General features: G+C 38.2%; 1 protein-coding gene across 1 annotated transcript; it reads right to left on the reverse strand.

Moving 5' to 3' along the window:
• Positions 1-1,463: 1,463 nt before the first annotated feature.
• Positions 1,464-29,169, reverse strand: LOC113110360 (peroxisomal multifunctional enzyme type 2-like). The gene is made up of 4 exons (XM_026274538.1): positions 29,089-29,169; positions 11,388-11,474; positions 1,790-1,873; positions 1,464-1,688 (listed from the first exon to the last, which is right to left on the reverse strand). The coding sequence occupies exons 2-4, from the start codon at positions 11,448-11,450 to the stop codon at positions 1,464-1,466; spliced, it is 372 nt and encodes a 123-aa protein (XP_026130323.1). The 5' UTR covers positions 11,451-11,474; positions 29,089-29,169.
• Positions 29,170-72,089: the final 42,920 nt, after the last annotated feature.

A 72,089-nucleotide genomic window follows, 5' to 3' on the forward strand; every position in this document is an offset into this window, starting at 1 on the left:
ACTTGCCTTTCCTAGTGTGTTAGTGGGCTTATATATATATATATAAACACACACACATACACACACTACCGGTCAGAGTTTGGGATCAGAATGATTTTTAATGTTTTTTTTTACAGGAATTTATTTTACTCATCAAGACATTTATTTGATCAAAAATACTGGAAAACATGTAATATTGTGAAATATTATTAACATTTTTCTATTTTAATATACATGAAAGTGTAATTTATTCATGTGATGTGCAGCTGTATTTTCAGCATCTTTCCTCCAGTCTTCAGTGTCACATGATCTTCAGAAATCAGAATAATATGATGATTTATTATTAGAATTATCAACAGTTTTGCCGATAAATATTATTTTGGAATCTGTGATACTTTTTTCAGGATTCTTTGATGAATAAAAAGTTAAAAAGAAGAGCATTTATTTAAAATATAAATATTTTCTAACAATATTCACTACAGGTCAATAGTTTGGGGTCAGTACATTTTTATCCTTTCTTTTTTTATGAGAAATTGTATTCTTGATTAGATTTTAGAATCTTTTATTCAGGATGTGTTAAATTGATAAGAAGTGATATCAAAGATTAATATTGTTAGAAGAGATTTATATTTTGAATAAATGCTGTTCTTTAAAAAAAAATGTATACATCGAAGAATCCTTAAAAAATTATCGCAGATTCCAAAATAATATTTGGTAGCACAACTATTAATAGTTCGAATAATAAATCATCATATTTTCATGATTTATAAAGATCATGTGACACTGAAGACTGGAGGAATGATGCTGAAAATACAGCTGCACATCACAGAAATAAATTATATTTTAAAGGATATTCAAATATAAACCATTATTTTATCAATTTTATTTTGATAATTTTGAATTATTACTGAAATACAACCTTTTTTGTTTCAAACAGTTCATTGAAACATGCAAAAATATTTACCAATGATGTAAGAAAAAGAATCTGAATTCAAAGGCTAAACAAGACTCTTTTTCTTCCCCCATTGGCAGATATTTCTGCTCGTTTTAAGCCAAAACTAACAACATTTTGATAATTGAAAAAAAAAAATCATTTTAAATTGTTACTTGTACAGTAAATGCATCTTGATTCAAGAATATTCAGATATTTATACTAGAACAAGACACAAACACGAGTAAGAGGATTGTTTGCAGTCTTACTGTTTCCATCCACCAATTTTTATGCACATTTTGGGATATCACATAAAAATAAATAAATAAATAAATAAAAACACCTGATGGAAACTAATACAAATTCTAAAAATGTGCATAAACGTATGCATTCAACAAAGTAGGATACATTTCTTATCTGGTAAGAAAACGTGCACATAAACGACGATAGAAACACTTAAATGTGCATCATAAAACACGTGACTGTGTGATAGGACAAGAAAACTATTTTGTTGCAAAAATATCTGCAAATGTGGTAAGAAAAATATATTCTCTTAATAGTTAATTATATTCCTCGCCCCTTGGCAGATATCTTTGCTTGTGTTAAGAGAATGAATGATATTCTGCAGTGTCTGGTTCACTCCAGTCTCGGATGGTTCTGTCGTCTTTGCTGATCTCCATCCGAACACAGCATTGACCTTCTTCACCAGCTCCTCTCCGCCGTCTCTGATCCTGCGTGCGATCTCAGAGAACACCAGGTCGCTCTGCAGGCCGAGGCTCTGTGAACGAACCACATCATCACGCTGTGCTCGGAGTCTGGTCTCAGATGTGTGTGTGTGTGTGTGTGTGTGTGTGTGTGTGTGTGTGTGTGTGTACAGACCTGCGGAGACCCGGCGCTGACACACACATCCGTCTGCAGATCTATATTTGCTCCAGACAGCACCACGTCTCCGCTCTCCTTCACCTAGACGTTCCAAGAACGTCCCTAATGTTCTGTAAAGGTTCGGAACTTTCGTTACCTTTAGATAACTTTTAGGGAACGTTGCACAAGGTCGCGAGAACGTCCCCTCCTACGTGGGAATAAATGTATTATTTTGTGTTAAATATAACACCTTAATAAAAAAAAACTCATTAATTTGGAAATTTACTATCACATTTATGCATTTATGAACATCAATTCAAAGTGAAATAACCTACAAACCATTATAAAATAATTTGAATTCTGCTTGTACAACAGATGTTTGTTCAACTGCTCGTATTTCCTACATTGTTGTGGATTTTATTGATAACTTTAAATGTCTGTTAATTTTGTGTGACTTAAGTCAGAAAGAGAGCAGTATAAAAGGATGATGGCAAAAGTATAAAAACACCACTTCACTAACCTGCTCGACTGTTAGCATAACTGCTACCATGTGCTACATTAAATGTATATAAAGTTACATCGAACAATACAAATAAAACATAATATATTTGATTAATGTCTATAGTTGCTGTTTAGCTTTTAATACAAGTTATTGTTTTAGTATTGTTTTACACATTACACTCACCTGGGACTGGACGGCTGTTGTAATCGTGCTCCTGTACCATCTCCACATTTACTGCTCTGCACCACAAACATTCAGTTTTGATGCGTGATTTAAAGTCTCCGCAACTTTTCCACGCAAACCTGGAAGGCCCAGCCCACGGTGCGAGATCGACCAGTCTACTCCGGTTGGACACGGACCTCATCCTCCGTGAAGTGCTTAACACACACTAAAGTAGCCTACCTTTCCTCACAGTAATTGTGCCTCCTCCTCTAGCCATATAGCCCAATTTCGACGCTTTTTTTTTTAAAAAAATTTTCGTCGGTGGGAAAACTATGAAATTATAACTAAGGTTGTTTAAAAACAAAACAAAAACACACACTACACATTGGTCTCCGCCATTTTTCAGCAAGCGAATGAACGCTATAGCGCTTTCACCGGAAAATAACTTATCTGGGATTCAGAGCGAGTTCACAAAACATTTGATTCAGATCGGGACTCCGAATCGCGTTTCGCGAATCATTTGAGATCAGGTCTTTCCAGCGGATTTGCAAAACATTTGATTCTATCATGTAGGCTACTAGATCAAGTTTTAATAAAGAGAAAAGAGGCATAGAGACACATTTCTGTTAATAGCCTGTTAGTAATCACACAGTCCACCAGTAACTGTATAATTTAGTAAGGGAAAATTAAAACAAAATAGGATGAGTTTCAATTTTAATTTTATTTATGTAGCAATGGTCATCTTAACCTCTGTGCAGTGTTTAGGGTATTTAAGGACCCCAAATTAAATTCTAATTCTAATACCGCATCATACAAGTGTTTTTTTTTTTTGTTGAATATTTCGATATTCATTTAAGGAAACAAAGCCATAATTTGATAAGTTTACATTTCCTTTTATTCATTTAGCAGACGCTTTTATTCAAAGCGACATACAAATGAGGATAAAAAAAACTACACAGCAAAAAGAGCAACAAAAAGTTTATAAGCCAGAATAAACAAGATGCATGCAAAATGAAGGCAGATATTGTCTGATATGTTAAGAAATAATATAAAATAAAAAATTGCCAAAATATTTGACTCAAAAAGTCCAGATGATTCAAGCTGTTCGTGACTGTGAGTGTAACAGCAGCAGCAGAGATTATTAACCGTAAATGAAAACATTTAAAACTCTGATTCCTCGATTTAAAAAAATAAATAAAAATGTAGCAAAACGTTACATTCAGATGATATGTAGAACTCTCTGTGATTATCAGTGTCAGACTGTGTGTGTTGTTTTGTCCGGGGCTCGTGGGACAGGCGTACTACTCTGACTGTGACATCATCATCCTGGGGAGGGACTTTAAGAGGATTCAGATCCTCCCAGGAGCCAAACACGGGAACATCCAGGTGGACTGTTCACTGCAGGACGGACAGGAGACACACACACACACACACACACACACACACACACACACACACACACACACGGTTCTGGCGTCCAAACAACATCAAGGTCTTTATAAACTGTTACAGCACTTACTCAGAGTGACACGTAGCATATCTTTTAGCCTCATGGTTGCAGTTTGAGGTTTAGGAATTAGTTTTTTTATTTTTATTATTCTTTATGTTTATGTCAGTTTTAATAATTTTACAATTTTCAACATTTTTTGTAAAAAGTTACTATAATTTTAGCACTGTTTTCATTTAATTTGTATTGCTTTTTACTTTACAAATCATTGGAAAACAACTTTACAGAAAATTAAGTTTCTACAATATTTAGTAGTAGCTTACACGATTTATCTATATCATATTACTTTAGCTTTACTTCAATTACAGAAAACTGTTTTTAGTAGTTTCAGTCTTAGTTAACAACAATGACACATAGTTGGTTGCTTTGGCAATTACTAGTTAGGAATAAATGTTTAACTGTGTGTGCTTATTTTACATATTTATTTTTTTAAATAAAATGTAAAAATTATATATTTTTTGTACGAGTTTCTGTCTTCTGCTGAATGCTAAAAAAAGTATGCTTTAAACACCAAACGGTTGTTGGTACCCATTCACTTCCATAGTATTTCTTCCTGTAGCATAGAAATCAATGGGTGCCGTCAACTGTTTGCTCTCAAAAAAACATCTTCTTTAGTGTTCAGCAGAAAAAAACACACTTGTTCAGGCTGAAGAAGAGTAAACGATCGCAGGATTTGATTGTTTGATTCGTTTTACACAGAAAATAGTTATATGAGTGTTAATCTAAACTGTGTTTGAATATAAAAGCACTTTGTGTGTGAAGATATTTGTGAATCAACCAATCAGCTGTCACTCGATTGCAGAGCCGCTAACTAGATTAAGATCACAGCTACTTTTATTTTCATGATTTTGACCAAAATATAAAAATAATGCATGATGATGATAAAATAACAAAAATATAAAATTTATGAAATGGCCTTTACCTTCTAAAATTAAAGAAATGCAATTTAAAACTATAAATGGATATTATCCAGCAGCAGCTATGCTTAAAAATAGATTTGGTTTTGAAGTGGAGCCATGTGTGTTCTTTTCCCAGGAAGATGAAACTATTGAACATTTGTTTTTCTCTTGTCCAGTGATAAAAATATTCTGGCAAAATGTCACGAATTGGCTGGAAACAAAAATGGAGAGAATTACACAAAGTTAGAGCAAATTCTTTTTGGTAATGAAAACCTTCCGAAGGAATTTTTTAGGATGTACAATATCATAACAATTATGGGTAAATACCATATTCATTAATGTAAATGGCAAAAAAAAAAATCCATCCCTAGTGGTGTTTAAAATGTAACTGAGGGACTTTTTTGCTTCTTTGAAACTTCTGAAAGGCTCCAGTGATAACATTTACTCGCTATGTGAAGATGTCTCAAAATACTTGTCATTATAACTTGTTAAGCTTCCATGTAACTTTAGTTGAAGAATATATGTTGACTGAGGACAATATATGCATATACACAATTTTGTCATGTCTTACTGACTGAAGTGCCTTTGCTTAATTTATTTTATTTTACATGTATTTTTTTTATCGAAATTTGTTTAATTTTATTGTGTTTATATATGTTCTGCCAATAAGTCTCCCATTGAGAGATTTTGTAAATTGTGTTTTGTAAATAAGTGTGTTCAATAAAAAATAAAAAAAGAGACTTAATTTTTCTCCGTTGAATCCAATGGGGTCGCTGTGTCCATTTCTTTTACTTTCTATGCGTAAAATTTGACAGCTTGGGGACACTGAATTTGATTTATTTATACTGTTAATTGTTGTTAAACTGTGTAAAATTAGCGGTTATGTTAAATCAATGCTGGATGGTTTCAAGCTAACATTAACAGATAAGCCCGCACTTTTTGACATTCAAACAGGCGGCCTATTGTCTGAACCAACTCAAACAGTGATTAACATGCTGAAGCTTAATTTTCATTATAAAGAGTCAGATACACACACACACACACACACACGAGACCAAAATTACAAAAATGCAAACTTAATAATGCACAGCTAGCTAGAAGTTAGCGCTAAACCATTATCCACGAGTGAACATGTTAAAGTTTTCCTAATATCAAACGTCTTACAATCATTAATATACACGATGATTTAAAAACCAATGCTGTGAATGTCGCAATATATCAATACTTACTCAAAAGAGGGTTCAGCGCAACCATGTCCCAGCAAAGAAATTCTCGACTGATGTCGGCTCTTGATGTGCTGTACTCAACCTTTGCAATAAGGTCGCGTGCGCGTTTCGCGTCCGAGCATCCGACACTGGTCCGCTCAGGATCCGCTGTTTGACGGCGCCGCTCGAAGGAGGAGCTAATCTTCTGGGCGGCACCCAAACGAATTTGACAGTCACGCAGGTTTGGCGACTTGAAAGCGGATCCACCTAGGAGTCTCCTGCTGATGCACATTTCGGAGCGGATTTGCAAAACATTTGATTCAGATCCGGACTCCTAATCGCGTTTCGGGAATCATTTGATCGGAGCATCGGAGTTCGCAAAACATTTGATTCAGATCCGGACTCCGAATCGCGTTTCGCGAATCATTTGATCGGAGCTTCGGAGTTCGCAAAACATTTGATTCAGATCGGGACTCCGAATCGCGTTTCGCGAATCATTTGATTCAGGCTTCGGAGTTCGCAAAACATTTGATTCAGATCGGGACTCCGAATCGCGTTTCGCGAATCATTTGATCGGAGCTTCGGAGTTCGCAAAACATTTGATTCAGATCGGGACTCCGAATCGCGTTTCGCGAATCATTTGATTCAGGCTTCGGAGTTCGCAAAACATTTGATTCAGATCGGGACTCCGAATCGCGTTTCGCGAATCATTTGATCGGGGCTTCGGAGTTCGCAAAACATTTGATTCAGATCGGGACTCCGAATAGCGTTTCGCGAATCATTTGAGATCAGTCTTTGGAGCAGAGTTGCAAAACATCTGATTCTATCATGTAGGCTACTAGATCAAGTTTTAATAAAGAGAAAAGAGGTATACAGACACATTTTTGTTAATAGCCTGTTAGTAATCCCACAGTCCATCAGTAACTGTATAATTTAGTAAGGGAAAATTCAAACAAAATAGGATGAGTTTCAATTTTAATTTTATTTATGTAGCAATGGTCAGCTTAACCTCTGTGCAGTGTTTAGGGTATTTCAGGACCCCAAATTAAATCCTAATTCTAATACTGCATCATACAAGTGTTTATTTGAGTTGAAATTTTCGATATTCATGTAAGGAAACGAAGCAATAATTTGATAAGTTTACATTTATTCATTTATCAGACGCTTTTATCCAAAGCCACTTACAAATGACGATAAAAAAAACTACACAGCAAAAAGAGCAACAAAAAGTTTATAAGCGAGAATAAACAAGATGCATGCAAAATGAAGGAAGATATTGTCTGATATATTAAGAAATAATATAAAATAAAAATGCTAAAAAAAAATTGCCAAAATATTTGACTCAAAAAGTCCAGATGATTCAAGCTGTTCGTGACTGTGAGTGTAACAGCAGCAGCAGAGATTATTAACCGTAAATGAAAACATTTAAAACTATGATTCCTCGATTTAAATAAATAAATAAAAATGTAGCAAAACGTTACATTCAGATGATATGTAGAACTCTCTGTGATTATCAGTGTCAGACTGTGTGTGTTGTTTTGTCCGGGGCTCGTTGGACAGGCGTACTACTCTGACTGTGACATCATCATCCTGGGGAGGGACTTTAAGAGGATTCAGATCATCCCAGGAGCCAAACACGGGAACATCCAGGTGGACTGTTCACTGCAGGACGGACAGGAGACACACACACACACACGGTTCTGGCGTCCAAACAACATCAAGGTCTTTATAAACTGTTACAGCACTTACTCAGAGTGACACATAGCATAGCTTTTAGCCTCATGGTTGCAGTTTGAGGTTTATGAACTAGTTTTATTAATTTTTTTTTGCCTTTATGTTTATGTCAGTTTTATTAATTTTAGCATTTCAACTTTATTGTAAAAAGTTACTACTTTAATTTTAGTACTGTTTATATTTAATTTATAGTGCTTTTTACTTTACAAATCATTGCAAAGCAACTTCACAGAGAGTTCAGTTTCTACAATATTTAGTAGTAGCTTATACGATTTATCTATATCATTTTACTTTAGCTTTATTTCAATTACAGAAAACTGTTTTTAGTAGTTTCAGTCTTAGTTAACAACAATGACACATAGTTGGTTGCTTTGGGAATTACTAGTTAGGAATAAAAGTTTAACTGTGTGTGCTTTTTTTACAAATAAATAAAAATATATATATTTTTATAAGTTTCTGTCTTCTGTTGAATGCTAAAAAGATGATGCTTTAAACACCAAATGGTTGATGGTACCCATTCACTTCCATAGTATTTCATAGCACAGAAGTCAATGGGTGCTGTCAACTGTTCGCTCTCAAAAAAAACATCTTCTTTAGTGTTCAGCAGAAAAAAAAAACATTTGTTCAGGCTGAGGAAGAGTAAACGTTCGCAGGATTTGATTCCTCTCACACAGACCATACAGTTATATGAGTGTTAATCTAAACTGTGTTTGAATATGAAGCACTGTGTGTGTGAAGATATTTGTGAATCAACCAATCAGCTGTCACTCGATTTCAGAGCCGCTAACTAGAATAAGATCACAGCTGCTTTTATTTTCAGTATAAATATGGAGTTGAACACAAGGCTTGATGAAATGATACTGTGATAAAGATACAGCATATTTATAAACATCGAGGCTCCTGCAGACGTATGTTTTGGGAAAACTGTCCAGTGTTTAATTTTTACTCTTTTCTTTTACTTGCCACCGTTCTACTTGGACACAAACACGAGAGCTTTTAATTTGATGAAGGTCATGGTGTTCTTCTTCAAGGCAAGGCAAGTTTATTTATAAAGCACACTTCGTACACAATGGTAATTGAAAGTGCTTTACATCAAAGAAAGTAAAATAATCATGAAGAAAAATAACAAAAATAAATAAAACAAACAATATTAAAACTTTTAAAATTATTAAAACGTTTACTTTAAATCAATTTAAAAACTGAATATTATTTTATATAAAAAAAACAGAAAATATATTGCAATCAGTTCGGACATTGCACAGTGCTCATTCAATAAATGCACAACTAAACAGATGGTTTTTGAGTCTAGATTTAAATGTGACTAGTGTTTTAGCACATCTGATCTCTTCTGGAAGCTGATTCCAACTGCGGGCAGCATAGTAACTAAAGGCGGACTCCCCTTGTTTTGTGTGAACCCTTGGTATTTCTAACTGACTCGATCCTAGTGATCTGAGTGCTCTGTTAGGTTTATATTCAGTGAACATATCTGTAATATATTTTGGTCCTAGGTCATTTAGTGACTTATATACACCTAAAAGTATTTTAAAATCAATCCTAAATGTAACTGGAAGCCAGTGTAAGGACCTGAGGACTGGTGTGATATGCTCAGATTTTCTGGTTCTAGTCAGAATCCTGGCAGCAGTGTTCTGGATGAGCTGCAGCTGTCTAATGGTCTTTTTGGGAAGGCCAGTGAGGAGCCCATTACAATAGTCCACCCTGCTGGTGATAAAGGCATGAACAAGTTTCTCCAAGTCTCGACTGGAAACAAAACATCTGATTCTTGCCATGTTTTTTAAATGATAGTATGCTGATTTAGATTACTGCTTTGACATGGCTACTGAAACTAAGGTCTGTCTCCAGAATCACACCAAGATTCCTGACTTGATTTTTAGTTGTTTGACCCCTAGAGTCAAGGTATGCATTCACTTTAAAAACTTCATCTTTGTTTCCAAAGGCAATGACTTCAGTTTTTTCCTAATTTAACTGAAGATAGTTCTGGCACATCCAATTATTAATTTCATCAATGCATTGGCAGAGGGAGTCAATGGGGCTGTAGTCATTTGGAGATAAGGCTAGGTAAATCTGGGTATCATAAGCATAGCTGTGATAGGCAATTTGTTTCTCTCTCATTATTTGACTCAGTGGAAGCATATACAGGCTAAACAAGAGTGGTGCAAGAATTGAGCCTTGTGGGACTCCACATGACATGGACATCCATTTAGACTTATGCTCTCCTAGCCTCTCCCTTCTAAGTATGACCTGAACCATTTCAGTACCATCCCAGAGAATGATGCTCTTCCTGTTGTTTTCCAGCTCAAATATCTTAACATCCTTAAATCGAGAAGCATTTACTGAAATATAAATTAGTTCATGTTTAAAACAAGAACAAATATCTGTCAGCGGTTCAGAAAAACAATAGTTTTCACCTTTGGCAGAATTTCTTTCCCCATTTTAAGCATTAACCAATAAAAATCAAAAAATAAATATATTGAGTAGATAATAAAAATTAATATCTGAGGTCATTATGCATCTCCTGCAAATGTCTTGGTTTCGTGATGTTCATATATTAGCACTGGAATACAGAGTGTTATCATTTTGTCTTCTCCAGATTATTGCTGATGTGAAGCAGTGAGGAATCCGCTGTATAGTGATCATGCTCTGCCCTTTAACCTTTCAAATCTGAATATACAGGAATCTAATAATGAATATAATGAATCTAATTTTATATCGAGTATGAAGAGATCTGTAATATACTTGACTGTATGTAATTGTTACTCGTACAGTAAATGCATCTTGATGAATGTTCAGATAGTTATACTAGAACAAGACACAAACACTGAGTAAGAGGATTGTTTGCAGTCTCACTGTTTCCATCCAAGAATTTTTATGCACATTTTGGGATATCACATAAAAATAAATAAAATAAAAAACACCTGATGGAAACTAATACAAATTCTAAAAATGTGCATAAAAAAAACGTATCCATTCAACAAAGTAGGATAAATTTCTTATCTGGTAAGAAAACGTGCACATAAACGACGATAGAAACACTTAAATGTGCATCATAAAACACATGACTGTGTGATAGGACAGAAAAAAACTATTTTGTTGCAAAAATATCTGCAAATGTGGTAAGAAAAATATATTCTCTAAATAGTTAGTTTTATTCCTCACCCCTTTAGCAGATATCTTTGCTTGTGTTAAGAGAATGAATGATATTCTGCAGTGTCTGGTTCACTCCAGTCTCGGACGGTTCTGTCGTCTTTGCTGATCTCCATCCGAACACAGCGTTGACCTTCTTCACCAGCTCCTGACCGCCGTCTCTGATCCTGCGTGCGATCTCAGAGAACACCAGGTCGCTCTGCAGGCCGAGGCTCTGTGAACGAACCACATCATCATGCTGTGCTCGGAGTCTGGCCTCAGATGTGTGTGTGTGTGTGTGTGTGTGTGCAGACCTGCGGAGACCCGGCGCTGACACACATCCGTCTGCAGATCTATATACGCTCTAGACAGCACCACGTCTCCGCTCTCCTTCACCTAGAGCCAGAACAGATCAGCGCTGAACACACACTAAAGGACTAAACACACACACCAAACGCTTTGTCACCTTGCACTGGATGTGAATCCTGTTCCCTTCCTTCCACATCTCCATCTGCAGAGACTGTCCCATATACAACGGCTTCACGAAACGCACCTGAAGCACAGATCAGGGTTATTAACAGAAATTCATTAATTAGATGATATGCAATCAATTTGGACTGAGAATGCACATCACTATTATTGTGATAAATGAGAAAAGCATTGAATAGACATTACAGAATGAATCTTTACAAATTCATTTTTTCACTTTGCATAAATAAAAATGATAAATAATATTGAAATTATAATTTAAATGTGAATCATTTGAGTCAGTTCGGGAGTTCAGAGGACGAATCATTTGAGTCCGTTCGGGAGTTCGGAGCATAGACAGTAAAAGAAATAGACACAGCGACCCCATTGGAACTCAATTGAGACAAGTGAAGCCCGTTTTTAGCTATTTTTAGCACTTCCCTTTCTGACGCGCAGACTCAAACGAAGCTTGATGACATCAGCAACCTGTCTGACAGATGTAAATATTCTAGTAAACTGCCATCGTTAATCCTGCAGAGACGGCGAGCTTGAGCGGGGAGTTCTTTGGCATGAGTGAACAGGAGTACACACCTGCTAGTGACATCAGCATCATCTACACACCTGCTAGTGACATCAGCATCGTCTACACACCTGCTAGTGACATCAGCATCGTCTACACACCTGCTAGTGACATCAGCATCGTCTACACACCTGCTAGTGACATCAGCATCGTCTACTCACCTGCTAGTGACATCAGCATCGTCTACTCACCTGCTAGTGACATCAGCATCATCTACTCACCTGCTAGTGACATCAGCATCATCTACTCACCTGCTAGTGACATCAGCATCGTCTACACACCTGCCAGTGACATGGGGATCATCTTAATTTTTTTTTCTTTTTTTTTTCGGTTTGGTCATTTACAGATCATTCAATCCAATCATTCAAAACATAAACACAATGACCTGGTGCAGGCAGAAGCTAAAGCTTATTGTGCCTGCCCTTAACTTTAAAATCATAAATGCAACACATTAATGACAACATCTGTTCATAACATTAACATTAACACATTAGTGGACCAGTGTCCACCACACCAAAAGCAAGCCGCTTTAATTAATTTTCATTCTGTTGAATATTTTTGTTATTCTCTTGTAAATATTTTTAAACTGAAAAATAGACGTGGCTTGTTTTAACTCATTACAGCAACCCTTCCATAATTTAACTCCTTTATTTGATAAACAGTGTTCTCTTAATGTAGAATGTACTTGTGGTTGATTAAATATACATAGTCCTCTGAGATTATAATTACTTTCTCGCTGGGTAAATAATATTTGCAAGCATTTAGGAATTTTATTATGTTTAACTTGGTAAATAAACTTTGCCGTGTACAAATCAACTAAGTCATAAAACTTCAAAATTTTTGATTGAAGAAACAGTGAATTACTTGGTGAATTGTAAGGTACATAATTAATTAATCTGATAACCTTCTTTTGTAATAGGAAAATTAAATTGGTTCTAGTTTTATATGTATTTCCCCATATTTCAATACCATACGTTAGGTATGGTATGACAAGTGAACTATAAAACATATTGAAAACGATCTGTTAAATAATTTTCTAACCAAGAATATACATTTCCCCTAAATCCATATTTTTCCAGTTTATATAATAATATTCTGTGATCGATGGTATCAAAAGCTTTCTGTAAATCTAAAAAAAACTCCATTTGTATGTAATTTTTTATCTACTGATTGTGATATATTTTCTACCATTTTAACAACTGCCATTGTTGTTGACCTATGAGCTCTGAAACCAAACTGATATTCATTCATTATATTGTTCACTTCAACATAGCTATCTAATCTTTTAACAAATAATTTCTCTAATATTTTTGAAAATTGTGACAACAGAGAAATAGGTCGATAATTACAAAACAAATGTTTGTCGCCACCTTTATACAATGGGAGAACTTTTGATACTTTCATTTGGTTTGGGAATATACCCATTTTAAAGGATTGATTACAAATATATGTAAATGGATAAATAACATTTTCAATAATATTTTTAACCATAAACATATCAAACCCATCATTATCAACTGACTTTTTATTCTTGCAGTCTTTCACTATTTTCAATATTTCATCTTTATTGGTTGGGTTTAAGTAAAATGAATTTGGACATTCATATGTAACCCCAATTTCCATTCCATTATTTGGAATGGGTACAATTTTCTTTGCTAAATTATTGCCTATGTTTACAAAATAATCATTCAACTCTTTAACTATTTCCTCTGTATGACATATTGTATCGTTGTCTTTATTAAAGTAATTAACACTATCCATATTGCTGTGTTTTTTATGTATTAAATCATTAAGTACCTTCCATGTTCCCTGAATGTTTTGTCTATGTTGTGTCAGCAATTTTGTGTAGTAATCTTTATTATTATTTCTAATTATAATCACTAGTTTATTCTTATACGTTTTATATTTGCTTTCAGCATCTTGAGTTCTGGAATGTATAAATTTCCTGTATAATAAATTTTTCTTCTTGCAGGACTTTATAATTCCTTTAGTAAACCACGGTTTCTGCATATTGCATTTGTATGTTATCGTTTTAATTGGACAGCATTTATTATAAATTTCTAGTAATCTCTCCAAAAAAATACCATAAGCGTCATTTGGATATTCATAACTATAAATCCTCATCCCAGTTACACTTATTTAATTCCATTTGCAGTGTTTCAATTGCTTCAGATGTTCTACGTCTCACTGTTCTTGAATATATAGTTGGACCTAATGGTGGTTTAAACACATTTTGGAAACATGCAAAGACAGGCAGGTGGTCACTAATATCAGTCATTAGAATACCTCCAATTTTACCAATATCATTTGAAAATATATTATCAATTAATGTTGCTGATACTGTTGTTATTCTTGTTGGCTTTGCTATTACTGGGAATAATGTACTATTATAAAAAGCATTAATAAATTCTGTGGTCTTCTTATGTCCACCTGGATTAAGCAGGTCAACATTAAAGTCACCACAGACAATATTTGTCTTATTTCCATTTGAATTGAACATGTTCCCTATAAACCCATTAAAAATATCCAATGATGAACCAGGTGTTCTATATATACAGCAAACAATTATATTCTTTTGTTTTTCCATACGAATCTCAACAGTAACACATTCTAATATATTTTCAATAGTGGTTGACATACTAGCCATTATATTACATTGCAGACTTGAGTCAACATAAAGAGCGACTCCACCTCCTCTCCTATCTTTTCTATTCATTACAAACATTTGATATCCCTCTATCTGCTAATTTGTCTTCGTCCAGCCATGTTTCAGAAACAGCTACAACACTAAATTTTGGCAACAGGTTCAAAAAGTCTTTGATTTTTGAAAAGTTACTCCACAAACTCCTACTATTTAAATGTATTACAGAAAAGGCATGTTTCATATTCACTCCTCTCTTAAACTGTTCTTCCGTATAATAGTGACAATTTGGCTGACTACACAAATATTTATCCGGATCAATATCTCTTTCAATGTCATACTTACTATAATTTGTATCATCTATCTTGTAATCATCCATATGTAATATATTGTCATCATCAATATTACATACTGCCATTTATAAAAAATAGACTAATGTAACAAAAACAAACATAAACTAAGCTAAATTCTCTACAAGTCCGTACGATAGTCCACATGTCCAACAACAAAAGAAGTAAATCTTCATAAAGTTCATCACCCATTTTTGCAAAGAGAATTGTAATCTTATCTTGAAAAGTAATCTTATCAACGGTATTGAATATGTATCTCATACAGTTTGCAATTAGAGTTACTTGAACTGTTCCAGGTCTTTTGTTTCCCTTACCATGATCACCTTTGATTCTTCTGGCAACCCATTTGTACGGACCAAAACACGACAATTTCTGGTCCATGTCGCCTGTATCTTCTTTTGTTTCCACAAACTCCTCGCTTGCCTCGCAATATCTGCGTTCTTTCTGGTAAGGTGTTCGTTGATGTAAACGCCACTTCCCCTTAACTTGCGTGCTTGTCGCAGTAAGTCATCCTTGCGCTTTCTGTTCGCAAAGCGAATTACTGATTAGCAGGCTTTTGCTTACTGGGAAGCAGGTGACAAGCCGATATATCCTTCATGTCAATGGTAATGTCCTTTTTTGCAAGAAAAGTTTCCACTTGTTGCTCCAGTGTTTGCAGCTCCTCTACCGGTGCGTTTTCCCCGTCCATAGCACGCCCAGTGCCAGCTGCAGCTACTCGGGCATAATTTCAATGCTTTGTTTCCAATCCATTAATGATTACTTCGTCTACTCGCATATACTGTTCTAGGTCATCAATTCTTCTCTCTAACCCATTTATTACCTCATCCTTCTCCGAAAGAAGTATTTTTAGATTCTTCACTTCATCCACCAGCGTCACTATCTTAGCTTGCTGCTGCGTCAGGGTGAAGATGTCTTTAGACATAAAATTTAGCGATATCTTCATTTCTTCCAACTCATGGTTTAATTCCACTTGTGGATCTATTCTCTTGGGCGGCATGTTTTGCAAGTATTGCTTCGTTTATGGACAAGTTCTAGACACAAACCAGACACAAGCCTCAATCTCAATCATTTACTCACCTGCCAGTGTCATCGGCATCATCTACTCACCTGCTAGTGACATCGGCATCATCAACTCACCTGCTAGTGACATCGGCATCATCTACACACCTCCCAGTGACATCAGCATCATCTACTCACCTGCTAGTGACATCAGCATCATCTACACACCTGCTAGTGACATCATGCTCCTCCTCACCTGCTAGTGACATCAGCATCATCTACACACCTGCTAGTGACATCAGCGTCGTCTACACACCTGCCAGTGACATCAGCATCGTCTACACACCTGCCAGTGACATCAGCATCGTCTACACACCTGCCAGTGACATCACCCTCATCTACACACCTGCTAGTGACATCAGCATCGTCTACAGACCTGCTACTGACATCATGCTCCTCCTCACCTGCTAGTGACATCAGCATCATCTACACACCTGCTAGTGACATCAGCATAATCTGCACACCTGCCAGTGACATCAGCATCATCTTCACACCTGCTAGTGACATCAGCATCATCTACTCACCTGCTAGTGACATCAGGATCATCTAAACACCTGCTAGTGACATCATGCTCCTCCTCACCTGGTAGTGACATCATAATAATAATAATAATAATAATTCCTTACATTTATATAGCGCTTTTCTAGCACTCAAAGCGCTTTACATAGACAGGGGGTATCTCCTCATCCAGCACCAGTGTGCAGCATCCACCTGGATGATGCGACGGCAGCCATAGTGCGCAAGAACGCCCACCACACACCAGCTTACTGATGGAGAGGAGACGGAGTGATGAAGCCAATCAGCAGATATGGGGACTGTTAGGAGGCCATGATGGTCCGAGGCCAATGGGCGAATTTAGCCAGGATGCCGAGGTCACACCTCTACTCTTTTCGAAAGACATCCTGGGATTTTTAATGACCACAGAGAGTCAGGACCTCGGTTTAACGTCTCATCCGAAGGATGGTGCTCGTTGACAGTATAGCGTCCCCATCACTACACTGGGGCGCTAGGACCCACACAGACCACAGGGTGAGCACCCCCTGCTGGCCTCACTAGCACCTCTTCCAGCAGCAACCTAGTTTTCTCAGGAGGTCTCCCATCCAAGTACTGACCAGCCTCAGCTCTGCTTAGCTTCAGTTGGAAACCGGTCTTGGGCTCCAGGGTGATATGGCTGCCGACATCTACATCATGCTCTTCCTCACCTGATAGTGGCATCAGCATCATCTACACACCTGCCAGTGACATCAGCATCATCTACACACCTGCTAGTGACATCATGCTCCTCCTCACCTGCTAGTGACATCATGCTCTTCCTCACCTGATAGTGGCATCAGCATCATCTACACACCTGCCAGTAACATCAGCATCATCTACACACCTGCCAGTGACATCAGCATCATCTACACACCTGCTAGTGACATCATGCTCTTCCTCACCTGCTAGTGACATCAGCATCGTCTACACACCTGGTAGTGACATCATGCTCCTCCTCACCTGCTAGTGGCATCAGCATCATATACACACCTGCCAGTAACATCAGCATCATCTACACACCTGCTAGTGACATCAGCATCGTCTACACACCTGCTAGTGACATCAGCATCGTCTACACCTCTGCTAGTGGCATCAGCATCGTCTACACACCTGCTAGTGGCATCAGCATCATCTACACACCTGCTAGTGACATCAGCATCGTCTACACACCTGCTAGTGACATCAGCATCGTCTACTCACCTGCTAGTGACATCATGCTCCTCCTCACCTGCTAGTGGCATCAGCATCATCTACACACCTGCTAGTAACATCAGCATCATCTACACACCTACCAGTAACATCAGCATCATCTACTCACCTGCTAGTGACATCAGCATCGTCTACACACCTGCTAGTGACATCAGCATTGTCTACAGACCTGCTAGTGACATCAGCATCATCTACAGACCTGCTAGTGACATCATGCTCCTCCTCACCTGCTAGTGGCATCAGCATCATCTACACACCTGCCAGTAACATCAGCATCATCTACACACCTACCAGTAACATCAGCATCATCTACTCACCTGCTAGTGACATCAGCATCGTCTACACACCTGCTAGTGACATCAGCATTGTCTACAGACCTGCTAGTGACATCAGCATCATCTACAGACCTGCTAGTGACATCATGCTCCTCCTCACCTGCTAGTGGCATCAGCATCATCTACACACCTGCTAATGACATCAGCATCATCTACACACCTGCTAGTGACATCAGCATCGTCTACACACCTGCTAGTGACATCAGCATCGTCTACACACCTGCTAGTGACATCAGCATCATCTACAGACCTGCTAGTGACATCATGCTCCTCCTCACCTGCTAGTGGCATCAGCATCGTCTACACACCTGCTAGTGACATCAGCATCGTCTACTCACCTGCTAGTGACATCAGCATCGTCTACACACCTGCTAATGACATCAGCATCGTCTACTCACCTGCTAGTGACATCAGCATCGTCTACACACCTGCTAGTGGCATCAGCATCATCTACACACCTGCCAGTGACATCAGCATCATCTACACACCTGCTAGTGACATCATGCTCTTTCTCACCTGCTAGTGGCATCAGCATCATCTACACACCTGCTAATGATATCAGCATCATCTACACACCTGCCAGTAACATCAGCATCATCTACACACACCTGCTAGTGACATCAGCATCATCTACACACCTGCTAGTGACATCAGCATCGTCTACTCACCTGCTAGTGACATCAGCATCATCTACTCACCTGCTAGTGACATCAGCATCGTCTACTCACCTGCTAGTGACATCAGCATCATCTACAGACCTGCTAGTGACATCATGCTCCTCCTCACCTGCTAGTGGCATCAGCATCGTCTACACACCTGCTAGTGACATCAGCATCGTCTACTCACCTGCTAGTGACATCAGCATCGTCTACACACCTGCTAGTGAGATCAGCATCATCTACACACCTGCTAGTGACATCATGCTCTTCCTCACCTGCTAGTGGCATCAGCATCATCTACACACCTGCCAGTGACATCAGCATCATCTACACACCTGCTAGTGACATCATGCTCCTCCTCACCTGCTAGTGGCATCAGCATCATCTACACACCTGCTAATGATATCAGCATTATCTACACACCTGCCAGTAACATCAGCATCATCTACACACCTGCTAGTGACATCAGCATCGTCTACTCACCTGCTAGTGACATCAGCATCATCTACTCACCTGCTAGTGACATCAGCATCGTCTGCACACCTGCTAGTGACATCAGCATTGTCTGCACACCTGCTAGTGACATCAGCATCGTCTACTCACCTGCTAGTGACATCAGCATCGTCTACAGACCTGCTAGTGACATCATGCTCCTCCTTACCTGCTAGTGACATCAGCATCATCTACACACCTGCCAGTGACATCAGCATCATCTACACACCTGCTAGTGACATCAGCATTATCTACACACCTGCTAGTGGCATCAGCATCATCTACACACCTGCTAATGATATCAGCATCATTTACACACCTGCTAATGACATCAGCATTGTCTACACACCTGCTAGTGACATCAGCATCGTCTACACACCTGCTAGTGGCATCAGCATCATCTACACACCTGCCAGTGACATCAGCATCATCTACACACCTGCTAGTGACATCATGCTCTTTCTCACCTGCTAGTGGCATCAGCATCATCTACACACCTGCTAATGATATCAGCATCATCTACACACCTGCCAGTAACATCAGCATCATCTACACACACCTGCTAGTGACATCAGCATCATCTACACACCTGCTAGTGACATCAGCATCGTCTACTCACCTGCTAGTGACATCAGCATCATCTACTCACCTGCTAGGGACATCAGCATCGTCTACTCACCTGCTAGTGACATCAGCATCATCTACAGACCTGCTAGTGACATCATGCTCCTCCTCACCTGCTAGTGGCATCAGCATCGTCTACACACCTGCTAGTGACATCAGCATCGTCTACACACCTGCTAGTGAGATCAGCATCATCTACACACCTGCTAGTGACATCATGCTCTTCCTCACCTGCTAGTGGCATCAGCATCATCTACACACCTGCCAGTGACATAAGCATCATCTACACACCTGCTAGTGACATCATGCTCCTCCTCACCTGCTAGTGGCATCAGCATCATCTACACACCTGCTAATGATATCAGCATTATCTACACACCTGCCAGTAACATCAGCATCATCTACACACCTGCTAGTGACATCAACATCGTCTACTCACCTGCTAGTGACATCAGCATCATCTACTCACCTGCTAGTGACATCAGCATCGTCTGCACACCTGCTAGTGACATCAGCATCGTCTGCACACCTGCTAGTGACATCAGCATCGTCTACTCACCTGCTAGTGACATCAGCATCGTCTACAGACCTGCTAGTGACATCATGCTCCTCCTTACCTGCTAGTGACATCAGCATCATCTACACACCTGCCAGTGACATCAGCATCATCTACACACCTGCTAGTGGCATCAGCATCATCTACACACCTGCTAATGATATCAGCATCATTTACACACCTGCTAATGACATCAGCATCGTCTACACACCTGCTAATGACATCAGCATCGTCTACTCACCTGCTAGTGACATCAGCATTGTCTACACACCTGCTAGTGACATCAGCATCGTCTACACACCTGCTAGTGGCATCAGCATCATCTACACACATGCCAGTGACATCAGCATCATCTACACACCTGCTAGTGACATCATGCTCTTTCTCACCTGCTAGTGGCATCAGCATCATCTACACACCTGCTAATGATATCAGCATCATCTACACACCTGCCAGTAACATCAGCATCATCTACACACACCTGCTAGTGACATCAGCATCATCTACACACACCTGCTAGTGACATCAGCATCATCTACACACCTGCTAGTGACATCAGCATCGTCTACTCACCTGCTAGTGACATCAGCATCGTCTACTCACCTGCTAGTGACATCAGCATCGTCTACTCACCTGCTAGTAACATCAGCATCGTCTGCACACCTGCTAGTGACATCAGCATCGTCTACACACCTGCTAGTGACATCATGCTCCTCCTTACCTGCTAGTGATATCAGCATCATCTACACACCTGCCAGTGACATCAGCATCATCTACACACCTGCTAGTGACATCAGCATCATCTACACACCTGCTAGTGACATCAGCATTATCTACACACCGGCTAGTGACATCAGCATCGTCTACTGTATTGGCGGACCACTCTTAGCTGGGACGCATTGCTTAGCTTCTTTGACAAGCTATCCAACACAGAGAAACTTAAATTGTACCTTTTTTGAGGTGGATGAGACGGGATTCCAGCAGTTAGATAAACAGGGCAGGTAAGCAGAGCAAGGCAGGCAGCAGGCAGGTAAGTAGGTTGGTAGTAGCAGACAAAGCATGGACTCCAGTAGTCCAACAAACGATTGGTAAGTGGTTGAAAAAAATGGTGGTTAATGAGCTATTTTGCGCTGTAAAATCATCCTATGTGTATATTTTATAGTGGTTGGACCATCTGATGATGTTCTTGGCACTGTAAATAGCCTATACCATTGCCTAATAAGAATCTTCGATCAAGTTACTTTACGTATAGTCACAGGAGCGAAGCAGTAGTATTTTTCGATGAGGTAGGATATATCGATAGATATAGCTGAAATTTTGCGCTACTGTAGGAAAGTCTGAAGAGGTAGGACAAATCGACAGAACACCGGTCATGAGACTGAGCTAAAGAATTTGCTGGATAAAATTGTGGTTGTGTGCTGTGCTTTGACCAATATGTGTCCAAGTATTGTTGGGAAGGCGTCATGTTAGAATTATAAACCATGCTCACATCTAATATGTAAATGTTTTTTTTTTTTTTTTTTTTTTTTTTTTTAAATATTTTGTAATTTTTCTTTTCACATGTATTTTTTTTAGCCATGTCTGTAAATAAAATACACAAAGATTGAATGAAATTCTGCCTCCTTTATCTGTATTAAGGAAGAATTGAGCGAAATCAGTGTTTTTTGGTTGCAAAGCCAATTACATAACTTAAATAGTAGTAACAACCAACTTAATTTCAGTTTATTTACATATTTAACATGTAAATACATTTAGATTAAAACATTTACAGTATTGTTCAAAATAATAGCAGTACAATGTGACTAACCAGAATAATCAAGGTTTTTAGTATATTTTTTATTGCTACGTGGCAAACAAGTTACCAGTAGGTTCAGTAGATTCTCAGAAAACAAATGAGACCCAGCATTCATGATATGCACGCTCTTAAGGCTGTGCAATTGGGCAATTAGTTGAATTAGTTGAAAGGGGTGTGTTCAAAAAAATAGCAGTGTGGCATTCAATCACTGAGGTCATCAATTTTGTGAAGAAACAGGTGTGAATCAGGTTCCCCCTATTTAAGGATGAAGCCAACACTTGTTGAACATGCATTTGAAAGCTGAGGAAAATGGGTCGTTCAAGACATTGTTCAGAAGAACAGCGTACTTTGATTAAAAAGTTGATTAGAGAGGGGAAAACCTATAAAGAGGTGCAAAAAATGATAGGCTGTTCAGCTAAAATGATCTCCAATGCCTTAAAATGGAGAGCAAAACCAGAGAGACGTGGAAGAAAACGGAAGACAACCATCAAAATGGATAGAAGAATAACCAGAATGGCAAAGGCTCAGCCAATGATCACCTCCAGGATGATCAAAGACAGTCTGGAGTTACCTGTAAGTACTGTGACAGTTAGAAGACGTCTGTGTGAAGCTAATCTATTTTCAAGAATCCCCCGCAAAGTCCCTCTGTTAAAAAAAAAGGCATGTGCAGAAGAGGTTACAATTTGCCAAAGAAACACATCAACTGGCCTAAAGAGAAATGGAGGAACATTTTGTGGACTGATGAGAGTAAAATTGTTCTTTTTGGGTCCAAGGGCCACAGGCAGTTTGTGAGACGACCCCCAAACTCTGAGTTCAAGCCACAGTACACAGTGAAGACAGTGAAGCATGGAGGTGCAAGCATCATGATATGGGCATGTTTCTCCTACTATGGTGTTGGGCCTATTTATCGCATACCAGGGATCATGGATCAGTTTGCATATGTTAAAATACTTGAAGAGGTCATGTTGCCCTATGCTGAAGAGGACATGCCCTTGAAATGGTTGTTTCAACAAGACAATGACCCAAAACACACTAGTAAACGGGCAAAGTCTTGGTTCCAAACCAACAAAATTAATGTTATGGAGTGGCCAGCCCAATCTCCAGACCTTAATCCAATTGAGAACTTGTGGGGTGATATCAAAAATGCTGTTTCTGAAGCAAAACCAAGAAATGTGAATGAATTGTGGAATGTTGTTAAAGAATCATGGAGTGGAATAACAGCTGAGAGGTGCCACAAGTTGGTTGACTCCATGCCACACAGATGTCAAGCAGTTTTAAAAAACTGTGGTCATACAACTAAATATTAGTTTAGTGATTCACAGGATTGCTAAATCCCAGAAAAAAAAAGTTTGTACAAAATAGTTTTGAGTTTGTACAGTCAAAGGTAGACACTGCTATTTTTTTGAACACACCCCTTTCAACTAATTCAACTAATTGCCCAATTGCACAGCCTTAAGAGCGTGCATATCATGAATGCTGGGTCTCATTTGTTTTCTGAGAATCTACTGAACCTACTGGTAACTTGTTTGCCACGTAGCAATAAAAAATATACGAAAAACCTTGATTATTCTGGTTAGTCACATTGTACTGCTATTATTTTGAACAATACTGTATATATATAAAGAGTCCAGAGAAATGATGAGAAACTGAAAATGTATGAGGTAGGTTGTGGGTGATAAGTCACAGACACATGACTCTTCTCTGGCTGGTGCTGCTGAGTCCCACGCAGTCTAAATGGAACCATTGTATAGGACAGTTCTGATTATCGCAAGCAAACATGTCATCAAGCTCTTCAGGCTGTCTGCAAAAGCACAACACAGCCTTTTCACATGCCCTTCTTCTGGGCTGGAGTGTGTTACCTTGACCAGTCGCTCTGCTCGTAAATATGGAGTCCTTTGATTCTCTTTATTTTCTCGTCATATCTCATCTTTGCATTAGGGTTTAGTTTTAGGCGTTATGGTCCGACAATGTTTTCTTTAGCCCGCTGCATTCTGTATTAGTATATTCTGTTTTTCACGCACATTTTTCATTATGTTCATGCCAGAACACTAGCCTGCTATGCCAGACCATGTTAACTGGCCAAACATACCCAGAATTCTTTGTGTTCTGACGACGTTGCTGCCCAGTTGGTCACATGTGTTAGCGATCTCTATTGACGGTAGCTAACATTAGCATATAAGGCTTCGGAATTCGCATAACATTTGATTCAGATTGGGACTCCGATCTCGTTTCGCAAATCATTTGATCGGGGCTTTGTAGCGAGTTCACAAAACATTTGATTCAGATCGGGACTCCAAATCGCGTTTCGCGAATCATTTGATCGGGGCTTTGGAGCAAGTTCGCAAAACATTTGATTCATATCAGGACTCCAAATCGTGTTTCGTGAATCATTTGATCGGGGCTTTGGAGTTCGCAAAACATTTGATTCAGATTGGGACTCCGATCTCGTTTCGCGAATCATTTGATCGGGGCTTTGTAGCGAGTTCGCAAAACATTTGATTCAGATCGGGACTCCGAATCGCATTTTTGCGAAATCATTTGAGATCAGATCTTTCGAGCGGATTTGCAAAGCATATTATTATCATCATGTAGGCAACTAGATCAAGTTTTAATAAAGAGAAAAGAGGTTTACAGACAGCGATTTTTTTTAATAGCCTGTTAGTAATCCCACAGTCCATATCATCAGTAACGGTATAATTTAGTAAGGGAAAATTGTAACAAAATAGGATGTTTCCATTTTTATTTTATTTATGTAGCAATGGCCATCTTAACCTCTGTGCGGTGTTCAGGATATTTCAGGACCCTAAATTAAATTCTAATTATTCTAAATGACATGACACTTAATGACTTTACCAAAACAGAAATTGGGATGTCTGATTGCATATTAGTGTAATAAAATCACTCAGAATGTTCATATAGTGCTTTTGTTTAAAATTTTAATTTTAAATGTTTTCCAGTAAATTTTCCATATGGCCATGTATGAAAGCAAGAAATGTAGATGTACTTTAAAAGTTGACTACATATTTACTTTGTATAAGCATTTCAATTAAACATGTAATACTAATTTTCAAAAATGTAACATTTAAAAAAAATTCCATATTAACTGTATAGTAAAAACATTAAAGGAAGTGATGTTACAATTCACGATTGTCTAGATATTGGTGTTTTTAATTTCACCTCTTAAAGCACTTTCTTTTATCATTGCAAATATCAGTATTCAACATTTTGGGATTAAAACATCAAAACATTATGCATTTGTAATTGCAGGTTAAATGTATTTATATCTTGCATTAAACAGTGTGTGTAAACATCTGTGGGGGTCTCTAGAGAGCGATGTGTAGAGGATTAAAACTTTAGCCAGAGGTTCTTCACCGCTACGAGGAGACCTTTGACGTTAACGTTCTTCCATCTGGTCTCATCATCCACCCTGATGCTCCACACCTTGGTGCAGATGGCAAAGTGGTGGACCCAAATGAAGAACCTCCCTGTGGCCTGGTAGAGGTTAGGTGCCCTGACGTGAAAGAAATCGGAGAGGCATCCCACATTTATCGTCTACAGACCTGCTAGTGACATCATGCTCCTCCTCACCTGCTAGTGGCATCAGCATCATCTACACACCTGCTAGTGGCATCAGCATCATCTACACACCTGCCAGTAACATCAGCATCATCTACACACCTGCTAGTGACATCAGCATCATGTACACACCTGCTAATGAAATCAGCATCATCTACACACCTGCCAGTGACATCAGCATCATCTACACACCTGCTAATGATATCAGCATCATCTACACACCTGCTAGTGACATCATGCTCCTCCTCACCTGCTAGTAACATCAGCATCATCTACACACCTGCCAGTAACATCAGCATCATCTACACACCTGCCAGTGACATCAGCATCATCTACACACCTGCTAGTGACATCAGCATCATCTACTCACCTGCTAGTGACATCAGCATCGTCTGCTCACCTGCTAGTGACATCAGCATCGTCTACACACCTGCTAGTGACATCAGCATCGTCTACACACCTGCTAGTGACATCAGCATCGTCTACTCACCTGCTAGGGACATCAGCATCATCTACACACCTGCTAGTGAAATCATGCTCTTCCTCACCTGCTAGTGGCATCAGCATCATCTACACACCTGCTAATGATATAAGCATCATCTACACACCTGCTAATGATATCAGCATCATCTACACACCTGCCAGTAACATCAGCATCGTCTACTCACCTGCTAGTGACATCAGCATCGTCTACAGACCTGCTAGTGACATCAGCATCGTCTACAGACCTGCTAGTGACATCAGCATCATCTACACACTGGCTAGTGACATCAGCATCATCTACTCACCTGCTAGTGACATCAGCATCATCTACTCACCTGCTAGTGACATCAGCATCATCTACTCACCTGCTATTGACATCAGCATCATCTACTGTATTGGCAGACCACTCTTAGCTGGGACGTTTTGCTTAGCTTCTTTGACAAGCTATCCAACACAGAGAAACTTAAATTGTACTTTTTTGAGGTGGAAGAGACGGGATTCCAGCCGATAGATAAACAGGGCAGGTAAGCAGAGCAAGGCGGGCAGCAGGCAGGCAAGTAGGTTGGTAGTAGCAGACAAAGCATGGATTCCAGTAGTCCAACAAACGATTGGTAAGTGGTTGAAAAAAATGGTGGTTAATGAGGTATTTTGCGCTGTAAAATCATCCTACATGTTTATTTTATAGTGGTAGGACAGTCTGATGATGTTCTTGGCACTCTAAATAGCCTATACCATTGCCTAATAAGAATCTTCGATAAAGTTACTTTACGTATAGTCACAGAAGCGAAGCAGTAGTACGCATTAGTATTTTCGATGAGGTAGGATATATCGATAGATAAAGCTAATCCTACCGTAGGAAAATCTGACGAGGTAGGACAAATCGACAGAACACCGGTCATGAGACTGAGCTGAAGACTTTGCTGGATAAAATTGTGGTTGTGTGCTGTGCTTTGACCAATATGTGTCCAAGTATTGTTGTGAAGGCGTCATGTTAGAATTATACACCATGCTCACATCTAATATATAAATGTTTTTTTTTTTGTTTTCCAAAAGATTTTGTAATGGCTCTTCTCACATGTATTTTATTTTAGCCATATCTGTAAATAAAATACACAAAGATTGAATGAAATTCTGCCTCCTTTATCTGTATTAAGGAAGAATTGTGGGAAATAAGTGTTATTTGGTTGCTAACCCAATTACATAACTTAAATAGTAGTACCAACCAACTTAATTTCGGTTTCTTTACATATTTAACATGTAAATACATTTAGATTAATACATTTACATTTATAAAGAGTCCAGAGAAATGTTGAGAAACTGAAAATGTATGAGGTAGGTTGTGGGTGATAAGTCACAGACACATGACTCTTCTCTGGCTGGTGCTGCTGAGTCCCACGCAGTCTAAATGGAACCACTGTATAGGACAGTTCTGATTATCGCAAGCAAACATGTCATCAAGCTCTTCAGGCTGTCTGCAAAAGCACCACAACACAGCTTTTTCACATGCCCTTCTTTTGGGCTGGAGTGTGTTGATCAGTCGCTCTGTAAGGATCGAGTCCTTTGATTCTCTTTATTTTCACATTATATCTCATCTTTACATTAGGATTTAATTTTAAGCGGTATGGTCCGACAATGTTTTCTTTAGCCTGCTGCATTTTGTAGGATTATATTCTGTTTTTCACGCAAATTTTTCATTATTTTCATGCCAGAACACTAGCCTGCTATGCCAGACCATGTTAACTGGCCAAACATACCCATAGTTCTTTGCGTTCTGATGACGTTGCCGCCCAGTTGGTCAGGTCCAGGGGGCAAGGAACTTGACGGGAAGTTGAAGTCGGGTGGGGGCTGCCATCTTTTAGCAGAACTTCACTTGCGTTAGCATTCCCATTGACTCCCATTCATTTTGGCGTCACTTTGACAGCGAATAACTTTACATCTTTACATCTGAGGCGTTTAAAGACTCCGTTTGTCCATTATTTATTTCTAAAGATACACGACAATGTATAAAGGGCTCCATTACCTTCTATGTTACATTATGGCCCCGTATAAACAGTTTTTGTAAAAAAAAATAGGCTAACGATTGCGTCATAACCACTCGCCTCTCTGTCGCATTACCGTACAGACAGGTGGAGAAGCTCGCAGGCAATTAACTTAATATGGCGTACTGGCGTTACATTTTAAAATACTATACAAAATAGTTAATCAGAATACTTACTCCTGCTCACTCACGACAAAGAACTCCCCGCTCAAGCTCGCCGTCTCTGCAAGATTAACGATGGCAGTTTGCACGCACAGCCACTAGAAGATTTACATCTGTCAGACAGGTTGCTGACTTCGTCAAGCTTCGTTTGAGTCTGCGCGTCAGAAACGGAAGTGCTAAAAAACGCTAAAAATGGGCTTCACTTGTCTCAATTGAGTTCCAATGGGGTCGCTGTGTCCATTTATTTTACTGTCTATGGTCACGTCTTAGTGACCTAGCTACAGTAGCTAACATTAGCATATAAGCCCGCATTTTTTGATATTCAAACAGGCGGCCTATTGTCTGAACCAACTCAAACAGTGATTAAAATGCTGAAGCTTAATTTTCATTATAAAGACGCAAATACACACACACACACACACACGAGACCAAAATTACAAAAATGCAAACTTAATAATGTACAGCTAGCTAGAAACTAGCGCTAAACCATTATCCACGAGTGAACATGTTAAAGTTGTCCTAATATCAAACAACGCTTTACAATCATTAATATACAAGATGATTTAGAAACCAATGCTGTGAATGTTGCAATATATCAAAACTTACTCAAAAGAGGGTTCAGCGTAACCGCGTCCTAGCGAAGAAATTCTCCGCTAATGCACGCCATGGGCCCGCTCAGGAATCCAAGTATCCCAGAGTGCAGTCTGGACGATGGGGCGGGGCGACACGTTGGGGCGGAGCGACACGTGTCACCCCGCCCACCTCAGCGGTTATTGGTTTATGATTAAGATGAGCTTATTGGTGTACAGATGAGTGACGATTTTACAGCTTATTGGTATAGAGAATTATGACGCTATTAGCAGGATTGGAATGCGGAAGTAGACACCCAGATGAATAAACTTTTAATTTAAGTTAAAAAGTGAATATAAATGTTGTGTTTTTGCATTTATTGTTGCATTTCCACAACATCCCTTATAAATACAAAGTGTTTTGGATTACGACGAACAGAATAAAAATAAATGGTCTACTCCCTCAATGGCTGTAGTGTAGACGCTACCTCGGCATTACTCGCTGGTTTGAAAATGACACGGCAATATTATGCGAAGTATGATTATGTAGATAGTCATGGAGTACCTTGATTTATATATTCAAATTATATATACATACATACATATATATCTATATATATATCTATATATATATATATATATATATATATATATATATATACATGTGTGTGTGTGTGTGTAACAAATTGTCACCAGTCTCTGAACGTCATAATATTCTGAACATTCCCTTGGCCCCTACGAAAATTTACCATGGTTCTGCTACAGTAACTATAGTAAAACTATGGTGTTTTTATAATTACAGCTCACAGTAATTAATATGCCAACAAATATTTTTACTACAATACATCCATGGTTAGGAACTATAGGAACTATACAGGTTCTAAAGAACTTGCCCAAAAACACTTGTTACTTTCTGTTATTTGTTTTCTGAACTGCACTACTGAAAACCTCATTAATCCTCACAATCCTGTCACAACTAAATTAAGAATCCATTATGAGCAATGCATAGCAAATGATGTTATCATCAAATATGAGAAACCTTAAAGAATGATAGACTGATGTAAATGACTGAAATCTGTTGTCATGCACGTGTTTTCCATAGCTTTTTTATTAAAACATTATACATTGCAAAGTTTAACTTTAAATGACATCAATTAATACATCAAAACCAGTTGATCTCAGTCCATTCTCTATTTCCCTTCAATTAACTAAACACACAAATGTGTTTCATGCCGCAAAAAAAAAAAAAAAAAAAAAACAGTCCTTGGAACAAAATCCTGTGTAAACAAAAGCCCAGAAGATCACCAAGCCGGCCTCTTCTCTGTACCCTGGTGGGTTAAACTTGAAAAACGCTCTGCACTGCAAGTGTTCCCTGATGCTGTACATCCGTCTGAACTCGTTCCGGTCAGGAGACAGGAGGACAATTCTTCCAGTTGGCCACAACTTATAGTGTAAAGACAAAATACATGAAAGATAATAATAATAATACAAAAAAAGTTTAACAGCCTTCTACTACAAAATTAAACGGGGAAATCTTACTGTCTAGCCAGGCAAACTGTGCCGCTTTCCGAAAAACTTCGGAGCACATCCCTAAACCATCTGCAAACCAGAGTAAGTGTCAAATATGCAGAGTCACCCGCCGACAAAATAACTTCCCTGAGGATTTCCAGTGGAAGCTGTTGAATCAAAAACATACATAGGTTTATTTATACATGTATATAAAAGTTATTAAACATTATATAAACACTGAATACAGACAACCTTGCTTTAAAACTCTCATTAAAAACTCTATAGATTGTTGTCACAACTGCATACTCATTCTTTTATAATAACACTAATAAAATGTTAATATATACAGTACTGTGCAGAAGTATTAGGCATGTTAGTATTTTCACATTGAAAAAAAAAACTGTTTTAAGACAATTATTTATATATTTTGCTGTTGTGTGTCAGTAGGATATATTAGTTTACATTTCCACACATTCATTTTGCCATTAATTGTAATAATCCAGTGAGATATATTTGTATGCATGATCCACATGAAGATCTTTTACATTGAATATAAATATTTCTGTCTTATATGGTGAACAAAACCACATTAGATCGCAAACAGAAGTTATTTAAAAAACTTGCTGAAAATGAATTAAGCTGAAATGTTTTTAAATGAATTTGATGCTGATGTTAACTGATAGCTATATATGAAATAATCCACAGTGCTGACCAATATAGTACTTGTACATAATACCAATTTCACATCTGAACAACTATGTAGCTGTAATAACTAAAATACCTCTGCATGAATGTATGTGCACAAATAACCTGCTTTGCTGGACTCTGCCTGAAGACATGGTGAATGGTGAAGTTCCTCCCCTCAGAGGTTGAGCTCTAAAAGAACAAATGTCAAGAGGTAGGTATATTGCTAGATATAGTACAGAGTAATGTTTCATGTAGCAACATTCAAACAGCTACATACATTTGCGGAGTAAAGCTGTCCAGGAGAACAGAACACCACCACCTCCTGATCATGTCATCCTGAAAAATAATAAGAATAATAGTATACACACAAAAATCATGCATGTCTGTTCAAATAACTTGACAAATGTGATGCCATACCTCTGTAAAATCGAACCTATGAACTAAAGCCATGTACAGAGTGTACTGTTACTATCCACAAAGAACAATAAAATGAGCAATTTATAACAACTATTAACAATAACTATTCAAATTGAACGTACCATGGATAAATAAATGATCGAACATCACGTTTCATATTATAAGATGTTTACACAACCACTTTTACTCATAGACATGATGTCTATGCTTTTACTCACCTCAAGCAATCAACGGAATAGCGTTATTACTCTGCTGCTGTAGTTGCCACCGTTCTGTTTGTTTCAACGCAAACTGCCCCCTGCTGGCTCGGAGGAACATGTCAAAGGCGGGGAAAACAAATATGGGCGGGGCGACACGTGTCGCTCCGCCTCGAAGTGTCGCCCCGCCCCATCGTCCAGACTGCACTCTGGGGTTACTCCAGGAATCAGCTGTTTGATGGCGCCGACCGCGGAACTGATCCTCTGGGCGGCACCTAAACTAATTTGACAGTCACGCGGGTTTGGCGACTTGAAGGCGGGTCCAAAACATTTGATTCAGATCGGGGGCCCGTTCTTCGTACGTCGCTTATTACATCCGAGATCAAATGACACATATCCAAGATGATATCATCGTGCTAATCATGATCCGGCTAATAGGGTTCTTCGAACACACCTGTTGTGTATGATTAGTATCGCTGGATTGAGTTATCTGAGATAATTGCGCGTTCATGTGTTGGCTCAAAAGGGGATATGTATCGATACTCGAAACCATGATCAGCAGTGCAGCGATTGGCTGGTGGCAAGACGGCAATGTAATGACGTCATATAATTTAAAACGACACCTGACGAAAAACTTGACAAATTGACGTACAAAGAACGGGCCCCGGGTCTTTCGAGCGGATTTGCAAAACATTTGATTCTATCACGTAGGCTACTCGATCAAGTTTTAATAAAGAGAAAAGAGGCATAGAGACACATTTTTGTTAATAGCCTGTTAGTAATCACACAGTCCACCAGTAACTGTATAATTTAGTAAGGGAAAATTAAAACAAAATAAGATGAGTTTCAATTTTAATTTTATTTATGTAGCATTGGTCATCTTAACCTCTGTGCAGTGTTCAGGGTATTTCAGGACCCCAAATTAAATTCTAATTCTAATACCGCATCATACAAGTGTTTATTTGAGTTGAATATTTCGATATTCATGTAAGGAAACTAAGCCATAATTTGATAAGTTTACATTTACATTTATTCATTTAGCAGATGCTTTTATTCAAAGCAACATACAAATGAGGATAAAAAAAACTACACAACAAAAAGAGCAACAATACGTTTATAAGCGAGAATAAACAAGATGCATGCAAAATGAAGGCAGATATTGTCTGATATGTTAAGAAATAATATAAAATAAAATTGCTAAAAACAATTGCCTAAATATTTGACTCAAAAAGTCCAGATGATTCAAGCTGTTGGTGACTGTGAGTGTAACAGCAGCAGCAGAGATTATTAACCGTAAATGAAAACATTTAAAACTCTGATTCCTCGATTTAAATAAATAAATAAAAATGTAGCAAAACATTACATTCAGATGATATGTAGAACTCTCTGTGATTATCAGTGTCAGACTGTGTGTGTTGTTTTGTCCGGGGCTTGTGGGACAGGCATACTACTCTGACTGTGACATCATCATCCTGGGGAGGGACTTTGAGAAGATTCAGATCATCCCAGGAGCCAAACACGGGAACATCCAGGTGGACTGTTCACTCCAGATAGGAGAAACACACACACACACACACACACACACACACACACACACACACACACACACACACACACACACACACACACACACACACAGGGCTCTCAAGTTTTGAAATGAGTTTAGAGTGAGATTTTGGCAGCGGCAGGGGTTTGATGGGGACAGGTGTCTAATCTCATAAATGACATTCTTACAAATAAAATAATATTTATTTAATTAAACATTTATTCATGTGTGTGTGTGTGTGTGTGTGTGTGAGAGAGAGAGAGAGAGAGAGAGAGAGATAATGGTCAGTGTTGTTTATTGTAGGTGTTGGTAGCTGGTTTTGAGGCCTTCAGCACAGGGGTTGGTGGCTCCCATTTGAAGCACTGTGGTTCCAGGCCAGCCATTTTTACTGTCATGATGGATGACAGGGTTCCATCAAGTGCTAAGCTGTTCCTAGTTTTGGTCTTGTTTAATCCCACTATGGAAAAAACCCTTTCAGCGTCGGCATTTGAATGAGAGAGCACTAACACCAATGAAGCTATTTTAGAAAGCCTCCCACACAGGCTCAAACCGGACACCTTTGAAAAAAGGAACCAAGAGCCTCTATTACTCAAATGCTTTGCTTTTATGATTTGAGTTGTATGTCATGTGATGCCAAATATTTCTTACTTTGCACTTGATTGAGGACATACTCCCCCAAAACTCCTCAACATTAAAGGTGGTGGGATCTTGTGGCATGGGAATATCCATGAGTTGATATTCCAAGAACTTGTCCTTGTCCTGTTCCTCTGGCCCACTGAAAGGAAGTAGTTCCTGAAATCTGAAAAAGAGCACCATGTGTAAAGAACGGATTAAGTATTTGTTTTGTGACCATGGTCCAAATTAAACTTCAAGTATTAAATATGTTGAAATCTTGGAAAATATGAAACCCTTGCCTGTCTACGAAGTATAGGGCATCTTCCACCCCACACTCCGTCCTCTGCTGCACATCAAGGAATTGAGCGTGCTTCAGCAGGGCCTCCTTCAGGGAGAGTTTTTTGATCCAATACTCCACAGCTCTGACCAGAAATGCTGCCTGCTGGAAAAGATGCACCTCTTGAGGTGTGATGTCTCCAGCCTCAAGCAGCCTGTTGAGGGTAGCTCTGGTGGTGAAGCCAATATTTAGTTTTTCTCCTGACAGACAGAGAACAAAAAGAGATCAAGCAAGTTAAGTCCAGGTAGTTTAAACAGTATATCAGATTAAAAATCACTTTTTATTCACCAAATGCATCAGGTAGACACAGAGGAATTTTACCTGGCAATCAGCACTTTAACTGAAAACTAGAAAAAAACTAAGTGCACATATATTCATGCAAGAAATGCCCAATAAGTGCAAGTGGTTGAAGGTATTCCTCTATATAAAAATAATAATTTTATTTAAAATATTTAAATATTTTATTTTATATTTAAATTTTAATATAAAAAAAAAAAGTCTGCATTTTGTTGTATAAAAGTAGAGCTGGTTGAACCACAAACCTGCAGGTAACCTTTACGATTGGTGCTTCCCTTAAACCAATACCCAACATCCACTGCCAGATCTTCAGGATCAAAACCGGATATCTGAAATACATGAATTCCAATAATTAATACAACACTATCAGCAAACTGTTTTACTTGGCATTGGACTTAACAGATTGGTAATATAAAGTGTACATTTTGAACGTACTTCCAAAAACCTCTGCCCTGCCTGTTTGGCAGTGTTGTGGATAATATGACTGGGGCATCCATGTATGTAAATGCTGCCATTTTCCCTCAGCATTCTGGCTGCAATTGAATTGTGGCACCTGTATTTACAGGAGCATTGTCAATAGAGAGACCTACACAGTTTCTCCAAGGGATGTTGCTTTCCTACAGGGTGTCATTGATTTTTTTATAAATCACTTCAGCAGTTCCACAGTACCGCTCACTTGTGGTGCACATATCAAAGAATCTTTGCACAACTTTGTTGCTGTCAAATATTCGTACTGTGAGGGGATTCATCTTCTCTAGACTTGTAACAATAAAGTGCATAACTAAACCAACATGTGGTTCAAATATTGTATGAGTGTGCATGTAGAAATGGATAAAAAATACAAATAACTGGTAGTTGTTAAACTCATACCAGTATCATTTGAGCCATCTGTGACAAGTGTGAAGGGATTCTCTCTCATCTTCATCACCAGTTCCTTCTTAAAATGAGGTGCCACTGCTTCATTTATGATGAACGTTGTTTTGGTGCTTGCGCTCTGAAAGCTATGAACTGTGGGGGAGTCTCCAAAACATTATTTGTACAAGGGGCTGAAATGGTCAGCAACGGCAAATGGAACATTGTGCTGCACCATTGCAACGGCAACCTTCACCTCAGCCCTCCTGGTCTGCAACAGAAACAAATTAATTAAATAACTCATAAAGCATTAGATAAGTGTTCAGTGTAATATAACATACAATTACAACATTACATAACATTGCCAACAGCCTTTTGGTTTTCCTTTGCTATGTACCTTGGCCTCTTGTACACTCATGCCTCCAACAGAAGTTGCTGGTGTGTAGAACTGTGCAACACTGCTAGCTGATTTTAGAGCCTGTTCCTTGGTTTGATGTCCCTTGCTTTCCACATGCCTGCTTATGTCCCTCACACCTTGATGGGCACAGGAGCTCTCTTGTCTGCAGACTGAGCACCAGTAAAAAGAGCTGGTGGTTCCCATTGTGATGAACGGCCATCGGGTTGACCACTCCTTCTTAAAGGAACACCTATAGGTGGCTGCTCCACTTAACCCTCTCTTTCTCCCTGTTTCCAGTGGGCTCTCCACTGTTTCCTCTATGGTGTCCTCCACAGTCTCTTCCATGGACCCATCCTCTACTGGTTCCCTTACTGCCTCCTCCACTGCCTCCACTACTGTCTTTTCCACAGTCTCCTCCTCTGACCTAGCCACCTTTTTATGGAGCTGATCTTTTAGAGCAAAGCATGAAAGAATGCTCCTTTGCCTCTTCCCTGACATCTTTGAAATTTTGACAAATGGAATAATCAATATTTTACATTGGATAAAATATAATGAAATAGCCTAGGCAGAACGTTTTCACAATGGGGACCAGGAGGTTGTTCAGTAGAAATAAAAAGAAAGAAAAAAAAAAATAATTCAAACTATTATGGGTAGGCCTACTATCATGTATAATGGATAGGCCTATTATAGAAGTCTCTTATATAAAACTGTCAGAGTAGCCACTCTTCCTCTTCAACGTATAACTATAGCTATAAAAAAAATAATAATAGTGGGCTAATAATAGGCGCAAAAGCTACGGCCGACCACGTACGATGGTCAAAATCGCGTGTGTGTCGGGGTCATAATAACCATAAGACCAAAACATATCTTAGACTTTATGTTTAAAAAATCGGGGTCATTGTCTTGGCCAATACTTTGTGAATTACTTAAGATAGAACTAGCAGGCATTCAACAGGCTAGTGTTAATTTTTATTATTATTTTTTTTTATAGGCTAATTCACCTGATAGTCTGATCAAACTGCAAACTGCGTACCAGCTGTCTGGACACATATATTCCCCAGCAATGGTGAGATGACACTATATTCTTAGGATGTTCTTCTCCCACGTTGATTAGTCTGTAGAAATGATAAAAGTGACTTTCGCGCACGAGCCTGTGAAAATCTTACCCAGATAAAGCAATGCTTTTTTTCTGATTGGCTGTTCGGTAGCTATTTTTCATTTGATTAGCTGGTGAGTGTCAGGGCCTTCAAAGCTCTGTGGGGAACTTACTTGATTAATCTACCTGTTTCAATAGGTATATATCAATATATTAATATAATAATATATATTCATATATTCATATATCAATACTTACTCAAAAGATCGTTCAGCGCAACCGTGTCCCAGCAAAGAAATTCTCGACTGATGCATGCCATAGGTCCGCTCAGGATCCGCTGTTTGACGGCGCCGCCAGCGGAGCTGATGCTCTGGGTGGCACCAAAACGAATTTGACAGTCACGCGGGTTTGGCGACTTGAAGACAGATCCAAAACATTTGATTCAGATCGGGACTCCGAAGGGCGTTTCGCGAATCATCGGGGCTTCGGAGCGAGTTTGCAAAACATTTGATCGGGGCTTCGGAGTTCGCAAAACATTTGATTCAGATCGGAACTACGAAAAACGTTTCGCGAATCATTTGATTGGGGCTTCGGAGTTCGCAAAACATTTGATTCAGATCGGGACTCCGAGTCGCGTTTCGCGAATCATTTGATCGGGGCTTCGGAGTTCGCAAAACATTTGATTCAGATCGGGATTTCGAATCGCGTTTCACGAATCATTTGAGATCAGTCTTTCGAGCGGATTTGCAAAACATATGATTCTATCATGTAGGCTACTAGATCAAGTTTTAATAAAGAGAAAAGAGGTTTAGAGACAAAAATTTTTAATAGTCAGTCCATAGCATCAGTAACTGAATAATTTATTAAGGGAAAATTAAAACATAATAGAATGAGTTTCAATTTTTATTTTATGTAGCAATGGTCATCTTAACCTCTGTGCAGTGTCCAAGGTATTTCAGGACCCCAAATTAAATTCTAATTCATCTAAATGACATGACACTTAATGACTTTACCAAAACAGAAACTGGGATGTCTGATTTTATATTCGCGTAGTAAAATTACTCAGAATGTTCATATAGTGCTTTTGTAATTTTAAATGTTTTCCAGTAAATGGCAGAAATCTACCACTTAAGTAAGGCAAATTTTTCTTAAAGCACTTTCTTTTATCATTGCAAATATCAGTATTCAACATTTTGGGATTAAAACATCAAAACATTATGCATTTGTAATTGCAGGTTAAATGCATTTATATCTTGCATTAAACAGTGTAAACATCTGTCGGGGTCTCTAGAGAGCGATGTGAAGAGGATTAAAACTTGAGCCAGAGGTTCTTCACCGCTATGAGGAGACCTTTGACGTTAACGTTCTTCCATCTGGTCTCATCATCCACCCTGATGCTCCACACCTTGGTGCAGATGACAAAGTGGTGGACCAGGGCCGGTTCTAGTCATTTGGAGGCCCTAGGCAAAATGTATGTTGGAGGCACCCCTGCCACACCCTCCTCCCATCCACCTTTTAGAATTCACGATTTCACACTTAAACATCATATTAAACAGAGTAAAGATCATGTGTTTTTGGCGAGCTGTCCGGACAGTAATTTGCTCAGTAATTTCTTTATAGTAACACACTAACCCCTTATTTTGGATAATAAACAAATATTTCATATTATGTTTTGTAGAGAAATACATTTACTATGAATATACACAAATCAGCTGCTAGTGGAAGTGATAGAAATAAACTACTAAATAAAAAGTCTAGTTCGTTTCTTCAACTGTAATCGGGTGTGCTTGTTCATATGCTTAAAATATTTTTTATAAATATGTCAACAGTATTTATGATTGGAAAACGAAAAAATGAAGTAAGTTAGGTGTATTATGATCGAGCAGTAAATGTAGGCTAAACAGCTGCGTTTCAGAACTTAGTATTTTGACAGTCAGCGCCTGACTAGGACTGTATCGATTCCAAAGGAAAGGACTCGATTCCTTGATTCAGAGGCATAAAATATTTGATTCCCTTTTACTGTCTATGGTTGTCATCGATTCCATCGAGCAGAACAGACTCCTTTTTAAGATTCAGATCAACAGTTCCTCATGAATTCGCCTCAGTGAAACTGACTGGAATTACGATTCATTTCCGTGAACAGATTCTTTCGGACGGTTCGTAACGTATCTATTTTCTAACAAAATTCTGCATTGTACGCTCAGATTCAAAGTGTCAGAAGCGAATTTGTCCATCAACGGTGATCGCGCTCTTTCGATCTCAAAATAACCGTCAAATGATCTATCCCAAAACGATGCTGATCGTCAGGCTCAGTTTATTATTATTTATTTTTTTACAATACATTACAATCACTCCAAAATAGATGATACCTGCATGACGAGCTGCACTTACTTTGCTTGCCTGCTTAGCCTTACACTTAGCAGCCCCTTAAGGATGCGTTCGTTTCTGCGCCATCAGATCTATTTGTAGTAAAGTTGGATCTCATTCATAAAACCGTTATGTAATCTCTTCATTCAACTATTCAGAGGGTGGGCGTGACTCAGGTTTAAACGGGTATATTAATTGGTTTTACTACAGGTGACAAACAGCCTAGTATTTTGCTGCTCTTGATTGGTGGACAAGCATACAGGGATGATTTGGAGGCCCCAGCTCCAAGCCCAGAGGCCCTAGGCAACCACCTACTCCGCCTATAGGTAGCGCCGGCCCAGGGTGGACCCAAATGAAGAACCTCCCGTGGCCTTGTAGAGGTTAAGTGCCCTGATGTGAAAGAAATCAGAGAGGCAACCCACGTTGAGTTTATTGGGGACCATGCAAAACTGAGAAAGAAACACACAATTGGCATTCCACGGTCAGCTGATGGTTACTGGCTTAGTTAACCTGGTGTGATCTTGTGACAAGTTCAAGACGTGACTTCCATGTGGAGAGGGTATGGAGAGATGATGAGCTGATCACAGAGATCACGGCTAAAGTTGTTGAATTCTACTTTGGCATATACATTAATTTTTTGCTAGGAAGAAAATAGGCAAGAAAAATTTCCCAACAAATGATGTTCCTGTTCTATAGTGAATTCAGTTATATAGTGTTCTATTACAAGAAAAAATGGTTACCCCAATAAGTCATGCTTCAGTTAATTATATCTTATTGTTATTTATGTTATATTGTTGCAACATACCTACCCCAAACTGGAAAGATATGTCAGGAGGGGTTGGTGATTTCTGATGTGTTCAGAATCGGAAACGATATTGCAGATCATAAGTAAAAGTAAAGAGTTAGATTTTTATAAAAAATTTCTGACTAAAATTTTCCCCCTAAAATCTAAACATCAAATTCAGCAAAAAAAAAAGCACACTGAGAATTATGTGAAAGATTATATGTATAATGTTGGTTAAAACCCTGGCTGAGAAGGTAACAAAAGCCTAAACTTACTAGGAGATAGCAAAATTTGTTCATCACAAAGCAGACAAGTTACTAGCAGGTGAAGAGGAGCATGCTGTCACTAGCAGGTGTGTAGATGATGCTGATGTAACCAGCAGGTGTGTAGATGATGCTGATGTCACTGGCAGGTGTGTAGATGATGCTGATGTCACTAGCAGGTGTGTAGATGATGCTGATGTCACTAGCAGGTGAGTAGATGATGCTGATGTCACTAGCAGGTGTGTAGATGATGCTGATGTCACTAGCAGGTGTGTAGATGATGCTGATGTCACTGGCAGGTGTGTAGATGATGCTGATGTCACTAGCAGGTGTGTAGATGATGCTGATGTCACTAGCAGGTGAAGAGGAGCATGCTGTCACTAGCAGGTGTGTAGATGATGCTGATGTCACTAGCAGGTGTGTAGATGATGATGATGTCACTAGCAGGTGTGTAGATGATGCTGATGTCACTAGCAAGTGTGTAGATGATGCTGATGTCACTAACAGGTGTGTAGATGATGCTGATGTCACTAGCAGGTGTGTAGATGATGCTGATGTCACTAGCAGGTGAGTAGATGATGCTGATGTCACTAGCAGGTGTGTAGATGATGCTGATGTCACTAGCAGGTGAGGAGCAGCATGATGTCACTAGCAGGTGTGTAGATGATGCTGACGTCACTAGCAGGTGAGTAAATGATGCTGATGTCACTAGCAGGTGAGTAGATGATGCTGATGTCACTAGCAGGTGTGTAGATGATGCTGATGTCACTAGCAGGTGAGTAGATGATGCTGATGTCACTAGCAGGTGTGTAGATGATGCTGATGTCACTAGCAGGTGAGTAGATGATGCTGATGTCACTAGCAGGTGAGTAGATGATGCTGATGTCACTAGCAGGTGTGTAGATGATGCTGACGTCACTAGCAGGTGAGTAAATGATGCTGATGTCACTAGCAGGTGAGTAGATGATGCTGATGTCACTAACAGGTGTGTAGATGATGCTGATGTCACTAGCAGGTGAGTAAATGATGCTGATGTCACTAGCAGGTGAGTAGATGATGCTGATGTCACTAACAGGTGTGTAGATGATGCTGATGTCACTAGCAGCCTTTCCCTATTTGGCGCCTAAACTCTGGAATAACCTACCTAACATTGTTCGGGAGGCAGACACACTCTTGCAGTTTAAATCTAGATTAAAGACCCATCTCTTTAACCTGGCATACACATAACATACTAATATGCTTTTAATAACCAAATCCGTTAAAGGGTTTTTAGGCTGCATTAATTAGGTAAACCGGAATCGCTTCACATAACTCCGTACTTGCTACATCATTAGAAGAATGGCATCTACGCTAATATTTGTCTGTTTCTCTCTTGTTCCGAGGTCACCGTGGCCACCAGATCCAGTCTGTGTCCAGATCAGAGGGTCACTGCAGTCACCCGGATCCAGTACGTATCCAGACCAGATGGTGGATCAGCACCTAGAAAGGACCTCTACTGCCCTGAAAGACAGCGGAGACCAGGACAACTAGAGCCCCAGATACAGATCCCCTGTAAAGACCTTGTCTCAGAGGACCACCAGGACAAGACCACAGGAAACAGATGATTCTTCTGCACAATCTGACTTTGCTGCAGCCTGGAATTGAACTGCTGGTTTCGTCTGGTCAGAGGAGAACTGGCTCCCCAACTGAGCCTGGTTTCTCCCAAGGTTTTTTTCTCCATTCTGTCACCGATGGAGTTTCGGTTCCTTGCCGCTGTCGCCTCTGGCTTGCTTAGTTGGGGTAACTTCATCTACAGCGATATCATTGACTTGATTGCAAATAAATGCACAGACACTATTTAAACTGAACAAAGATGACATAACTGAATTCAATGATGAACTGCCTTTAACTGTCATTTTGCATTATTGACACACTGTTTTCCTAATGAATGTTGTTCAGTGCTTTGACGCAATGTATTTTGTTTAAAGCACTATATAAATAAAGGTGATTGATTGATTGATATATGATGCTGATGTCACTAGCAGGTGTGTAGATGATGCTGATGTCACTAGCAGGTGTGTAGATGATGCTGATGTCACTAACAGGTGTTTTTTCCAGCTCCTTTATTTTTCCCATGCCTCAGCAAGAGCACTTAATTAACAAAGCAAACAACAATACATGTATTATTTTGTGTTAAACTTAACACTTTAATAAAAACAACTCATTAATTTGGAAAGTTACTATCATATTTATGCAATAATATACAGTTACTTACTAATTTGTTTGTTGGAGATCGCTGGCGCCGATACAGGATGGCTGCCTCCGTGACGAGCTCCGCATATGTTTTTGTGTTTTTGTTAGTTTGTCCTGTCTTTAGTTATATTCCTGCCATCAGTTTCACCAGGGAAGAACTGCTGAACATTCGGCAGAACGCACCACAAGATGTTTTTCCGGATTTCAATTATTCAGATGTTTTAGTGAACGTTGTTATCGATGGGAGCGGCGGCGCTGATCAAGCGCTTCAGGACGCGCAGACGGGGGAAGCGAGCGGGAGCGCTCGTCAGACTCAGGAAGCGCGGTTTTCGAACGCCGTTGCCTAGCATCCATCTGGCAAATCTCCGCTCTCTACCCAACAAAACGGACGAACTCCTTCTGCTTTCTCGGACTAATAAGGATTTCACACACTCTGCTGCTCTGTGTTTCACGGAAACCTGGCTGAATGACACCATACCGGACAGCGCGCTCCATCTGCCGGGCTTTCAGCTGTTCAGAGCGGATCGCAAATCAGAATCCACTGGGAAATCACGCGGCGGCGAGACATGCTTTTACATCAATGAACGGTGGTGTACAGATGTAACTGTGTTAAAGAAGACGTGCTGCTCAAATCTCGAAACACTCTTCATTAACTGCAAGCCGTTCTATTCGCCGCGGGAGTTTCACTCGTTCATTCTGGTCAGTGTTTACATCCATCCTCAAGCGCATGTGAGCTCAGCTTTACAGAAACTCGCTGATCAGATCACAGAGACCGAACAACAACACCCGGACTCTGTTTTAATAATTCTCGGGGACTTTAATAAAGCCAATCTGTCCCGTGAACTGCCAAAATACAGACAGCATGTTACATGTCCCACAAGAGACAGTAATATATTGGATCACTGTTACACCACAATAAAGGATGCATTTCACTCTGTTCCACGAGCAGCTTTGGGACGTTCTGATCACCTTCTGGTTCATCTTATACCGTCCTACAGGCAGAAACTAAAATCAGCTAAACCTGTATCAAGGACTGTAAAAAGATGGACTAATGAAGCAGAGCAGGATTTACAATCTTGTTTTGACCTCACTGATTGGAGTGTTTTTGAAGCTGCTGCCACCGATCTGGATGAACTCACAGAGACCGTAACATCCTATATTAGTTTCTGTGAGGATGTGTGTATTACTACAAAGACTCAACTAAATTACAACAATGACAAACCGTGGTTCACTGCAAAACTCAGACAGCTCCGTCAGGCCAAAGAAGATGCTTACAGGAAGGGGGACAATGTCCTGTATAAACAGGCTAAATACACACTGGAAAAAGAGATCAAAGTGGCAAAGAGGAATTATTCTGAAAAAATAAGGACTCAGTTCACTTCCAACGACTCCGCATCAGTGTGGAAAAGTCTAAAGAAGATCACCAATTACAAGACACCACCCCCCAGCACCGTAGAGAATCAACGACTGGCAGACGATCTGAACGAGTTTTACTGCAGGTTTGAAAGAACACCCATCACCTGCCCTGAACGCCTCCCCACAAAACCATTCACACCCTTCACAACTCCTGCAACCAGCCCTGAATGCCTCTCCAAACAACCGTTCACACCATTAACAGCTCCTGCAACCCATCCTGAACACCTCTCCAATCAAGCACTCTCACCATTCACACCTCCTGCATCCCCCATCTCCCCCACACCTGCAATTCAGATCAGCGAGGATGCGGTGCGCCAGGTCTTCCGGAAGCAGAAAAGGAAAAAAGCACCAGGCCCAGATTGTGTTACACCAGCCTGTCTGAAATCCTGTGCTGACCAGCTGGCCCCCATCTTCACACAGATCTTCAACAGATCGCTGGAGCTGTGCGAAGTCCCTTCATGCCTCAAACGTTCCACCATCATCCCCATCCCTAAGAAACCCAAAATTACAGGACTAAATGACTACAGGCCTGTCGCTCTAACGTCTGTAGTCATGAAGTCATTTGAAAAACTGGTGCTGGCCCACCTGAAGGACATCACTGGGCCCTTGCTGGATCCTCTTCAGTTTGCCTACAGAGCAAACAGGTCTGTGGACGATGCAGTAAACATTGGACTGCATTATGTTCTGCAACACCTAGACAGACCGGGGACTTATGTGAGGATCCTGTTTGTGGACTTCAGCTCGGCCTTCAACACGATCATCCCAAACCTCCTCCTGCCCAAACTAAATCAGCTCTCCGTGCCCACCTCCGTCTGTCAGTGGATCAACAGCTTCCTGACAGACAGGCAGCAGCTAGTGAGGCTGGGAAAATACACATCCAGCACCCGTACAATCAGCACCGGAGCTCCCCAGGGCTGCGTTCTCTCCCCACTGCTCTTCTCCCTGTACACCAACGATTGCACATCTAAGGACCCCTCTGTCAAGCTCCTGAAGTTTTCAGATGACACCACACTCATCGGCCTCATTCAGGACGGTGACGAGTCTGCTTACAGACAGGAGGTAAAAAAGCTGGCTGTCTGGTGCAGTCTCAACAACCTGGAACTTAACACCCTCAAAACAGTGGAGATGATCGTGGACTTCAGGAGAAACCCCCCTGCACTCCCCCCACTCACCATCATGAACAGCCCTGTGTCTGCAGTGGAGTCATTCAGGTTCCTGGGCACCACTATCTCTCAGGACCTGAAGTGGGACATTCACATTGACTCCATCATAAAAAAGGCCCAGCAGAGGTTGTACTTTCTCCGCCAGCTGAGGAAGTTTAACCTGCCACAGGAGCTGCTGAAACAGTTCTACTCCACCATCATTGAATCCATCCTCTGCACTTCAGTAACTGTCTGGTTCAGCTCAGCTTCTAAATCTGACCTCAGAAGACTACAGAGGGTAGTCCGGACTGCTGAGCAAATCATCGGTACAACCCTCCCTTCTATTCAAGAACTGTACTTATCCAGAGTGAGAAAAAGGGCTGTAAAAATCACTCTGGACCCCTCACATACAGCACACTCCCTCTTTGAACTGTTGCCATCTGGTCGACGCTACAGAGCACTGAGCACTAGAACGACCAGACACAGGACCAGTTTCTTCCCTCAGGCAATCCATCTTATGAACAGCTGACAATAATGGCGAACACACTACACTTTATATTTATACACACACACACTTTATTTATCTAACACATACTTAGTATACACTTAAATTTTGCACACAATATATATGTACATACATAACTTCACTTTGTAATATACCTGCCTACAATTGTCATTTGTATATTGTCATTCACTGTCTACATATTTGTATTTTTTATTCTTTTATTATGTGTTTTGTTCTGTCGCTGTCATTCTGTTGTACTGCGGAGCTTCTGTCACGAAAACAAATTCCTTGTATGTGTAAACATACCTGGCAATAAAGCTCATTCTGATTCTGATTCTGATTCTTAGAACATCAATTCAAAGTTAAATAACCTACAAACCATTATAAAATAATTTGAATTCTGCTTGTACAACAGATGTGTTCAACTGCTCGTATTTCCTACATTGTTGTGGATTTTATTGATAACTTTAAATGTCTGTTAATTTTGTGTGACTTAAGCCAGAAAGAGAGCAGTATAAAACGATGATGGCAAAAGTATAAAAACACCGCTTCACTAACCTGCTCGACTGTTACCATAACTGCTACCATGTGCTACATTAAATGTATAACGTTACATCGAACAATACAAATAAAACATACTATACTTGATTAATGTCTATAGTTGCCGATAAGCTTTTAATATAAGTTATTGTTTTAGTTAACACATTACACTCACCTGGGACTGGACGGCTGTTGTAATCGTGCTCCTGTACCATCTCCACATTTACTGCTCTGCAACACAAAGAACAGGAAAGTGTTAATACAAAAATACTTGAACAGAACAGGATGAAATGGTATTATTCCTGGGCCTGTGCAGACTTCTCAGCTTCATACCTAAAAAAAAAAAAGAGTAAAGAAAGAAAAACAGAAAAGCCAATTATTTTAAAATACTACTAAAACCTTTACAAAAGCATTAAAAAGCATGCGTGGTTATAATTAAGTTGTGCCAGTACTTCATATTTTTGCCCAAGTTATACTACTAAAGGTAATATGAACAAGTTAAAAGTGACACTATTCAGTTTAGAAATGTAATTTTAAAAGTACTATTATTTATTATTTTGTTCTATATTCAGTAACAAGTTATTGCTTCACACCAACAGCTTTATTCATGATTCATCTTTTATTTTTCAGAGCTGAACTTTAACAACACAGAATTACCAGAATATTAACCATATTTCATCAATGAACATACATATAGCCTACAAGTAAAATCATAGATAACACATTTTTCCAGTGGAAAATAAATAGTGTAAATATAAAAATAAAAGTTTGAAGAGTTCATGTACTTAATTAGTAAGACTATACAAAAATATTGAGAGAACAGATATTATCTCGAAACATATAAAGTGGTCTTCTTTATGGCACGACTCTTCTCGTCTGCTTCTCGATGGTCAGCCGGTCAGTCAGCTCCACTGTGGGAGGGAAATGATAGTTAGCACGGCTTAACTGATAAAACAAATGAGATTACTCCAAGTGTTTTAAAGTTCACCTACCTGTACCTAATGTACTCGTACCACTTTTAGGTCTTCACGAGTCTCCCTATTGGTCTGCTGGTGCCACTGTGGGAGGAAAATACTAGTTTACTGTGAAAGTGAGCAGTAAAAGGACTATTCGACGAGTCTCTCTCTGGTCTGACAGCCGCGCTGCCGGAGGAAAAGGACAGTTAGCACAGCTTGACAGAGTTCACTCACACTATATTTTTATAAAAACAATGTAGCTTTATATCTAGCAAACATCATCAGAATAAAAGGTATAAAGTTAAAGTTAACTTACCACACTCTTGTGGGCTTTCATCTTCACAATAAATCTGTCATGGTGCCATGCTATCGCACGAGGAGATGTTTGTTAACACCTAAAGTGCAACTCATTACACTCTCTGTGCTGTCTGTTTTGGAGGGATGGACATTAATAAATCAGACATTATTTTAGTTTATCCCAATTTGTTGATACTTTACTACATGTTAGGTGTGGATAAATTTATTATTCATGCAACAATGTTTTTACTGTAATAACGTTCATTAAAAAGCATTGCTATATGGATAAGAATTTGCTCTCAGGTATGTTTTTATCAGGATTTTTGTAAAAGGTTTACTACCAAACTGAATGAAATAGCATAGCATTCTTCGTGACCAGAGTTGGCATATTTCATTCTGTAACCTATACATTTTATGCTCTCCAAAATGATCATAATATCTGGTTCTGGCAACACGACGGAGATTAAATCTCTATCAAGGCCCGTTCGGTGACCAAATAAAGTAAGCGTCTTTAAAACACCTGGAGTCGTCTCGTTTGTTTTATCAATTAAGCCATGCTGACCAGCATTTCCCTCCCGCAGTCCCGCATGCTGACCAGCTGACCATCGTGAGGCAGGCGGGAAATGTTTTGAGATGACCCCCGGAGTATCGCATCCTTCTGAATGAGACACAGCTGATATGTGTTCCCTAATTAAGCACATTAACTCTTCAAACTTTTATATTTACACCATTTATTTTCCACTGGCACATCCGACACGTTTTCCCATAAAGATAGCATTTTAATCTATTATGAAGCAGACGTGGCTGTGTGCGCTGTATGCTCACATTAAAAGCTTTTTTATGGAGGTGAAAACGCTTAAGGGCGTTTGCATTACACGCAGAAACATTCAAAAGCATTGAAACTTGTTTCAAAAGCCTCTGCCCAATGAATTTATAAATAAAACATCCTACGTTTGCTAAGTAAACTGCCAACCTTTTAATTTTTTATACAACGTTAACCCTTCAGCTACGACAGTTCAATCCGACTGGCTTCGTTAAGTTTCATTAGTGACTCTGCCATTACTGTATTTTCAAATATAAAAGAAAAAGAAAAAAGTACATCCAATTATATAGCAGCAGCAGTAATTCGGCTAATATAAAGTGAAATATAATTATCTTACATTGACAGTTTAGAGAGTTTGTCCATTGACACGCAGACGCTGACCGTGTTGAAGTGGAGAGTAGCAAACGTTTTTTTTTTTTTTTTTTTTTTGAATGAGAAGGGGCGGGAAGACAACCACGCCAATCATCGCATGACTCAATGACCGCATGACACAAGTGCTTTTAGATTATAAGAAAACCCCTTTGAGATAGTTATAAATAAAATAAAATAGCATTATTCATAAAATAAATAATCTTATATTGGTTACATTATAATATAACTCTAAATGATATAAAACATGAAATACAATTAAATAAATTGAATTGTTAAGATTGTGTAGCTACCCATAACTGTATATAAATAAATAAACTGAAAAAAAAAAAAAAAAAACATTAAATGTAACTATAAATATATCCTAATATAGCCCAAATGTGGCCCATCTGGGACCCACAAATTAACAATAATGGGCAGCCTAACTGGGGCCCATACCTGTATCCAAGCTGGGGCCCACATTCAGCCCATCAAAGTGCCCACTCTGAGCCCATGCCCAGTTGACACCCACATAGCCCAGATAAATCCCATGTGTGGCATGGACATTTTGGCTGGGGTGCTACTTGAGTCGCTGTCCAAGTGCTGAACTAGGCTATACTAACCTTATATGGAATCGTATTCTGAATGTTTAACCTAACAATCGTCATCTGTTGTGTATTAGGAATCAAGACAGGTAAAAATAAAAAACAAAATTATATAATGATATTCTATATAGATAGATCATTGGAGCTAACATTCTACGATAGAATGTCATTCTATAGGGTATAGATCATTGGAGCTAACTGACTTGCCGTATACGGTCGACAAAACAGCAAATTTCAGCGCTTTCTTCTGTTCCTCTTTTAGATAAAAACCCAAGTCTAAATCGTTCATTCAATGTCATATAGATCCTTCAGATTTTGGTCTGGATTTCCATGCTACTATACAAACTTTTTTGTTTCAAACAGTTAATTGAACAATAATAAATGATTAATCAAAGATGATTAATTTAGAGCTGTAAACGCGCGTGTGAGGGGCGGAGACGCGCCACGGGTCAGACGCGAGTGAGGACCAAACACAGCAGAATGGTAGGAAACTTCACTCCTCTTATTATTTCTCTTTTACTATAGCGATTCATTTTTAGATACGTGATCTGAGTCTTTCATAGAATTGTAGAGTTATTAGAGAAATAGAGTTATTTTTTACATTCTTTGGTCGAAGTTTTCAGATCGGGACTTCGGAGCCTGTTCGGGACTCGGTTGATTCAGATCGGCACTTCGGAGGATGTTCGCGACTCGGTTGATTCAGATCGGTGCACTTCGGAGCCTGTTCGCGACTCGGTTGATTCAGATCGGCACTTCGGAGCATGTTCGCGACTCGGTTGATTCAGATCGGAACTTCGGAGCATGTTCGCGCCCTCGGTTGATTCAGATCGGCCCTTCGGAGCATGTTCGCGCCCTCGGTTGATTCAGATCTGCACTGCACAGAGGAGCGTTCAAAGTTACGAGACATAGACTGAAGTCAGATTCCCAATGAAATGCTCTCGGACAGCAAATGCAATGAGTTTGCATCCTTCTTTTCTGAGAAGATCATCAATATCAGGAAGGCGATTATCACATCCTCAAGTAATGCAGTTAGAAATACCAAGGGTTCACACAAAACAAGGGGAATCTGCTTTTAGTTTCTATGCCGCTCGCAGTTGGAATCAGCTTCCAGAAGAGATCAGATGTAAAACACTAGTCACATTTACATCTAGACTTAAAACTCATCTGTTTAGCTGTGCATTTATTGAATGAGCACTGTGCAATGTCCGATCTGATTGCACTATATTTTCACTGTTTTTTTTTTAATGTGAAATAATTTTCTAACTGTTTTTAAATTCATTATAAACGTTTTAAAATTGCTTGTTATAGTTTTGTTATAATTTTTCTTTATGATTACTTTACTTTCTTTTATGTAAAGCACTTTGAATTACCATTGTGTATGAAATATAAATAAACTTTCCTTGCCTAGTGTGTTAGTGGGCTTATATATATATATATATATATATATATATATATATATATATATATATATATATATATATATATATATAAACACACACACATAGCCTACACACACTACCGGTCAGAGTTTGGGATCAGAATGATTTTTAATGTTTTTTTACAGGAATTTATTTTACTCATCAAGACAGCATTTATTTGATCAAAAATACTGGAAAACATGTAATATTGTGAAATATTATTAACATTTTTCTATTTTAATATACATGAAGGTGTAATTTATTCATGTGATGTGCAGCTGTATTTTCAGCATCTTTCCTCCAGTCTTCAGTGTCACATGATCTTCAGAAATCAGAATAATATGATGATTTATTATTAGAATTATCAACAGTTTTGCTGATAAATATTATTTTGGAACCTGTGATACATTTTTCAGGATTCTTTGATGAATAAAAAATTAAAAAGAAGAGCATTTATTTAAAATATAAATATTTTCTAACAATATTCACTACAGTTCAATAGTTTGGGGTCAGTAAATTTTTATCCTTTCTTTTTTTATAAGAAATTGTATTCTTTATTAGATTTTAGAATCTTTTATTCAGGATGTGTTAAATTGATAAGAAGTGATATCAAATATTAATATTGTTAGAAGATATTTATATTTTGAATAAATGTTGTTCTTTAAAAAAAAGTTATACATCTAAGAATCCTTAAAAAAGTATCGCAGATTCCAAAATAATATTTGGTAGCACAACTATTAATAGTTCTAATAATAAATCATCATGTTTTCATGATTTCTAAAGATCATGTGACACTGAAGACTGGAGGAATGATGCTGAAAATACACCTGCACATCCGAGAAATAAATTATATTTTAAAGGATATTAAAATATAAACCATTATTTTATAAATTTTATTTTGATAATTTTGAATTATTACTGAAATACAACCTTTTTTGTTTCAAACAGTTCATTGAACAATTGTCAGCTTCAGGTACTTCATTTATTATTAAGTAAATGTATAATAATTATCAAAGATGATTTTTTTTAGCGCTGTAAACTCGCGTGTGAGGGGCGGAGACGCGCCGTGGAGCGTCAGACCGAGTGAGGACCAAACACAGCAGAACAGTAGGAAACTTCACTCTTATTATTCCTCTTTTACTGTCTATAGCGATTTATTTTGAGATACGTGATCTGAGTCTTTCATAGAGTTGTAGAGTTATTAGAGAAATAGAGTTATTTTTTACATTCTTTGGTCGAAGTTTTCAGATCGCCACTTCGGAGCCTGTTCGCGACTTGGTTGATTCAGATCGGCACTTCGGAGCATGTTCGCGACTCGGTTGATTCAGATCGGTACTTCGGAGCAAATTCATTTTAAATAAGTAAATGTTTTAATCATTATAAAAGTTTTCAAATTGCTTGTTTTATTTTTGTTATAATTTTTCTTTATGATTATTTTACTTTCTTTTATGTAAAGCACTTTGAATTACCGTTGTGTATGAAATATAAATTAACTTGCCTTGCCTAGTGTGTTAGTGGGCTTATATATATATAAAAACACACACACATACACACACTACCGGTCAGAGTTTGGGATCAGAATGATTTTTAATGTTTTTTTACAGGAATTTATTTTACTCATCAAGACAGCATTTATTTTATCAAAAATACTGGAAAACATGTTATATTGTGAAATATTATTAACATTTTTGTATTTTAATATACATGAAGGTGTAATTTATTCATGTGATGTGCAACTGTGTTTTCAGCATCTTTCCTCCAGTCTTCAGTGTCACTTGATCTTCAGAAATCAGAATAATATGATGATTTATTATTAGAATTATCAACAGTTTTGCTGATAAATATTATTTTGGAATCTGTGATACTTTTTTCAGGATTATTTGATGAATAAGAAATTAAAAAGAAGACCATTTATTTAAAATATAAATATTTTCTAACAATATTCACTACAGTTTAATAGTTTGGGGTGAGTAAATTTTTATCCTTTCTTTTTTTTTTATAAGAAATTGTATTCTTTATTAGATTTTATAATCTTTTATTCAAGATGTGTTAAATTGATAAGAAGATACCCTTACGAAAATTAACCATGGTTTTACTACAAATAAAACTAAAAAACCATGGTTACTGTAGTTAAACCATGGTAACCACAAATTAACCATGGTTTTGCTATGTTAACCACAGTTTAACCATGGTATTTGTAGTAAATCTGTGGTTTTACAAATGGCAGTCAATACGCCAAAAAACCATGGGTTACTACAGTTTTACTATAATAAAACCATGGTTATTTTTCGTAAGGGTATATTAAAGATTAATATTGTTAGAAGAGATTTATATTTTGAATAAATAATGTTCTTTAAAAAATATATATATACATCGAAGAATCCTTAAAAAAGTATTGCAGATTCCAAAATAATATTTGGTAGCACAACTATTAATAGTTCTAATAATAAATCATCATATTCTCATGATTTCTAAAGATCATGTGACACTGAAGACTGGAGGAATGATGCTGAAAATACAGCTGCACATCACAGAAATAAATTATATTTTAAAGGATATTAAAATATAAACCATTATTTTATGAATTTTATTTTGATAATTTTGAATTATTACTGAAATACAACATTTTGTTTCAAACAGTTCATTGAACAATAATAAATGAAGTACCTGAAGCTGACAATGAAGTAAATGTATAATAATTAACAAAGATGATTAATTAGCGCTGTAAACACCGTGTGAGGGGCGGAGACGCGCCGCCGAGCGTCAGACGCGAGTGAGGACCAAACACAGCAGAACAGTAGGAAACTTCACTCCTCTTATTATTTCTCTTTTACTGTCTATAGCGATTTATTTTTAGATATGTGATCTGAGTCTTTCGTAGAGTTGTAGAGTTATTAGAGAAATAGAGTTATTTTTTACATTCTTTGGTCGAAGTTTTCAGATCGGGACTTCGGAGCCTGATCGCGACTCGGTTGATTCAGATCGGCACTTCGGAGCATGTTCGCGACTCGGTTGATTCGGCACTTCGGAGCCTGTTCGTGACTCGGTTGATACAGATCGCCAATTCGGAGCATGTTCGCGACTCCGTTGATTCGGCACTTCGGAGCCTGTTCGTGACTCGGTTGATTCAGATCGGCACTTCGGAGCCTGTTCGCGACTCGGTTGATTCAGATCGGCACTTCGGAGCCTGTTCGCGACTCGGTTGATTCAGATCGGCACTTCGGAGCATGTTCGCGACCTCGGTTGATTCGGCACTTCGGAGTATGTTCACGACTCGGTTGTTTCGGCACTTCGGAGCCTGTTCGCGACTTGGTTGATTCAGATCGGCACTTCTGAGCATGTTCGCGACTCGGTTGATTGCAGATCGGCACTTCGGAGCATGTTCGCGACTCGGTTGATTCAGATCTGCACTGCACAGAGGAGCGTTCAAAGTTACGAGACATAGACTGAAGACAGATTCCCAGTGAAATGCTCTCCGACAGCAAATGCAATGAGTTTGCATCCTTCTTTTCTGAGAAGATCATCAATATCAGGAAGGCGATTAGCACATCCTCAAGTAATGCAGTTAGAAATACCAAGGGTTCACACTAAACAAGGGGAATCTGCTTTTAGTTTCTATGCCGCTCGCAGTTGGAATCAGCTTCCAGAAGAGATCAGATGTAAAACACTAGTCACATTTACATCTAGACTTAAAACTCATCTGTTTAGCTGTGCATTTATTGAATGAGCACTGTGCAATGTCCGAACTGATTGCACTATATTTTCAATGTTTTTTTTTAATGTAAAACAATTTTGTTCGTGTTTTTAAATTAATTTTAATTAAGTAAATGTTTTAATCATTATATAAAAGATTTAAAATTGCTTGTTTTACTTTTGTTATAATTTTTCTTTATGATTATTTTACTTTCTTTTATGTAAAGCACTTTGAATTACCATTGTGTATGAAATATAAATAAACTTTCCTTGCCTAGTGTGTTAGTGGGCTTATACACACACATACACACACTACCGGTCAGAGTTTGGGATCAGAATGATTTTTAATGTTTTTTTACAGGAATTTATTTTACTCATCAAGACAGCATTTATTTGATGAAAAATACTGGAAAACATGTAATATTGTGAAATATTATTAAAATGTTTCTATTTGAATATACATGAAGGTGTAATTTATTCATGTGATGTGCAGCTGTATTTTCAGCATCTTTCCTCCAGTCTTCAGTGTCACATGATCTTTAGAAATCAAATAATATGATGATTTATTATTAGAATTATCAACAGTTTTGCTGATAAATATTATTTTGGAACCTGTGATACTTTTTTCAGGATTCTTTGATGAATAAAAAGTTAAAAAGAAGAGCATTAAATTAGCATATAAATATTTTCTAACAATATTCACTACAGTTCAATAGTTTGGGGTCAGTAAATTTTTATCCTTTCTTTTTTTTTAAAGAAATTTTATTCTTTATTAGATTTTAGAATCTTTTATTCAGGATGTGTTAAATTGATAAGAAGTGATATCAAAGATTAATATTGTTAGAAGAGATTTATATTTTGAATAAATAATGTTCTTTAAAAAATATATATATACATCGAAGAATCCTTAAAAAAGTATCGCAGATTCCGAAATAATATTTGGTAGCACAACTATTAATAGTTCTAATAATAAATCATCATATTCTCATGATTTCTAAAGATCATGTGACACTGAAGACTGTTGGAATGATGCTGAAAATACAGCTGCACATCACAGAAATAAATTATATTTTAAAGGATATTAAAATATAAACCATTATTTTATGAATTTTATTTTGATAATTTTGAATTATTACTGAAATACAACATTTTGTTTCAAACAGTTCATTGAACAATAATAAATGAAGTACCCGAAGCTGACAATGAAGTAAATGTATAATAATTAACAAATATGATTAATTAGCGCTGTAAACGCGCGTGTGAGGGGCGGAGACTCGCCGCCAAGCGTCAGACGCGAGTGAGGACCAAACACAGCAGAACAGTAGGAAACTTCACTCCTCTTATTATTTCTCTTTTACTGTCTATAGCGATTTATTTTTAGATATGTGATCTGAGTCTTTCGTAGAGTTGTAGAGTTATTAGAGAAATAGAGTTATTTTTTACATTCTTTGGTCGAAGTTTTCAGATCGGGACTTCGGAGCCTGATCGCGACTCGGTTGATTCAGATCGGCACTTCGGAGCATGTTCACGACTCGGTTGATTCGGCACTTCGGAGCCTGTTCGTGACTCGGTTGATTCAGATCGGCACTTCGGAGCCTGTTCGCGACTCGGTTGATTCAGATCGGCACTTCGGAGCATGTTCGCGACTCGGTTGATTTGGCACTTCGGAGCATGTTCGCAACTCGGTTGATTCGGCACTTCGGAGCCTGTTTGCGACTCGGTTGATTCAGATCGGCACTTCGGAGCATGTTCGCGACTCGGTTGATTCGGCACTTCGGAGCATGTTCGCAACTCGGTTGATTCGGCACTTCGGAGCCTGTTTGCGACTCGGTTGATTCAGATCGGCACTTCGGAGCATGTTCTCGACTCGATTGATTTCAGATCGGCACTTCGGAGCATGTTCACGACTCGGTTGATTCAGATCGGCACTTCGGAGCATGTTCGCGACTCGGTTGATTTCAGATCTGGACTTCGGAGCATGTTCGCGCCCTCGGTTGATTCAGATCGCCACTTCGGAGCATGTTCGCGACTCGGTTGATTCGGCACTTCGGAGCCTGTTCGTGACTCGGTTGATTCAGATCGGCACTTCGGAGCCTGTTCGCGACTCGGTTGATTCAGATCGGCACTTCGGAGCATGTTCGCGACTCGGTTGATTCGGCACTTCGGAGCCTGTTCGTGACTCGGTTGATTCAGATCGGCACTTCGGAGCCTGTTCGCGACTCGGTTGATTCAGATCGGCACTTCGGAGCATGTTCGCGACTCGGTTGATTCGGCACTTCGGAGCATGTTCGCAACTCGGTTGATTCGGCACTTCGGAGCCTGTTTGCGACTCGGTTGATTCAGATCGGCACTTCGGAGCATGTTCTCGACTCGATTGATTTCAGATCGGCACTTCGGAGCATGTTCACGACTCGGTTGATTCAGATCGGCACTTCGGAGCATGTTCGCGACTCGGTTGATTTCAGATCTGGACTTCGGAGCATGTTCGCGCCCTCGGTTGATTCAGATCGCCACTTCGGAGCATGTTCGCGACTCGGTTGATTCGGCACTTCGGAGCCTGTTCGTGACTCGGTTGATTCAGATCGGCACTTCGGAGCCTGTTCGCGACTCGGTTGATTCAGATCGGCACTTCGGAGCATGTTCGCGACTCGGTTGATTCGGCACTTCGGAGCATGTTCGCAACTCGGTTGATTCGGCACTTCGGAGCCTGTTCGCGACTCGGTGGATTCAGATCGGCACTTCGGAGCCTGTTTGCGACTCGGTTGATTCAGATCGGCACTTCGGAGCATGTTCTCGACTCGATTGATTTCAGATCGGCACTTCGGAGCATGTTCACGACTCGGTTGATTCAGATCGGCACTTCGGAGCATGTTCGCGCCCTCGGTTGATTCAGATCTGCACTGCACAGAGGAGCGTTCAAAGTTACGAGACATAGACTGAAGACAGATTCCCAGTGAAATGCTCTCCGACAGCAAATGCAATGAGTTTGCAGCCTTCTTTTCTGAGAAGATCATCAATATCAGGAAGGCGATTAGCACATCCTCAAGTAATGCAGTTAGAAATACCAAGGGTTCGCACAAAACAAGGGGAATCTGCTTTTAGTTTCTATGCCGCTCGCAGTTGGAATCAGCTTCCAGAAGAGATCAGATGTAAAACACTAGTCACATTTACATCTAGACTTAAAACTCATCTGTTTAGCTGTGCATTTATTGAATGAGCACTGTGCAATGTCCGAACTGATTGCACTATATTTTCACTGTTTTTTTTTAATGTAAAATAATTTTGTAACTGTTTTTAAATTAATTTTAATTAAGTAAATGTTTTAATCATTATAAAAGTTTTAAAATTGCTTGTTTTATTTTTGTTATAATTTTTCTTTATGATTATTTTACTTTCTTTTATGTAAAGCACTTTGAATTACCATTGTGCATGACATATAAATAAACTTTCCTTGCCTAGTGTGTTAGTGGGCTTATATATATATAAACACACACACACATACACACACTACCGGTCAGAGTTTGGGATCAGAATGATTTTTAATGTTTTTTTACAGGAATTTATTTTACTCATCAAGACAGCATTTATTTGATCAAAAATACTGTAAAACATGTAATATTGTGAAATATTATTAAAATGTTTCTATTTGAATATACATGAAGGTGTAATTTATTCATGTGATGTGCAGCTGTATTTTCAGCATCTTTCCTCCAGTCTTCAGTGTCACATGATCTTTAGAAATCAAATAATATGATGATTTATTATTAGAATTATCAACAGTTTTGCTGATAAATATTATTTTGGAACCTGTGATACTTTTTTCAGGATTCTTTGATGAATAAAAAGTTAAAAAGAAGAGCATTAAATTAGCATATAAATATTTTCTAACAATATTCACTACAGTTCAATAGTTTGGGGTCAGTAAATTTTTATCCTTTCTTTTTTTTTAAAGAAATTTTATTCTTTATTAGATTTTAGAATCTTTTATTCAGGATGTGTTAAATTGATAAGAAGTGATATCAAAGATTAATATTGTTAGAAGAGATTTATATTTTGAATAAATAATGTTCTTTAAAAAATATATATATACATCGAAGAATCCTTAAAAAAGTATCGCAGATTCCGAAATAATATTTGGTAGCACAACTATTAATAGTTCTAATAATAAATCATCATATTCTCATGATTTCTAAAGATCATGTGACACTGAAGACTGTTGGAATGATGCTGAAAATACAGCTGCACATCACAGAAATAAATTATATTTTAAAGGATATTAAAATATAAACCATTATTTTATGAATTTTATTTTGATAATTTTGAATTATTACTGAAATACAACATTTTGTTTCAAACAGTTCATTGAACAATAATAAATGAAGTACCCGAAGCTGACAATGAAGTAAATGTATAATAATTAACAAATATGATTAATTAGCGCTGTAAACGCGCGTGTGAGGGGCGGAGACTCGCCGCCAAGCGTCAGACGCGAGTGAGGACCAAACACAGCAGAACAGTAGGAAACTTCACTCCTCTTATTATTTCTCTTTTACTGTCTATAGCGATTTATTTTTAGATATGTGATCTGAGTCTTTCGTAGAGTTGTAGAGTTATTAGAGAAATAGAGTTATTTTTTACATTCTTTGGTCGAAGTTTTCAGATCGGGACTTCGGAGCCTGATCGCGACTCGGTTGATTCAGATCGGCACTTCGGAGCATGTTCACGACTCGGTTGATTCGGCACTTCGGAGCCTGTTCGTGACTCGGTTGATTCAGATCGGCACTTCGGAGCCTGTTCGCGACTCGGTTGATTCAGATCGGCACTTCGGAGCATGTTCGCGACTCGGTTGATTCGGCACTTCGGAGCATGTTCGCAACTCGGTTGATTCGGCACTTCGGAGCCTGTTTGCGACTCGGTTGATTCAGATCGGCACTTCGGAGCATGTTCTCGACTCGATTGATTTCAGATCGGCACTTCGGAGCATGTTCACGACTCGGTTGATTCAGATCGGCACTTCGGAGCATGTTCGCGACTCGGTTGATTTCAGATCTGGACTTCGGAGCATGTTCGCGCCCTCGGTTGATTCAGATCGCCACTTCGGAGCATGTTCGCGACTCGGTTGATTCGGCACTTCGGAGCCTGTTCGTGACTCGGTTGATTCAGATCGGCACTTCGGAGCCTGTTCGCGACTCGGTTGATTCAGATCGGCACTTCGGAGCATGTTCGCGACTCGGTTGATTCGGCACTTCGGAGCATGTTCGCAACTCGGTTGATTCGGCACTTCGGAGCCTGTTCGCGACTCGGTGGATTCAGATCGGCACTTCGGAGCCTGTTTGCGACTCGGTTGATTCAGATCGGCACTTCGGAGCATGTTCTCGACTCGATTGATTTCAGATCGGCACTTCGGAGCATGTTCACGACTCGGTTGATTCAGATCGGCACTTCGGAGCATGTTCGCGCCCTCGGTTGATTCAGATCTGCACTGCACAGAGGAGCGTTCAAAGTTACGAGACATAGACTGAAGACAGATTCCCAGTGAAATGCTCTCCGACAGCAAATGCAATGAGTTTGCAGCCTTCTTTTCTGAGAAGATCATCAATATCAGGAAGGCGATTAGCACATCCTCAAGTAATGCAGTTAGAAATACCAAGGGTTCGCACAAAACAAGGGGAATCTGCTTTTAGTTTCTATGCCGCTCGCAGTTGGAATCAGCTTCCAGAAGAGATCAGATGTAAAACACTAGTCACATTTACATCTAGACTTAAAACTCATCTGTTTAGCTGTGCATTTATTGAATGAGCACTGTGCAATGTCCGAACTGATTGCACTATATTTTCACTGTTTTTTTTTAATGTAAAATAATTTTGTAACTGTTTTTAAATTAATTTTAATTAAGTAAATGTTTTAATCATTATAAAAGTTTTAAAATTGCTTGTTTTATTTTTGTTATAATTTTTCTTTATGATTATTTTACTTTCTTTTATGTAAAGCACTTTGAATTACCATTGTGCATGACATATAAATAAACTTTCCTTGCCTAGTGTGTTAGTGGGCTTATATATATATAAACACACACACACATACACACACTACCGGTCAGAGTTTGGGATCAGAATGATTTTTAATGTTTTTTTACAGGAATTTATTTTACTCATCAAGACAGCATTTATTTGATCAAAAATACTGTAAAACATGTAATATTGTGAAATATTATTAACATTTTTCTATTTTAATATACATGGTGTAATTTATTCATGTGATGTGCAGCTGTATTTTAAGCATCTTTCCTCCAGTCTTCAGTGTCACATGATCTTCAGAAATCAGAATAATATGATGATTTATTATTAGAATTATCAACAGTTTTGCTGATAAATATTATTTTGGAACCTGTGATAGTTTTTTCAGGATTCTTTGATGAATAAAAAGTTAAAAAGAAGAACATTTATTTAAAATATAAATATTTTCTAACAATATTCACTATAGTTCAAAAGTTTGGGGTCAGTAAATTTTTATCCTTTCTTTTTTTATAAGAAATTGTATTCTTTATTAGATTTTACAATCTTTTATTCAGGATGTGTTAAATTGATAAGAAGTGATATCAAAGATTAATATTGTTAGAAGAGATTTCTATTTTGAATGAATGCTGTTATTTAAAAAAAATATATATACATCGAAGAATCCTTAAAAAAGTATCGCAGATTCCAAAATAATATTTGGTAGCACAACTATTAATAGTTCTAATTAATTAGCGCTGTAAACGCGCGTGTGAGGGGCGGAGACGCGCCGCCGAGCGTCAGAGGCGAGTGAGGACCAAGAACGTCCCTAATCTTCTGTAAAGGTTCGGAACTTTCGTTACCTTTAGATAACTTTTAGGGAACCTTGCACAAGGTCGCGAGAACGTCCCCTCCTACGTGGGAATAAATGTATTATTTTGTGTTGAATATAACACTTTAATAAAAAAAAAAAACCTCATTAGTTTGGAAATTTACTATCACATTTATGCATTTATGAACATCAATTCAAAGTGAAATAACCTACAAACCATTATAATTTGAATTCTGCTTGTACAACAGATGTTTGTTCAACTGCTCGTATTTCCTACATTGTTGTGGATTTTATTGATAACTTTAAATGTCTGTTAATTTTGTGTGACTTAAGCCAGAAAGAGAGCAGTATAAAAGGATGATGGCAAAAGTATAAAAACGCCGCTTCACTAACCTGGGCCGGGTTTCCCGATAACGATGTATCTTAGCTCTTAAGAGCGTTTTCTACGTGCAAACTTACGAACGCTCGCAGCAATTCCACGAGCGTTTCCCAAAAATGCACTTAACATGAACGCGCGAGAACGCGCTCTACGTGCTACTTAGGAGTCGCTGTCCATTCGCGAAGTGCTAAAATGTAACCTTATATGGAATCGTATTCTGAACGTTTAACCTAATAATTGTCATCTGTTTTGGATTACCAATCAATACAATCAAGTCTATATAAAGCACCTACATACAGGCGGAGACACTGACAAAATGGCTGAACAAAAAAAAAAAAAAAAGAAAAGATACCTTTCAAAAGGATGAAATTAATGTCCTCTTAGAGGAGATAGAGAAAAACAAAGATGTGTTTTTTTTTATCTTGTTTTCCCCTTTTTATTTATTTCATTTATAAATTCATGTAAACAATAAACGAGTACAATAAAGTGTACAATAAAGTACAATCAAAATATTATTATATTACTCGCGTTGCAGTGTGTTAAATCTAGATAAAAGTGTAATCTGCCGGTTGTCCTGCAGGTGTCCTCATAAATCTGTCTTCTTACAATGCACTTGGGGATGTACGATTACTCCAGAGCACTCGTAGATCTACGAAGATTTTCAAGTGCTACTTAAGCTACGATGCTTTTGGGAAACAGACCGTAATATTAAGATCAATCGTACGATCGTTTTTACGATCAACTTAGGCTTACGATGCTTTTGGGAAACGCAGCCCTGCTCGACTGTTAGCATAACTGCTACCATGTGCTACATTAAATGTAGCCTATAACGTTACATTGAACAATACAAATAAAACATATTTGATTAATGTCTATAGTTGCCGTTTAGCTTTTAATATAAGTTATTGTTTTAGTTAACACATTACACTCACCTGGGACTGTAATCGTGCTCCTGTACCATCTCGACATTTACTGCTCTGCACCACAAACATTCCGTTTTGACGCGTGATTTAACGTCTCCGCAACTTTTCCACGCAAACCTGGAAGGCCCAGCCCACGGTGCGAGATCGACCAGTCTACTCCGGTTGGACACGGACCTCATCCTCCGTGAAGTGCTTAGCACACACTAAAGTAGCCTACCTTTCCACACAGTAATTGTCGCCTCCTCCTCTAGCCATATAGCCCAATTTCGACGCTTCTTTTTATTTTAATTTTCGTTGGTGGGAAAACTATGAAATTATAAATAAGGTTGTTTTAAAAAAAACACACACACACTACACATTGGTCTCCGCCATTGTTCAGCAAGCGTATGAACGCTATAGCGCTTTCACCGGAAAATAACTTATCTGGGATTCAGAGCAAGTTCACAAAACATTTGATTCAGATCGGGACTCCGAAGCGCGTTTCCGAATCATTTGAGATCAGGTCTTTCGAGCGGATTTGCAAAACATTTGATTCTGTCACGTAGGCTACTCGATCAAGTTTTAATAGAGAGAAAAGAGGCATAGAGACACATTTTGTTAATAGCCTGTTAGTAATCACACAGTCCACCAGTAACTGTATAATTTAGTAAGGGAAAATTAAAACAAAATAGGATGAGTTTAAATGTAAATTTTATTTATGTAGCAATGGTCATCTTAACCTCTGTGCAGTGTTCAGGCTATTTAAGGCCCCCAAAATTAAATTCTAATTCTAATACTGCATCATACAAGTGTTTATTTGAGTTGAATATTTCGATATTCATTTAAGGAAACAAAGCCATAACTTGATAAGTTTACATTTACATTTATTCATTTAGCAGACGCTTTTATTCAAAGCGACATACAAATGAGGATAAAAAAAACTACACAACAAGAGCAACAAAAATTTTATAAGCGAGAATAAAACAGATGCATGCAAAATGAAGGCAAATATAGTCTGATATGTTAAGAAATAATATAAAATAAAAATGCTAAAAAAAATTGGCAAAATATTTGACTCAAAAAGTCCAGATGATTCAAGCTGTTCGTGACTGTGAGTGTAACAGCAGCAGCAGAGATTATTAACCGTAAATGAAAACATTTAAAACTCTGATTCCTCGATTTAAAAAAATAAATAAAAATGTAGCAAAACATTACATTCAGATGATATGTAGAACTATCTGTGATTATCAGTGTCAGACTGTGTGTGTTGTTTTGTCCGGGGCTCAGAGTGACACGTAGCATATCTTTTAGCCTCATGGTTGCAGTTTGATGTTTAGGAATTAGTTTTATTAATTTTTATTATTATTTATGTTTATGTAAGTTTTAATAATTTTAGCATTTCAACTTTTTTGTAAAAAGTTACTACTTTAATTTTAGCACTGTTTTCATTTAATTTGTAGTGCTTTTTACTTTACAAATCATTGCAAAGCAACTTTACAGAAAATTAAGTTTCTACAATATTTAGTAGTAGCTTACACAATTTATCTATATCATATTACTTTAGCTTTATTTCAATTACAGAAAACTGTTTTTAGTAGTTTCAGTCTTAGTTAACAACAATGACACATACAGGGCCGTGCACAGACCTTTTGAGGGGCATGTGCTGAAACCAAAAAAGGGCACCCCCCTCCCTTTTTATTATATCAAGATTATTTAGTAAGCCAGCATAAAAGGAAGAAATGGTCACATCTTCATGACAAATTCAATAACACAAAATAATAGTCTCAAAAGCTTTAGATTTATTCAAGATAATAACAACCATAATAATAAGATAATTAGATAATATATATTATCTATAGATAATATAGACTCCCTCTTTTTTTAAATTGCATTTATATAGAAAAAAAATACTTGACTCATACATAAACATGTTAACCAAATAATACAAATTAGCTTATAAAACCAAACAGAAACCAAAATCTTTTTTTATTGAACTGTATCCACTTTTTTTATGAACTTTGCAAAGAAAAAAAAATCTCTTTTTTAGCTATTCTGTTTGGTTTTATAAGCTAATTTGTATTATTTGGTTAACATGATTATGAATGACATTGAGAAGGGGGGAAGGTGAGCAATGAGTCAAGTATTTTTGACAAACTTTTTTGAAATATAATTTAAGTAATTATGTCCAACTCAATTCCAGATTACAAGAAACTATAGCCATATCGTTACTATAACATATCCAATATGGATCCGCCTAACTGGCAAAAATTTGATACTGTGGTGGACCAGGGATGTTGGTCTCTTGAAGGTCTCTTATCCACTACACTTTCACTAAAATAAGCCAGCAATGAAAAAATAAATAAAAACAGTGTGAAAAGTACAGTTGCAGTGAAAAGCATTTCTGAAGGATCACGTGACACTGAAGAGTACTGATGTAATGATGCTGAAAATTCAGCTTTGATCACAAAAATAAATTACATTTTAAAATATATTCAAATAGAAAATATTACACAATATAAGTGTTTTTGCTGTATTTTGGATCAAATAAATGAAGCCTTGGAATGAATCATGAATTACATTCTGCATGATAAACTATAAAGATTTCACAGTGACTACTACATTACTGTAGTAAAACCATGTTTTACTACATTTTATACATGTGAGGACGAGCGGAGAGTATACCATAACATGATTAGCCTAAATGTTAATAAATTAAGTGTATCAGCAATCATAAATCAAAGAAGAAATTTCTTAGAAATATGTTATCTAGGTGACGAGGATCACTCATCGCTTTGTGTAAGTTCCAGTACGAAACAGCGCAGGGGCGCACCTGTTATGATTTTCCGATGGTAAAAACAAATTATATGTTGTTGTATCACTTACCAATATATTTAGTTTTTGACCAGCAAATGTGTGCAAATGTAATTTTTTTTTTTTTCGTCATTAAAACGGCGAAGGCAGCGGCCGGTTACCTGACATTTTATCCTACCCTGTCAGATTTTCCTACCCTGGTTTACTGCGCACGCGAACATCAATATCGCGTCCTTTGTCACGTCACATTTTCATCTACATGTTACAAACTAGTTTTTGTAGCTATATAGACGGAGCGCTCGGTTTTTCCTGTGGTAAAATGTATTTGGCCAAAATCGCATTTTATAAAAGATTAAATGCTACTGTATGCACAGTCTATTTAAGTGTTGGCTATGTATTGGCTATGACTAGATGGCAAATGTTAGCCCTCTCTCTCAGGCGATGTCCCACATGTCTTAGTCAGTCAGACAGACATCCAATAAATAAAATATGAGCCTTTATAGACAAGTGTTTAGTAGTACTTATTCAAACAAGAAGATATTTATTTACCCTTCGCAAAACTTTGTTTAGCTCAGCTGTTGTCTACTGTGCGGCTGCTGTGGAACCTCAGTTGATTCAATGAATATAGAGGGGGCGGAGTTATCAGCTTACTGACAGTTTGAGGATCGAAAAAGATTTACACAAGCTCGTTTTAAGAACTTTCATTTGCGAAATATTTGTAAAACAGAAAGACAGACGTAAAAGGTTACCAATAGCATTGATTTAATAAAAAATAATAAAAAATAAAAAATTAAAATAAAGGGCACTTCGGAGTGTAAGGGCAAAAAGGGCATGTGCTCTGCACAGGTTGAGCCCTACCTGTGCACGTGCCTGGACACATAGTTGGTTGCTTTGGGAATTACTAGTTAGGAATAAAAGTTTAACTGTGTGTGTGTAACCGTCTTCTTCTGTCTGCGTTGTGTTGTTAATTCAGTGCAAAAAAAGACAGGAGAGCACCAGATTGGGTCTGCATAAGAGAATATATTTTGTTTTACAGGCCGTCACGCCAGCTTCAGCTCAATTACACAGTGACACTCAGTTCGGGAGAAAGGCAGAAAAGGGAGAAAACGAAGGAAGACAAAAATAGGGTTTTGTCAATGCATACCTGCATAAGAGAATATATTTTGTTTTACAGGCCGTCACGCCAGCTTCAGCTCAATTACACAGTGACACTGCCAAAAAAACATAACATTCCCAATATATTGTGAATAAAATAAATAAAAACAACTTAAACATCGTGTGTGTGACTTGTTTTCAACCAATGCTAACAACTAATCGGTAGCATAGAATACAGCATACCTCAGTTCGGGAGAAAGGCAGAAAAGACCGCTCAAAGATTAATACAGCGGATATAGCTGCCTGGACCGATCCACTTTGTTGTAAAGAGGGGGGGGGGGGGGGGGGGGGGGCGGTCGAACCATCACCTCTTTACAGACCCTTTTTTAATGAATTTAATGAATATAAACACTTGTTTCAATAATAGTAAAACAGCCTTAAATGTATAATAACAGAAAAATCTTGTGAAATAAAACCATTTTAACCTCGTTACATGTGCTTATTTTACAAATAAATAAAAATATATATATTTTTATAAGTTTCTGTCTTCTGTTGAATGCTAAAAAGATGATGCTTTAAACACCAAATGGTTGATGGTACCCATTCACTTCCATAGTATTTCTTCCTGTAGCATAGAAGTCAATGGGTGCCGTCAACTGTTCGCTCTCAAAAAAACATCTTTGGTGTTCAGCAGAAAAAAAAAACACTTGTTCAGGCTGAGTAAGAGTAAACGATCGCAGGATTTGATTCCTCTCACACAGACCATACAGTTATATGAGTGTTAATCTAAACTGTGTTTGAATATGAAGCACTGTGTGTGTGAAGATATTTGTGAATCAACCAATCAGCTGTCACTTGATTTCAGAGCCCTAACTAGAATGAGATCACAGCTGCTTTTATTTTCAGTATAAATATTGAGTTGAACACAAGGCTTGATGAAATGGTACTGTGATAAAGATAAAGCATATTTATAATCATCGAGGCTCCTGCAGACGTATGTTTTGGGAAAATTGTCCAGGGTTTATTTTTTACTCTTTTCTTTTACCTGCCAACGTTCTACTCGGACACGAACACGAGAGATTTTAATTTGATGAAGGTCATGGTGTTCTTCTTCAAGGCAAGTTTATTTATATAGCACATTTCGTACACAATGGTAATTCAAAGTGCTTTACATCAAAGAAAGTAAAATAATCATGAAGAAAAATGACAAAAAAAGAAAACAAGCAATATTAAAACTTTTAAAATTATTAAAACGTTTACTTAAAATCAATTTAAAAACAGTTAGAAAATGATTCTATATATATACATATATAAAAAAAGTGAAAATATAGTGCAATCAGTTCAGACATTGCACAGTGCTCATTCAATAAATGCACAACTAAACAGATGGTTTTTGAGTCTAGATTTAAATGTGACTAGTGTTTTAGCACATCTGATCTCTTCTGGAAGCTGATTCCAACTGAGGGCGGCATAGTAACTAAAGGCGGACTCCCCTTGTTTTGTGTGAACCCTTGGTATTTCTAACTGACTCGATCCTAGTGATCTGAGTGGTCTGTTAGGTTTATATTCAGTGAACATATCTGCAATATATTTTGGTCCTAGGTCATTTAGTGACTTATATACGAGTAAAAGTATTTTAAAATCAATCCTAAATGTAACTGGAAGCCAGTGTAAGGACCTGAGGACTGGTGTGATATGCTCAGATTTTCTGGTTCTAGTCAGAATCCTGGCAGCAGCGTTCTGGATGAGCTGCAGCTGTCTAATGGTCTTTTTGGGAAGGCCAGTGAGGAGCCCATTACAATAGTCCACCCTGCTGGTGATAAAGGCATGAAAAAGTTTCTCCAAGTCTCGACTGGAAACAAAACATCTGATTCTTGCCATGTTTTTTTAAATGATAGTATGCTGATTTAGATTACTGCTTTGACATGGCTACTGAAACTAAGGTCTGTCTCCAGAATCACACCAAGATTCCTGACTTGATTTTTAGTTGTTTGACCCCTAGAGTCAAGGTATGCATTCACTTTGAAAACTTCATCTTTGTTTCCAAAGGCAATGACTTCAGTTTTTTTCCTAATTTAACTGAAGATAGTTCTGGCACATCCAACTATTAATTTCATCAATGCATTGGCAGAGGGAGTCAATGGGGCTGTAGTCATTTGGAGATAAGGCTAGGTAAATCTGGGTATCATAAGCATAGCTGTGATAGGCAATTTGGTTTTCTCTCATTATTTGACTCAGTGGAAGCATATAGAGGCTAAACAAGAGCGGTGCAAGAATTGAGCCTTGTGGGACTCCGCATGACATGGACATCCATTTAGACTTATGCTCTCCTAGACTCACATAATAGCCTCTCCCTTCTAAGTATGACCTGAACCATTTCAGTACCATCCCAGAGAATGATGCTTCACCGCAGAGAATGATGCTCTTCCTCTTGTTTTCCAGCTCAAATATCTGAACATCCTTAAATCGAGAAGCATTTACTGAAATATAAATGAGTTCAGGTTTAAAACAAGAACAAATATCTGCTGCAAATGTCTTTGTTTCGTGATGTTCATATATTAGCACTGGAATACAGAGTTTTATCATTTGGTCTTCTCCAGATTATTGCTGATGTGAAGCAGTGAGGAATCCGCTGTATAGTGATCATGCTCTCTGCCCTTTAACCTTTCAAATCTGAATATATACGAATCTAATAATGAATATAATGAATCTAATTTTATATCGAGTATGAAGAGATCTGTAATATACTTGACTGTATGTAATGAGAAATTAAGTTATTTAATGCAACATCCATTATTTCTTTGCTGGGTTTAAACGTTTTTTTTTTTTAAGAATGATTATGTCATATTTTATTATAAACATCAGAGCAGTATTAGCATTTGTATGAACATTATTAGAAATGTCTGAATGAATCAGAATCAAACGATTAAGGGATTAATGCAGAGATTTTCTTCCTTAGTATTTCGGTCTTATTTTCTGGTATATATTAATGCTTTCAAACGATTAATCGCTTCCAAAATAAAAGTTTTTGTTTATATATATGTGTGTGTGTGTACCGTGTATATTTATTATGCATATATAAATACACACACATGCCTGTATATATTTTAAAATATTTACATGCATATATATATATTCATATTATTTATAATTAGAACATAAACAAAATTTTTCTTAAATATATACATGCATGTGTGTGTATTTATATATGCATAATAAATATACACGGTAAATGCACATATATGTAAACAAAAACTTATTTTGAATGTGATTAACCATTTGACAGCATTAATATAAATATCTAAACATTCTTGAATCAGGATGAATTTACTGTACAAGTAAAACAACTTAAAAAAAACCCTTATTGTGTAAGTTTTTGCTTAAAACATGCAAAAATATTTACCAATGATGTAAAAAAATAATCTGAATTCAAATGCTAAACAATATTATTTTTCTTCCCCCATTGGCAGATATTTCTGCTCGTTTTAAACCAAAACTAACAACATTTTGATCATTAAAAAAAAATCATTTTAAATTGTTACTTGTACAGTAAATGCATCTTGATGAATGTTCAGATAGTTATACTAGAACACAAGACACAAACACGGGGAGAGGATTGTTTGCAGTCTCACTATGTTTCCATCCACCAATTTTTATGCACATTTTGGGATATCACATAAAAATAAATAAAATAAAAAACACCTGATGGAAACTAATACAAATTCTAAAAATGTGCATAAAAAAACGTATCCATTCAACAAAGTAGGATACATTTCTTATCTGGTAAGAAAACGTGCACATAAACGACGATAGAAACACTTAAATGTGCATCATAAAACACATGTGACTGTGTGATAGGACAGAAAAAAAACTATTTTGTGGCAAAAATATCTGCAAATGTGGTAAGAAAAATATATTCTCTTAATAGTTAATTATATTCCTCACCCCTTTAGCAGATATCTTTGCTTGTGTTAAGAGAATGAATGATAATCTGCAGAGTCTGGCTCACTCCACTCTCGGATGGTTCTGCCGTCTTTGCTGATCTCCATCCGAACACAGCGTTGACCTTCTTCACCAGCTCCTCTCCGCCGTCTCTGATCCTGCGTGCGATCTCAGAGAACATCAGGTCGCTCTGCAGGCCGAGGCTCTGTGAACGAACCACATCATCACGCTGTGCTCGGAGTCTGGTCTCAGATGTGTGTGTGTGTGTGTGTGTGTGTGTGTGCGTGCAGACCTGCGGAGACCCGGCGCTGACACACATCCGTCTGCAGATCTATATACGCTCCAGACAGCACCACGTCTCCGCTCTCCTTCACCTAGAGCCAGAACAGATCAGCGCTGAACACACACTAAAGGACTAAACACACACACCGAATGCTGTCACCTTGCACTGGATGTGAATCCTGTTCCCTTCTTTCCACATCTCCGTCTGCAGAGACTGTCCCGGATACGCCGGCTTCACGAAACGTACCTGAAGCACAGATCAGGGTTATTAACAGAAATTCATTAATTAGATGATATGCAATCAATTTGGACTGAGAATACACATCACTATTATTGTGATAAATGAGAAAAGCATTGAATAGACATTACAGAATGAATCTTTACAAATTCATTTTTATATTTACCTTTGCATAAATAAAAATGATAAATAATATTGAAATTATACTTTAAATGTGAATCATTTGAGTCAGTTCGGGAGTTCAGAGGGCGAATCATTTGAGTCCGTTCGGGAGTTCGGAGCGGGATCGCGAATCATTTGAGTCAGTTCGGGAGTTCAGAGGACGAATCATTTGAGTCAGTTTGGGAGTTCAGAGGACGAATCATTTGAGTCAGTTCGGGAGTTCGGAGCATAGACAGTAAAAGAAATGGACACAGCGACCCCATTGGAACTCAATTGAGACAAGTGAAGCCCGTTTTTAGCACTTCCCTTTCTGACGCGCAGACTCAAACGAAGCTTGACAACGTCAGCAACCTGTCTGACAGATGTAAATATTCTAGTAGCTGTGCGTGCAAACTGCAATCGTTAATCTTGCAGAGACGGCGAGCTTGAGCGGGGAGTTCTTTGGCGTGAGTGAGCAGGAGTACACACCTGCTAGTGACATCAGCATCATCTACACACCTGCTAGTGACATCAGCATCATCTACTCACCTGCTAGTGACATCAGCATAATCTACACACCTGCTAGTGACATCAGCATCATCTACTCACCTGCTAGTGACATCAGCATCATCTACACACCTGCTAATCACATCAGGATCATCTACTCACCTGCTATTGGCATCAACATCATCTACTCACCTGCCAGTGACATCAGCATCATCTACACACCTGCTAATGACATCAGCATCATCTACACACCTGCTAATGACATCAGCATCATCTACACACCTGCTAATGACATCAGGATCATCTACTCACCTGCTATTGGCATCAGCATCATCTACTCACCTGCCAGTGACATCAGCATCATCTACAAACCTGCTAGTGACATCAGCATCATCTACTCACCTGCCAGTGACATTATCCTCCTCCTCACCTGCTAGTGACATCAGCATCATATGCACACCTGCTAGTGACATCATGCTCCTCCTCACTTGCTATTGGCATTAGCATCATCTACTCACCTGCTAGTGACATCAGCATCATCTACACACCTGCTAATGACATCAGGATCATCTACTCA

This window comes from Carassius auratus, chromosome 10 (genome assembly GCF_003368295.1).
Source record: "Carassius auratus strain Wakin chromosome 10, ASM336829v1, whole genome shotgun sequence".
In the NCBI taxonomy this organism is placed as follows: Eukaryota; Metazoa; Chordata; class Actinopteri; order Cypriniformes; family Cyprinidae; genus Carassius; species Carassius auratus.

Excerpts from the sequence above, each read along its gene's own strand:
- LOC113110360 (XM_026274538.1), bottom strand. The coding sequence starts at position 11,450 with ATGGGACAGTCTCTGCAGATGGAGATGTGGAAGGAAGGGAACAGGATT. Across the intron at positions 1,874-11,387 it reads GGATTCACATCCAGTGCAAG|GTGAAGGAGAGCGGAGACGT; the intron begins GTGACAAAGCGT and ends TGGAACGTCTAG. Across the intron at positions 1,689-1,789 it reads TCAGCGCCGGGTCTCCGCAG|AGCCTCGGCCTGCAGAGCGA; the intron begins GTCTGTACACAC and ends GTTCGTTCACAG.